Source organism: Phragmites australis, chromosome 14 (genome assembly GCF_958298935.1).
Source record: "Phragmites australis chromosome 14, lpPhrAust1.1, whole genome shotgun sequence".
NCBI lineage: Eukaryota > Viridiplantae > Streptophyta > Magnoliopsida > Poales > Poaceae > Phragmites > Phragmites australis.
In genome coordinates this window covers 3534902-3590171 of record NC_084934.1, presented here as the reverse complement: position 1 = coordinate 3590171, position 55270 = coordinate 3534902, and the positions used below count along the sequence as shown (strand labels likewise).

General features: G+C 45.0%; 5 protein-coding genes across 11 annotated transcripts; 3 read left to right on the top strand and 2 right to left on the bottom strand.

Moving 5' to 3' along the window:
• Nucleotides 1-21852: 21852 nt before the first annotated feature.
• On the top strand, nucleotides 21853-22779 carry LOC133891250 (uncharacterized). Its single transcript, XM_062331957.1, has one exon. It carries the CDS (start codon nucleotides 21853-21855, stop codon nucleotides 22777-22779), a length of 927 nt encoding a protein of 308 aa, XP_062187941.1.
• A 12-nt stretch (nucleotides 22780-22791) lies between these two features.
• On the top strand, nucleotides 22792-23619 carry LOC133891249 (uncharacterized). The gene has a single exon (XM_062331956.1). The coding sequence runs from the start codon at nucleotides 22792-22794 to the stop codon at nucleotides 23617-23619; it is 828 nt and encodes a 275-aa protein (XP_062187940.1).
• A 19723-nt stretch (nucleotides 23620-43342) lies between these two features.
• Nucleotides 43343-47773, top strand: LOC133890172 (fasciclin-like arabinogalactan protein 15). Its single transcript, XM_062330629.1, has 2 exons — nucleotides 43343-44766; nucleotides 47338-47773. The coding sequence occupies exons 1-2, from the start codon at nucleotides 43431-43433 to the stop codon at nucleotides 47409-47411; spliced, it is 1410 nt and encodes a 469-aa protein (XP_062186613.1). The 5' UTR covers nucleotides 43343-43430; the 3' UTR covers nucleotides 47412-47773.
• A 185-nt stretch (nucleotides 47774-47958) lies between these two features.
• On the bottom strand, nucleotides 47959-51820 carry LOC133890174 (CST complex subunit TEN1-like). Of its 7 annotated transcripts, none has more exons than XM_062330636.1 (5): nucleotides 51712-51802; nucleotides 49877-49941; nucleotides 48972-49081; nucleotides 48738-48891; nucleotides 47959-48642 (listed from the first exon to the last, which is right to left on the bottom strand). In XM_062330636.1, exons 3-5 carry the CDS (start codon nucleotides 49073-49075, stop codon nucleotides 48523-48525), a joined length of 378 nt encoding a protein of 125 aa, XP_062186620.1. In that variant the 5' UTR covers nucleotides 49076-49081; nucleotides 49877-49941; nucleotides 51712-51802; the 3' UTR covers nucleotides 47959-48522. The 7 variants fall into 7 exon arrangements, with proteins under 7 accessions (XP_062186620.1, XP_062186618.1, XP_062186619.1 ...); XM_062330634.1 differs by having other exon boundaries at nucleotides 49877-49944; nucleotides 51712-51796; XM_062330635.1 differs by lacking the exon at nucleotides 51712-51802 and adding an exon at nucleotides 51542-51701 and having other exon boundaries at nucleotides 49877-49944.
• LOC133890173 (uncharacterized) lies at nucleotides 50518-51545 on the bottom strand. Its single transcript, XM_062330630.1, has one exon. The coding sequence runs from the start codon at nucleotides 51404-51406 to the stop codon at nucleotides 50810-50812; it is 597 nt and encodes a 198-aa protein (XP_062186614.1). The 5' UTR covers nucleotides 51407-51545; the 3' UTR covers nucleotides 50518-50809.
• Nucleotides 51821-55270: the final 3450 nt, after the last annotated feature.

The window sequence follows — 55270 nt, the reverse complement described above, 5'->3', positions numbered from 1 at the left end:
TGGGGCGGTCGAAAAATGCGGCGCACGTCCAGTCACTTGTCACTGTGGATGCCCTGGCAACGGGCGCCGTTGAGAGGGCCCACCGAGCAGCCACAGAGCCACCCGGTGTGTCCGCCCTGTCTTGTTCCTCTGCCATGGCAAGGCGGCAGGTGGAACGCCTTGATCCGGGCAATGTTATCCCGAGATACACCGGATGATACGGGATGGGACCTGTGCAATTAATAGCCCCACGCCTCTCTGCCAAAGCATGGCAGAAACTGAGGCCGCGGCGGGAGCAGTTGGATATGTTAGGCCACGCGCGCTCATTTAATGCGGCCTTGGACCTCTGACGGGCGGACACCTCATCTGTGGGCCCCTTGGGGGCCTCTCTGGGTCATCGGGGAACCGAGTGCTTGGGGGTACCGTTCACCTCCCCGAGCACTCTCTCTCGGTAATGCCTATCTTTATCTTCGGGGTACCGGGTGCTCGGGGGTACTGGTTACCTCCCCGAGGACCCTCTCCCGAGCATTCGCGCATGATCCTCCGGGGAACTGAGTGCTCGGGGGCTGTTACGAGCAACATCGAGCGCTCTCTCCCAAGCGCTTTTGCACAGACCCTTCGGGGAACCGAGTGCCCGGGGGCTGCCACGCGCAGTCCAGAGCACTCGTTCCCGAGCATTCTCACGCTGGCCCTCGGGGAACCGTGCGCTCGGGGACTGCTGCGCGCGGTCCCCGAGCACTCTCTCCTGGAACTTAGCTCTTCTGATCGTCGGGGGACTAGGGTGCTCGGGGATGAGCGGGCACCTCCCCAAGCACTTTCTTCTCGGTACTTGGACTCTGCGGGTCATCGGGGAACTGGGGTACTCGGGGACCAGAGGCTGTGGCCCCGAGCACCTTCTCCCGGAACTTAGATTTTCCTCATCCCGCAGGAGGGACCTTGCGGGATGGTGACACGTGACGGACGGCTGGCCTGGCCTCGGGACTCAGGGACCCCCGGTTCCTGATACACCGACAGACGCCAGTGTAACAGCTTTTTTCCATCCTCCAGCACCTCCACCGAAGCTTGTTGTGCCTGAAGATAGCATGAAATTTTTTATGAATATAGCCAAAGTTAAACAGACGGGGATGGCTTCAAGTAAGCCACCGACTAACTACGAACACATCAACAAGAAGCCGGCGAAGAGCAAATCAGGTCTAATAGTTGAGGATGCTCCAACCATCGGGGGCTTCTTGGCTACTTTTGGATTAAAAGCAGAGGAACTAGCATGACTTGTTGCAGGAGCGAAAATCCCAAAGTTGGATGTTAGATGGCCATTTGAGTTGGGCAAACCTTTGGTCAAACCAGATATATAAAATAACCTTACAACTCAAATGCGCCGATTACATCTGTGGTATTTGGAGCAATCCAGGCAGGGTATCGAGGCATTCCCCGTAAGATATAGAGATGAAGATTTCCTCAACAGGGACAACAACTTATGGGTGAAATTTGAGTGCTTGTATGAATTGTACAAGGAAGATGGCCTCGATGTGTCCATAATCAGAGCGTGGATTCTGTAAGTGACTTATGTATATAATTCACGTTATATGATCTTGTACCTTGAATTTGGATGGCTAACTTCTCTCTTTTGTAGAATGGAGATCCACACATGCAGATAAGAATTAGATAATAAAAGTAGGATTCAACGGTCATGGGCTTGTCAACGAGGAACTTGTAAAGATGAATCCAGACTTCACCGAGGACTACTTATTGAAGTGTCTGCTTCACCACCAACACAAGATCTTTGTACTCTTACCCTACAGCTTTGAGTACATGTTTGCGTGCTAGGGCGTTTTACTTTTATGGGCAACTCGATTCTAGTACTAATTTGCTATGGTGTGACATATTTCTACAGTTTTCATTGGATCCTCCTTGTCATTCACCCAGACTTGAGCAAGATTATTGTCTTGGACTCACAAAAGAGAGATAAGTCAACTTACCAAGACCTCATCGACATGCTAAACAGGTAAACTCGATCATTTAATCTTCACGTCAATTGCATCTAAGTTTAATTGGTATTCATATTCATGTACAGGGCATACACAAGATACTGCAAAAAGAGTGTCATCTACTTTCCATACAGGAAGCAGTATGATGTAAAAACCAATTTTCCGGTATGCAGAGAATATTCATGTCTTGCATTTCCTACTAAATAAAAAAGGTTCAATTCATTCCACTGACAAATCATTTCCTCTTGAAGTGTATGAGGCAGCCAGTCGGCAACAATCTCTATGGGTTTTATGTTCTTACTTTCATGCACACATTCAGCAGAGACGGAGACGTTGTTATGTTTAATGATGTTGTGGTATGAAATTATATATCGATGCATTCTTTTCAATTTCTATACGTGTTCAAAGACTAATTCTTTCTATTCTTCAAATGCAGCACTTCAAATAATGCATAAGTGCAATACTCCCTATAGAAATTCATGCCATTCAAGAATAGATTGCCGGGTTCTTCATCAAACATGTTATCAACACAAATGGTGAGTTTCATGAACCAATTGTGCCGTCGACGCATGAGAGACCATTAGATAACACCATACCTTCTAGTAGAGAGTATGCGATAAGGAAGAAGTCTACCAGGGGGTTTGACAGCGTATATATGTTCAAATGACACCATATTTCTCAATTCGACGCGCTACCTCCTTTCGAAGAGGACGTCGACCAAGTTTTCACAGAAGACACTGACGAACCTCCCTGTGTACACCGTGATCATAATGAAGGGCGAATTGTTAAGCCAGATTAAGTAGCTTTATTTGCATATTAATGAAGGATATGAATTACTATGTATTAATGAAGGTGTCTTTATTATTGATTTACAATAAATATGTGTCTCATTGTATGCATATTGAGAGGGAGAGAGAGAGAGAGAGGAGAGAACAGAGAGAGGTAGGAGAGAAAGGAGAGGCAAAACGCTGATGGCCAAAACCACCAGCCGATAGTGATACCCAGGGCATCACTACCGGTTGAAGCCTTGAGCTGGCAGTGATAACTTCCTTCACTGTCAATTCCCCAGGTCGGCAGTGATAGTCGGGGACTATCACTGCCTGTTACCCACTGTTGGCTCCAAAACTGGCAGTGAAGGGGGTTTTGGAGCCGGCAGTGATATCACTTTCTGTAGTAGTGACATCGGTTTGTTCATGTCATTTTTCTTTGCACTCATTTGTTTTATCATTTTTGTAATAAATGGAATTTGCTAGAAATATTTGCTCTTGTTAATATCACATTATTTACAATAATCTAGAAATCCAACTGTTGTTCCAATGGCTTCATCGTCCTTAGACACGATTAAGCCAGAGGTGTTTGATAGGGGTGGCTTTAAGTGCTGGCAGGCTAGTGCGAAGCTCTAGTTGATTGAGCTCAGTTTATTCTGCGCCATCAATGAAGAGGTGCCCGCCCCTCCTGGGGTAGATGTGACTGACGGGGTCAAAAGATCACACCTTACAGTGTGAGGGCCCGTTGGGAAAAAGGCGAACCATTCAGCAATGGTGCGCATCTTAGCTGTACTGTCAAACTGGCTATTCGACGTGTATGTGAATTTGACGGAGGCACAAAAAGTCTGGGAGGAGCTCAATGAGAAATATGCTGAAAGTGATAATGGGAATGAGTCCTTTACTACAACAAATTATCTGAACTACCAAATGGTTGAGGGTAGGCCTATTATGGAGCAAATCCATGAACTGCAACTCCTTGTATGAAACTTGGGTCAGTACGGGTGTACTCTTCCAGAAGGTTTTCAGATTAATGTCATCCTAGTCAAATTGCATCCTTCTTGGCGTGACTTTGTCACTGCATGTCGACATTTGAAGCAATGACTGACTCTTAATGAGCTCACTACTGCTATCAATGTTGAAGAGAGGTCAAAGGCTGGCTATGGTGGGGTAAAGGCTCATGTTCAAATTAACCTTATTGAGCACAAGAATCCAGGCAAGAATATGAAGAAAGACAAAAAGCCTGCTCCTGCAACTAATGTCAAGACTAAGCCTATGAAGAAGAAGGGCTAGATTGTCTGTTACGTGTGTGGTGAGTTGGACCATAAGGCCAATCGATGCCGCAACCGTAAGGGCAAGGGACCTACACCTGATCAGCAAAAGGGAGCCAAAGCTCAAGTGCATGTGGTTGTTGCAACGACCGGTGAACCCGGTACAAGCACCTCCACTAATAGGTACGTACCTATGGCCTTCATGGCAGATTCATCACATGATTGGTGGGTTGATATGGGTGCTACTAGACACTTATGTGCTGATCAAACATGTTTTCCTTCTTTACAGGGTGCAGCAGGTGGAACCGTTCTGATGGGAAACGGTGCCATGGTTACAATAAATGGTGTGGACAAATGAGCTTGAAGTTGACTTCTGGCAAGACACTTGTTCTCAAAGATGTACTGTTTGTACCTGCCATGACTCGTAATCTGTTAAGCGGGTCAATGTTGTGCCGGCAAGGAATAAAATTAGTCTTTGAATCCAATAAGGTTGTGTGGACCAAATTTGGTTTATTTGTAGGAAAAGATTATGATTGCAGACACATGTTCCACATTTTAATTCTTGATAATGATGTAAACATTTTTCAGTCTTCATATTATAATAATAACACTAATTTGTGGCATTTGACACCTTTGTCATGTTAATAATGAAGCAATTGTGCGATCAAGCAAAATGGAGCTAATTACTAAATACAATTATGATAAATGCCAAAAGTGTGAGGTGTGTGTGCAGGCTAAGCAGCCTCGCAAACCGTTTCACACGGTTGAGGGGAGAAGCACCTCGCCACTTGAATTGGTCCATTCTGACATATGTGAAATGAATGGAATAACTACAAAAGGTCGCAAACGCTATTTCTTCACTCTCATAGATGATGCCACAAGGTTTTGTTATGTGTATTTACTCAAGACCAAAGATGAAGCACTAGATTATTTTAAGATCTTTAAGCCTGAAGTTGAAAATCAACTTGGAAAGACAATTAAGAGGTTAAGATCAGATCGAGATTACTAAGGAATTCTCTCAGTATTGTGAATAAAGTGGTATAATTCATGAATTTACACGACCATACTCACCCCAATCTAATGGAGTGGCTGAATGGAAGAACCGAACAATATGTGACTTGGCTAACACCTTGTTACAAGTTCAGGTATGGCCAACTCATGGTGGCGTGAGGCTGTTCTCACAGTGAACTATGTCCTAAATCGGGTCGCACCGCGCAATCACGAGGTTATGCCTTATGAAGGATGGAAGGGGAGGAAACCTAATATGACATTTCTTCAAACTTGGGGCTGTTTAGCCAATGTGCATGTGCCTTTGCCGAAGAAAATGAAGCTTGGTCCGAAAACTGTAGATTGTGTCTTTCTGGGGTATGCTCATCATAACACAGCCTATAAATTTCTGGTGGTCAAATCCGAGGTGTCAGACAGTGCTGTTAATATAGTGATGGAGTCCCGCGATGCGACATTCTTTGAGAGTATTTTTCCCATGAGATCAAAAGAAGTCATTGGACCAAATGGTTCTAATGAACACCCTGCTCCTCTATTTGTCGATGACATAGCTCCAAATATGGAGTTGAGAAGGAGCAAGAGGCAAAGGACTGAAAAGACCATGGGTGATGACTATGTCACATATGTAGTGGATGATGAACCACAAAGTCTTACAAAGGCATACACATCACCAGATGTGGAGTTCTGGAAGGACACAGTCCGAAGTGAGATGGATTATATCGCCTCTAACAGAACCTGGGAGATAGCTGATCTTCCAGTTGGTTGCAAGCTAGTGGTGGGTTGCAAATGGATCTTTAACAGAAAGCGGAGACCCGATGGTACAATTGAAAAGTACAAGGCCCGTCTAGCGTCTAAGGGCTTCACGCAAAAAGAGGGCGATGATTACTTTGACATGTACTCTCATGTGGCTAGATTGCCCACAATCCGAGTGCTTTTGGCATTGGCTACCTCATATAAACTCCTAGCTCACCAAATGGATGTAAAGACCACTTTCCTAAACGGAGAGCTAGATGAGGAGATTTATATGCAACAGCCAAATGGATTTGTGGTAAAAGGACAAGAAAGAGAGTTTGTCATCTTATTATATCACTATATGGCCTAAAACAAGCTCCCAAGCAGTGGCATGATAAATTTGATAGTACGATGACATCTGTTGGTTTTTGTGTAAATAAAGATGATAAGTGTGTGTACTATCGATTCAAGGAGAGTGAAGGTGTTATTCTATGTTTATACATGGATGATGTATTATTGTTTGGGACCAACATGGAGATGATTAACCAAACAAAGTCATTCCTCTCCCAGAATTTTGACATGAAAGATCTGGGTGAAGCTGATGTAATCTTGAACATCAAGCTAATGAAGGGTGAGAATGGGATTACACTGTCTCAATCCCATTATGTGGACAAAGTCTTGACTCATTTTGGTCTTTTGGACTACAAGCTGGTTGCCACACCCTATGATCCAAACGCGAAGCTTAAAAAACACACAAGTCAAGGAAAAGACCAGCTTAAGTATTCACAAATTATAGGTTCCCTGATGTACTTAGCATGTGCAACGAGGCCAGACATCTCATATGTCGTATGCAGGTTGAGTCGTTATACGTCCAACCCAAGAGATGATCATTGGATAGCACTAGAGCGAGTTCTCAAATATTTAAAGTTTAAAGGGAACAATGAATTTGGGAATACATTATATTGTCCATCCTATAGTCTTGGAAGGATTCAGTTATTCTAACTGGATCAGTGACTCGGATGATATGAAGGCTACGACTGGCTATGTTTTCACTCTAGCAGGTGGGGTTGTGTCTTGGAGGTCTTCTAAATAGATTGTCCTTACACTTTCCACAATGGAGGCTGAGCTAGTAGCGCTAGCTGTAGAGGCAGGATGGATTAGAGAGCTCCTTGCTGACCTGCCAGTGCTGGAAAAATCTATTCCAGCCATTCTTACCTACTGCGATAACGAAACCATTTTGGTGAAGGTGAAGAGTAGGAAATATAATATGAAGTCTTTGAAGCACATAAAGAGGCGACTAAAGTCGCTAAGACATATCAGAGAGATAGGTGTCATTACTATTGAATACATCTAGTCTGAAAGGAACTTGGCTGATCTTTTCACCAAAGGAATGGCGCGGAAGGCCATTCTTGCAGCATCCAAAGGAATGGGACTCATACCCACATAAAGGTTCACATCGGTGGTAACCTATCCTAGGAGACCGGAGATCCTGAGAACTAGGCTCTAGGAAAACAAGCTGTGTGGATAAAGAGCACATCTAGTGTCCCATTAGCTGCAATGCTCTGTTGTATGGAAGGTTGAGCTACAAGCTCTTAATAAGTTCAGTGCTGCTTGGCAATAGGAGTCGTCCTATAGGCCTCCTAGGAGAACTCACCTATGTGAGCATGATCGTGAGGTCACGATCAATGGAAGTTTTGGGTATGCTCCTAAAAGATGCTCGTGAGAAAAGATACTAAGGACATGACCGCAAAGTCCAAACCCGAGAGCTAAGTGTAAGCTGCCTTGTATAGGATGCTACTTGGGTGAAAGCTCTCATGCCAAGACTTATGATCAAGGTTTAGTCCTCCTTTGTCTATGCAGAGTCATAGTCCTTGAAGCTAGATGATGGGTTCAAGCCCGGAAGGCACCCATTGTCAAACAACTGTATATTAAACAAGGTCTCATTTCCAACTCAAAATTTGGTGGGGATTGTTGTGGAAAATTGTTTTTCCTGAAATTTTAATTTGGAAAACTGATTTGGGCTTGAGATTTGTCTATGGGCTTTTGAAAAGTGGCCCAATAGGGCTTGGCTGGAGGGATGGCAGGAGAGGACTAGGTCCTCTCGATCTTTTGACGAGAATGACGGCGGCTCTACCCGTCGCGTGCTTCACGCGGGGATGGGCACAAGGGCGATTTCTGCAGCCGGCGACTCCTCCCTCTCCTCTATATCTTCTCTCCCATGGGCTCTTCTCAAGAACAGAAAAAATACACCTCAATCTAGAGCTCCTTTGTTCCCTCTGTTCTCTGCTGATATTGCAGCAGATCAGCAGTGAGCTTGCTGGCTTCCGGCAAAGTTGGTCTGCAAGGTTCAGGGGAGAAGCAAGGTTGCTTCACCGAGTATTGGAGGTACCACCTTGAGCAGCTACATCCGAGGCTCGATTCCGCATCACGGTTGTCGAATATCTAACTATAGGGTACATGCGTATAAGGAATACACTATATACGGACATAGTATATCGTATGCATGTTTATCAACTCTGGATATTACGGACTCAAATATGTGGAACCTGGTATTCTCAAGGATCACGAAGACATATATTAGGAAGGTCTCGATCAGGTTATCTAACTCGAGTATGACTAGTATTTGGGTTGGATTCGGCTGTTGTGCCTTGGCCAACAAGATGAAAGACTCCCTATCGACTACGGCTAGGATAAAGATAGTGCCAGGACCCATATATAAGGCGAGGACCCAAACCCCCAAGGGGAAGAACCAACATAGACACATCTCGACGCAAGCGATTCCAAGACCCTAGCAATCAGAGATACTCGATGACTTCAATCCTAGATTAGTCTAGATCCAATACCCTCCATTGTGATAGATCTAGCCACATTGCTCATACTCCAGACAATCAATATACAACAACATCCATACATGACGTAGGGTATTACTCCAACCGGGGGCCTGAACCTGTATACATAGCGTGTCTTGTTTCCTGCTCGATACCTGATTTAGAAGGTATCCTAGTTTAATTACGTACATATTGTCGGGCATTAATCTTCAACAACGGTGTACTACATTGTGCGGAAGGGGCATTGTATCTCCGTCTTCCTTGCCGGCGAGATCATGGCACAAGCAGCAGCAATTGGATTTCTGGGACAGCGGCTGTCACGTCCCTAAACGTTAATTACATAATTAAGCATTCATAATCATCATAACGTTATGTTTATGCATGTTCGTTTGATAATTTGAGTTTGAATGTGTTCAAAATACTTGGAGTTGGCCTAGAGATCTTTAGGAAGACCCTAAATACTTTGGAGAGAAGGAGAAAAGAAAGAAGAATGAAGAGAGGGGAAAGTTATAAAATTTCAGCAAAAGAACCATTCCCATGGTCTAACCAGGTCTCACCGCGATCTGACCGCCAGGGAGCAGCCACGTGGGCTTGCCACGTGGTATCCCGCGGTCTGACCGACGCCCCTCGCGGTCTGACCGCCAGAGCGTAGCAAAGGCAACCCTTAAGTGGTCGACCGGTCTCTCTCTCCTTCCCTCTCTCATTTCACTCTCTCACTCTCTCCCTCCCCAAACCCTAGAGAGAGAAGGTGAGATCCACTCGACATGTTCGATGACCGGAGATCGACGGTGGGAACTCTCACAAGCTCCTGAAGGACTTTCCCAAGCTTCCTCCCCCTTTCCTTCCCACCGAAAGGGTTTCCTCGCTGTTTCTTCCTCCGCGAGCTCATTCACCCTCTAGGAGTCCAATCGGTGGATCGAAGCTTCCCGGAGGATTCCGATCCAATACAAAGTTTCTCTACGCTGAGATAAACACCCTACCATTTTCCCATCGTTTCCTAGCCCTAGGCGATTGGCGTCTTGATTTTCGCCGGAAAGCCCTAGGAAAGCTAAGTTTATATCTCATTTTGGGGGTTTTACGTGTTTGGACCATGCATGTCATCCGAACGGCCACGTAAAGTGTTTCCCTAGTCTTGTGGAGTACTTTGGTGCCCTTCGTCGCTGCAGGTTTCTCCGGAGTCCTCACCAGCGACCCCGCAAGGGTGCTGCCAGCAGGTTCTAGCAGTCTGACCGCCACTAGGGTTGGTCTGATCGTCAACATACCGTCGGTCTGACCACTAGAGGCCAAAACCTTCTGCACGCCAGCAGTCTGACTGTCACTTCCACATCGGTCTGACCGCTAGCCATTTAAGGTTGTATGTACTTAGGTTATCTTGTCAGGGGTTTGAAACTTTGAAACCCTAATTTTTTGGCGATCTTTTGCAAATGTTTTCAAAACATGGCACTCTATTATCCAAGCATGCATTATTTACATATTTTTCCCATTGTTCATTTGTTTATGCGTGCATTCTTGATTCGTTTAGAGAACGTTGCGCCGACAGTTCAAGCAAGTGAAGGCGACGCTGAGCAACCTGAGTTTTGTGAGTACTGTGCGGGCAGTGTCAGGTAACCGCCAGAGTAGCAAGGCAAGCATCAAGCATATTGCACCCTTTTGGTTGAATTGAATGGAGTCTAAATTGATAAGTTATTGTTTATGTATGTTTGCATGTTTAGTGAGTTGGTGTTGGACTTATATGGGTAGAACCTATGTTGATCGCATTACCTCTACCTTGAGTTGTTGATCATCCATATCCTTGTAGCCTTGATAACATTGTTGATGTTTAACTTAAAAGTTGTTCGAAATGCTTAGCAATGCATAGGTCCTCGGTAGAAGTTGAGCGATGGTTCATCCATTGTTCACGAGCTTAGGGCTTACTTATTGTTCACAATTATAATGATAATGATGTGGGATCTATGAGATGTGAGAAGGAGGCGAGATGTGGGTGGTGCTAGGGGTAAGTCAGGAGTGGAACCCAGATGTCATAAACCACTTGCATCGGTTAAGCATCATCCGTTGGTGCCGTTGGCTTTAGCACTTTCCGTATAACCACATATTCGGATAATGGACGAATGAGATGAGTATCATACGTTGTGCTGACGCTTGCCTTGCGGCCCTATGATGCGTAAGAAAAATAAAGGAGAAGCAAGGTGGCTGGGAGCCGAAGGTGTCCATGACACACTCACGGTAACCCCGGTGCCATATGGGCATGTGCAAGTGGGTAGTTTTGGGTACGAGAAAGGTTGTCTCAAGGGCCAAGAGAATGGACCCGGGCCATGTGGGTAAAGTTGTACCCCCTACAGGGTGTAAGAACAATCGAATTTCTGCGCTCTCAGTCATGAGCATGCTTCTGTCCATCCACATCGGTCGTAGAGTTTCCAAATTTGGGGATATGGCATGGTATGTCGGGTTTGGTTGTTGACGATTATTGATTACATGAGATGGTTCCTTTTACATTTATATGTAGGTTGATGTTGCAGGGTAGATGTACCTTGAGTTAAGTATAGATGCTCACACATAGATGTTAGGTTGCTTACACATATGAAATTACTTAACCCTATGGCCTACTCCTTGCTAATGACTTAAAAGCATAATCCTTAGAGTCAGATTATTATATGTACCTATTATGGATTAAGTTTTGCGAGTACCTTCATACTCACGCTGCTCTTTCAGATACCACAGGTGAGGAGAAGCTCGTGTTTGGCTACTTCACGCCCGCTGATGTAGGTGGTGGGAATGAGTAGTGCAAATTAATCGTGTGGCGTGCTTTTGGGTGGAGCCTAAGGGCATATGACTTCACCTAGCTTTTGTTGGATCATAAATGTTAATCTTCCGCTGCGTAGTTTCTAATTTTGGTTAGGAGATGAATTGTTCTTTATCCTCCTAGCTTCCTTTTGTTGTAAATTGTGTAAATGGTTAAATGTTTAAGAACTTGTAATATAATTTAATTACTCGCTCTTTCTTAAATTTTTATTGTGGTGTTATATGTTGGAAGGATATGTGTTCTGATCTTAGACACAAAACACGTGCCGGGACTACCGGAATGGTATTCCGGTTAATCATCGTGGTCGTGATTAAGCAAATGATCGTCTTGATGATTAATTAGAGTACTATTTAGATGGTTCCTCACAGCGGCAATCTTGGCGTGCCTTGCTCTAACTTTCGAACAACTTTGAGTGCTTGTTCCTCTGTAAGTATTATGATTGTACTTCTACATTTGTGTATGTTCCTTACTGTGTATGGGTTAGTATAGTTTGATTTAGACAATTGCAGTTGTAATATTTTGATCTTGAACTGATAACTGATAGTTGTTTACCCACTGCTTCATGTCATATTAGAATGTATTTTGATTAATCTCTGTTCTTTTGATTGCTTGTCGCACTAGTCATTTGGAATATGGTCTTAGTACTTTGTCAGGTACTTGATGTGATCATTACTAGTACAGTACAATACCCTTATTCTTAACTCTGATTGGTTCGGCTAGCTGAATCTCTCTCTGATTAATTTTATTGATTGGCCAAAGAAGTGCATGCAAGCTAATCTGAACAGTGAGCCTTGTTCTTGATACATATGATTTAGGAAGCTGAAGGTTCAAGGCCTTAATTTCTTACGAAATTGTCTATCTCAATTTGTAGTTGAATATTGACCCTAGTGTTGTGGGTATAAGATAACTAGCAGCACAACATCGTGTTCCAGGGAGGCTAGATTTTTAGGTTCTGGCATCCAGACACCTAAGAGCCCAAATGGTTAAAATCAGCTTGAGCGTTATGCTAGCTGTTTCCTTTTTAGTGTCATCTTTTATTCCTGATGGCTCAATTCTCTGCAATAATGACATAGGCACAATATTCTGTAATATGCTTGACATCTGTTTGTTTATGTCATTTTTCTTTGCACTCGTTTGTTTGATCATTTTTGTAATAAATGGAATCTGCTGAAAATATTTGCTCTTGTTAATATCGCATTATTTACAACACTAACTACCAAATTCTCAATGATTTACCTCAAGAGGGCAACCTAGGAATCGACGATTGTGCTTCACTTCCCAGCACACACCTCAATCCAGTGGATCGATCCGCCCCAATCCGATTCTTCAAGAACCGCAGGGAGCTCACTCACTAAATCCGGCTACACAAGCACAAACAAATTCCAAAATCCTAAGCATCAAATTCATCCAACCCTAAGCCACGATGCAGATTCATCCAACCCTAAGCCCTAATTCCAAAATCAAGAACCCTAAGCCCTAATTCCTCAAAACCCTAAGTACCAAATTCATCCAAACGTAATCCACAAATGGATCATATTGTAGGGTATCGAAACAACTCACCAGTGTCATCTGTGCTCACTGATCTTCCACGGCCTCTGCTGGTCTTCTTCGAGCTCACGGATCTTCCATGACGGCTATTGGTCTTTTTAGAGCTTGAGGATCTTCCACATCCGATGCCAGGATCCTCCGTGCTCGTGCATTGCCCTCGCCCGGTCACCTTCCCCTTCCTGCTTCGCTTGCCCAACATCTCTCCGACAGGTAGCTCGCTCATCCAGTCGTTGCGATGAATGGAGGAGTAGAGAACATGAGAGGGAGACAGCTGCGGCACACGACGCTAGGGATACACATGACATGGAGTCAAAGAGAGTAAATGGGTTGGTACTCTCATCGAAAAATCAGATCAGTGACTTGATCCAGCCCGACATAAGAAATCAAATACCCACACTTGCACAGCCCAATGCAAGTCCAACCTGATATTTAGGCATCCAAACACAAACTTGGCATTGCAATCTGGTCTATGCAGGCAAACCAAACACCAGCATTTTGCATTGCACAATGCTAGGTTAGGCCGGCCTAGGTTAGGTCCAAGCTTGGCCAATGCTACTCTCCCTCTAGCTTTGCTACTCTCCCTGGTTCCATTTCATTTCTTAACTCACGGTCGGTCCCGCTTGAAGGCAAGGAAAAGAGGTACACTGAGGCACAAATAGGGATGGCATGGATCGCTCTACGGGTATCTATAGATCTACTCTAGTTCAATTTAATTAACTAACTAGGCATATGATCTAGTTAGTTTATGTGGTTGAACTAGAGTGGATCAATAGATAGATCTCTAGCACAACAGGGAGCAAGGCAATTATGGAAAAAATAATTCGAACAGCACGGATCATGAAACACAGAGGACGGTGCAGATAAGAAACCATGTGCGTAGGTCGTTTCGGCATGTATTTTCACTGTTGAAGCCAGAAATTGCATCCTAAACACACAATACATGCAGATGCATTCCAAAGTTAAAGAATAATTTCTTCTCGATGGTACTCGAGGTCTCGAGCAACGAATCAGACAATTTAGCACTATAAAGTGGTTATTCCTCTTTGTACACAAAATAGCAGAACAGATTTAACAAGTAAAAACCGTAGCCAAAAATAAATATACGATATATGTTCTGCGACAAATGCACAGGTGAACGGTGATCCAGTACTTGAAAAGAACGCTGCAGAAAAACCAAAATGTAAGTTCTGCATTTTCCTTTACCCTTCTGTTCTTGGTTTTTTTATGCTTGGTGCTCCCTTCTTCACACACCTTGCATGTTTTACAATGATCCACAGTAAGCATCTGTCTTGGTTCATGAGGAAGGAAAGGAAACTCATGAAGACCCTGACAAAGTATATTTCCAGGAGAATGATGTCAGTGAGTGAAATCGATTGCGTTCAAGATTTGCATATATCATATGCCTGAGGCCAAGAGTACAGTACATACACAAATGCCAATGTCAAAACCAGAGAGAAACTGAGAAAGGGAAAGATATGCCAAGAGAACAGTACACACAATAAGCATGACCAAATTGCTTAGCTAAATCATTGTGCATTATAATTGGTTGAGCCAACAAATAGAAATTATTGACAGATCAAGCAGTGGATAATTCATTAAGCAGGTTACTGCATCCTAGGCCATAGCTAGTAATCAACACACTGTATTTTCGGGAATAAACATGAACGCACTAGCGTTGTTTATTTTGTGACCATTTCTAAGCATGCCAATCTTTATCATAACTTAGATATAATGCTGGCAGAGTCACACTATAATTTCAGCTTTCTGTTGACAGAAATATTACAGTTACAGAGCTGTAAAAGGAGGATACCTGATTTCAGCAACCAAATGTAAAGACGGAAGAAATATAAAGCATATGTCCGTTACTCCAGGAGCTCAAGCTGATTCCCATGCAAATGCAAGAGAGGTGTCATCTAGCATGTCAGTTAAGTCTTTAATGTATCATCACCAGGATAGCCATTTCATGAAGCCACAACATGATACTACTGTGAGTGAGCAATTCAACAACTCAAATCGCGCTGAATCTCGATTCATTCTACATGTACACAATCCATGATTTAATCTGTGGTGTTTCTTGGACTCTGATGCCCTAAAAGGAGGAAACCTCCCAAATATAACACAAGCGGAGACTTCCAGCCAGATTAACTTTTTTTTCTTGTGATTAACTAGGTTCAACTTATTAGTTTCTAAGAATAATTTTCTCTCACATTTTCATTTTTCTCATGTAGATCAGTAAATGCATCCAGACCGAGAAACTCTAGTAAAGACAATGCTTTCCTCACTGGCGACATATCACCTAACAGTGCTTCCACTATAGAAATGGCTATAAAAACAACAGATCGCATTCGCCGCAGCTTATTATGGAAGGGAGAAGAACCAGAGAAAGTTAGCGGCGTTCACTGTTTAGTAAACTGGGACATGGTAAATAGATCAAAAAACTAGGTGGGTTAGGGGTATCAGACCTTCATAAATTCGCATGAGCATTACGTCTACATTGGTTATGGTTCCAATGGCGTGAAGAAGAAAGACCATGGATAGTACCTTGTGACCAAACTAATAGAGACTTCTTCAACCCCTCTACAGTGGTCACCGTGGGTGATGGAAAGAAGGCATTGTTTTGGCACCATAGTTGGGTGAATGGCCAAGCTCCGAAGAACATAGCACTAGCGATATACACCTTTGTCAGGAGGAAAAATCAAACAGTAAGCCAAGAACTTCCTGGCCACCATTGGTTGTGAAGTGTGGTACACATAAACACACAACAAGGGCTTGATCAACTAGTGCATCTGTGGGAGAAATTGTAGGAGTTTGAGCTTAACATGGAGGTCTCTGACACAATCACGTAGCGATGGACAGCAAGCGGGGAATACACTGTCAGGAGCGCTTACAACATCCAATTCTTAGGAGCCACATAGAGAGTAGGTAACATGCAGCCAGTATGGAAGGCAAAAACTGAACCAAAATGCAAGTTCTTCACATGGGTTCTCCTACAAAATAAGATTCTAACGGTGAATAATCTCGCGTGAAGGGGATTGTCACATGACCAAAGGTGTAAACTATGTGGACAAGATAATGAAACGCCAATTCATCTATGCAAGGACTGTACTTATACAAAAGATGTTTGGGCGTGCATCGCTGCGTGGTACGGCATGACAAGTTTGCTGAATTTCAATGATCATCACTCATTAAAGGATTGGTGGCATGAGGCAAATAAGAGTGTGGAGAAGCATATGAGGAAGGATTTCAATGGGATTACAATATATTTTTGGTGGAATATTTAGAAAGAACGCAATCGGAGAACCTTCCAAAACGACACCCTGCCATCAACACAGGTCGCCTACAAAATCAAGGAGGATATCAACCAAAGAAGGGTAGCCTTTGGAGTGCTACAAACCGAATGGTAGTCTTTTGTTGCTAGTGAGTTGGATTTAGACGGTTTCTCCAGCATCGTAGTAACTTCTGGAAAAGGGGATGGTAGATAAACACCCCTTTCAGAGAGTTATGTAACCTCTAAACTTTGATCCACTTCTAATATAAAATCGACAGAGCTCTTGCTATCCTTTCGGGGGAAATTCCCATGCATGTACAAAGTCAGATAATTAACTGAAAATATGTCAGGATTACTAGAATTAATAAGAAACAACCACATGGTACTAATTGGCACTTGCAAAAAAGTTCCACTTCCACTCACAATTTTACTAAACTCAGAAAACACAGAGTATAGTACAATCAACATTGAAAAACTGTAAATATTGCCTTTACTTTATTTCAAGAATCGGATTGATAAACATGGATCTGAGTTTTTTTTTTTTATATGCGCTCATGAGTCATCTTGGAGAACAAGAACGTTGCAAGACAATTAAACACAGGGCCGAAATCAAGAACTATTAATGTGAAAAGAAAGAAAAAAACCTTGAGAAGGGTCACCACCTTGATCGTCTGCCTTCGGGAGGCCTGGATCACGGACGCCGACGGTCGCCACCGCCGATTGTGCCTGTGACGGCGTCTAGTGCTGGATGAGGGATGGCGCAGCCTGGGCTGACTCCGGCGGCAAGTTTGCCACCGTCACGACGGAGCTGCTCCCGGGAACAGCGCGCGCGTCGGTCGCGGCCTGCAGCGTCATGTCCTTCTCCGTTGCAATCTCCTCCAAGACTCCTAACAGCCACGCCGACGCCATCTGCTGGGCCAGCTGCTCATCCGGGTACTGCGGCGCGGACGCCACCGTCGCACCGGAGCTGCTCCCGGTGGGCCGAGCGTGCGCGTCGGCCGCGGCCTGCCGCACCATCACGGTCTGCTACCTCGCGACCTCCACCACGGATGCGGAGCTCGCGGCTGCCAACTGCTCTGCATCCACCACCTGTCGCGGCCTCTTAAAGGGTCGCCACTCGCCACCTCGATCGTCTGCCTTCGGGACGTCGACGGACGCAAAGATCACGGACGCCGTCGCAGTATGCTGCTCCTGTGACGGCGGCCGCTGCTAGGTGAGGGATGGCGTGGCCTCGGCTGACTCCGGTGGCGAGATTGCCACCATCACGTCGGCGCTCCTCCCGGCGTCGGGCGCGGACTCCTGCATCATCACGCTCTGCTCCCTTGCGACCTTCACGGAGGCGGCCAGCTGTCGCGCCAGCTTCTGGTACAGCGGCATCACGACGGAGCTGGTCCCGGCGTGCGCGTCGGCCGTGGCCTGCAGCACCATCTCCACCCTCGCGGACATCACCCCGGCGTTCAACTGCTTCATGGTCACCGACCCCCGCGGCGCGTGCTCAGGGTCGAAGGGCGCGAGTACGACCTCCTGGCTGGTGTAGTCGGTGAGCTCCTTGAGCTTGGCGGCGAGCTGGGCTTCGACCTGCTTGACCCTGATGTTGAGGATGGGGATGGCGTATTGATAGTAGACGGTGTGTCACATACGTTTTTTTTTTTACTCGTTACTAATAAAATATTCTTAAACGATTGTTAAGATAGACGTATATGTAACAAGATAGTTATTACGGTGTGATGGAACTCATAGACGATTTCCATAAATTTATCTATTTGTATCGTATAGACACAGATGGCGTTAAAAAACCGTGTGTTTGTATGTTAAAAAATAAATGTTTTTTTTATAAAAATCGTCTATATTTAAAGATCCGTGAACTGTTTCAATTTTGATCGCTTATCTCCCTTGCCTCTTTTGGCTTAGCACAAACACAATTCACTCGTCTCCTCATGCTCTTTTAGCTTCCCACACACACAACCCTTCGTCTCCCCTAAATATAAAGCAACGAGAAGTGTTCTTTTTCCTCACTCGTCATATCCAAGTATTTCACTGCACTGAGAAGTCCTCACTCGTCAGCAGCGTCAGAGAAGCGAGATCTCGGCAGGGGCAGAATCCCTTTCACTGCACCGAGGTGAGTATCATATGATTCATATCGCGGTTTAGTTAGGGTTTGTAATTGATGGCAAACCCTTGTTTCTGTAGTAAATCTGCAATAGCGCAGTTCACGGCAATCAGGAACTGACAGGATTGGGTTGTCCCTATGGTGGCTTCGACGGCGCCAATGATTGACATCGACTTCGGCTGTGTGGACTTCACCTTCTTCACTACTATGAAGGTCCCCTCCGTCGACCATGTGTATGTTGTCAATCGTGTTCTCCATTTTATTCTTCCGAATGCAAATTTCTCCATTGTTGTTCGTCATAATGGAGAAATTTTCATCAACTGTAAGACAGACTTGAACGTCCATTCCTTGCTAAACCATGGCTGTCGGTTTGGCAGCAACACATTCTGGTTCTGGTTCATGCGTGAGATAGTCAAGTTGCAGCCAGATCCGGATTATTGTGAACTGCTTATTGAAGATGATACTTGGGTTGATATTGTGCTGAAACGCAGGAGGCTGAGATGATGTATATTATCTCATCTTTTTGAAAGACGACATCGATCAATCTAAGTTTGTCGAACACTTTTCATCTTTTTGGAAGACGGTGTCACCATGATGTCAATCATTTCATCTTTTTGGAAGACGGTATCAATCGACTAATGATGTATAGTTAGGGATTATGTTTAGCTAGCTAGGTTTTATATGTTCCAAATAATGTGTGATGTGCATCTATTTAATTTGTGAATTGTGAAGTATGTATCTGTGTGAGCCAAGAAACAAATTTTCTTATAGGGGGAAATGGTCATATAGACATTTTTTTTTAAAAATCTGTCTATGATAATTAACACGAACGGGTTCAAACAAAACCCGTCGTCTGTGATTCTTATTACTCGCAGACAGTTTTATAGAAAATATGTCTGCGTGTAACTCTATGGCAGACGATTCTGAAACTGTATGTAACAGGTCGGTATCACAGATACTTTTGTAGAGACAAAAACTTGTAGCCATCTGTGATATGGTTAAAAATCCGTCTGTAATAACCCGTTCTGGGGTAGTTGCACTGGTGTAGCAAAAGACAGGGTCGTGGCGGCACGCCCGGGCCTCGTAGACGAGCGAGGTGACAACGTGTTGCCGTTGATCCACTGGGAGGATGCTAAGCAGCTCGACGCACTACTACAGAAAAGATCATTCCTGTCCTCCTTTCATTGTTGGTTCATAAGCTGAACTGACAAATCTAACTGTGAGCTATTATGAACCGATAATGATAATTGATATCACTGTCGGTTCTAGCTACTAACCGGCAGTGATAAGAACAATCACTGCCAGTTCAAATGCTTGCCAACAGAGCAATAATTGAGCCAATACAAACCAGCAGTAATAATACCTATATATGTCGGTCCATATTCTAAAACAGCAGTGATAAGGTTTATCACTGTCAGTTCATATTCTCACCGACGGAGTAATAATTGAGCGAAGACGAACCAATGATGTTAATTATTATCGCTGTCGGTTCATATTCCAAACCGGCAGTGATAATTCTTCTATAAACCGAGCCTATCTCCCTCAGCCGCGCCCTATCTCACTTTGCTTCTAATCTCAAGAAGTCGCTCCCAAGAGGTAGTGGCAGTTGAAGTAAAGCAGTGATCACCGTCTCCACTACAACCGCCTCTACCCCTTGTGTCCAGTTTCCACAAGGCCACCTTGCCGTCTTCGAGCCCATCATCAACCTTGTTTCCCCTTGAGCCCTCACCGCCTCCGAATCCATCACCCGATCTCGTTTCCCTCGAGCCCTCCCGTTTCAAAAAAAACATGCTCTGTGCTCTAACTTATAGATCTAAGAAATATGTCACTACTAAATATTGAAGAGGCTACCGTCAAATCATCTAAAATTTTCTGAATTTTCTTTACGGTTCCTTTTTCTAGGAAATTATCTTGAATTTAAAAATAACCAAGCTGTTGTGAATCCATGGGTCCATCTAGATTTTGAACCATTTCAAAAAACTACCCTGGGCCCACTCCACCCTCTCTCGTGTAATCGGTGCTGGCAGGCATTCCTCTTTGTCTTGGCCAAGCAAATGCACCCCAACTCCTCTTCTTCTTGTACGCTCTCCACCACCTCAACGAACTCCTCCATCCAGAATCAGATAGATCGTCACGCCTCGCACACCCCCATTTCTGTCCTCTCCCTTCCCTCCTCGTCACCCCCTCGTCGTCGTTTTTGCCTTGGTAAGGAAGCTGCCCCTGCCTGCTTCGCTTGCTTGCTCGGAAATCGGAATGCAAGGGTTGTTCGTTTGGTTTCCTCTCATTTCGTTATGCTGGTTCCGAATCTTTCTTTGTTTGTTTGCTTGTTTCTTGGAGCTCTGGAAAGAACTCGGAGGCGATGTCGGAGGAGGAGAAGGTGACGTCGCCGGCGAAGCGGTTCGTGCCGTGCGCGGCATGCAGGTGGCTCCAGCGTAGGTGCATGCAGCAGTTCAGGTTCGCGCCCTACTTCCCGGCGGAGGACGCGGACAGGTTCGACGCCGTGCACAGGGTCTACGGCGCCAGCAACCTCTCCAAGTTGCTCGCCGAGCTCCCGGTGGACAAGCGGCAGGACGCCGTCAACTCGCTCGTCTACGAGGCCAGGGCGCGGATGCGTGACCCGCACTACGGCTGCATCTCCTACATAACCGTCCTCGAGAACATGCTCAAGCAGGTCCACGCCCAGGTTGACGCCGCGCGTGGGGAGCTAGCAGGGTACGTCGGCCCCGAGGCCGCGTTCGAGCCATTCGACACCGCGGCCGCGCCGAGGGAGGTGAGGATGGCCGGGGAGGCGCAGGCAACCAGAGCGTTGGAGGTCGCGAAGGAGCAGGACGACTGGATGCGGGCCATGTGCAAGGCCGACGAAGTGAAGGGGCGCGGCCACACCGCAGCGGCGCAGTTTGTTGCCAGGGTGGAGCGCCGTGCCGCGCCCCGGCAAAAGCACCCGAACTCGAACCAGCAGATGGCGAAGGCGCCGAAGTCGGGCTCCACGGCGAAGCCCACGAGGGAGCAGGAAATGACGACGCGGCACGCTGCCGCTGGGCAGCAGCAGCACCACCCCGCCGCGCGGCACACCGGGACGGGGCTGGGCTCCCCAGACGGGCACGGGCACCCGCGCCCAAACCAGCAGATGGAGGAGGCGCGGAAGTCGGATGCCGCGGCGAGGGCCAGGAGGAAGAAGGAAATGATGATGCGGCGGGCCGCGGCTGGGCAGCAGAAGCACCAACCCACCACGCAGCACACCGGGACGGTGCTAGGCTTACTGGACGGGAACGGACAAGGGCACCCGCGCCAGCAGATGGCGGAGGCGGAGAACTTGGCCGTCGAAGTGGAGGTCACGAGGGAGCAGGATATGATGATGATGCGACAGGCCGCGGCCGCGTAGGAGTACCACAACCCCGCCACCGTGCAGGCGCAGCACACCGGGATGCGACATGGGCACCCGCACGCGCACCAGGAGATGCTGCAGTAGATGGAGAAGGGGCGGCACTCAGCTGCCGCGGCAGAGGCCGCGAGGGAGTAGCCAATGATGTTGCGGCAGGCCGTGGCTGCGCAGCACGCCGGGATGGGGCTGGGCTTACCGGACGGGAACGGACACGGGCACCCGCGCCAGCAGATGGCGGAGGCGCAGAACTCGGCCGTTGCAGCGGAGTTCGTGAGGGAGCAGGACATGATGATGATGATGCAGCAGGCCACGGCTGCGCAGGAGTACCACAACCCCGCCACCGTGCAGCACACCGGGATGCGACACGGGCACCCGCACGCACACCAGGAGATGCTGCAGCAAATGGCAGAGGCGCAGAAGTTGGTCACGGCGACGGAGATCGCCAGGAAGCAGGACATGATGATGGGGCAGGCCACCGCCACGCAGAAGTACCACCGCCCGGCGAAACAGTACAATGGGATGGGGCACGAGCAGCCGCACCAGCAGATCGTGCTGCAGATGGCAGAGGTCGAGCAGTTGGCCACGATGGCCGAGGTTGGCATGGAGCAAGGCACGATGATGCGGCAAGCGGCGGCCACGCAACAGTACCAGCACCCCGCGGCGCAATACGCGGCGATGAGGCTCGACGTCACGCTGGGGCACGAGCAGCCGCACGCGCGCCAGCAGACGATGTTGCAGATGGCGCAGGCACAGCAGATGGCCACCGCGGCGGAAGTCGCAAGGGAGCAGGACATGATGGTGCAGGCGCAGCAGCTGCCCGCCGCGGCGGAGGTCGCGTGGGAGCAGGACGTGATGATGCGGCAAGCGGCGGCCGCGCAACAGTACCACCACCCCGCAGCGCAATACGCGGCGATGGGGCTCGACGTCACGCTGGGGCAGCAGACGGTGCTGCAGATGGCGCAGGCGCAGCAACTGGCCGCCGCGGCGGAGGTCGCAACGGAGCAGGACATGATGCAGCGAGCGGCGGCCGCGCAACAGCACCACAACCCCGCGGTGCAATACGCGGCGATGGGGCTCGACGTCACGCTGGGGCACGCGCGCCAGTAGACGGTGCTGCAGATGGCGCAGGCGCAGCAACTGGCCGCCGCGGCGGAGGTCGCGACGAAGCAGCAGGACATGATGATGCTCGTCAGGGAGCAGGAGGAGATGATGATGCAGCAAGCCACGGCCGCACAGCAGCAACACCATGCCGCGGAACAGTACGCCGCAATGGGGCTCGACGTCACGATGGGGCACCGCCACCAGGACCCGCAGCAGCAAATGGTGCAGCAGATGGCAAAAGAGCAGCAGCTGGTCGCCGCGGCGGAGGTCGCGAGGAAGCAGCAGGACATGATGATGCGGCAGGCCACCATGGCGGAGCCCGTCAGGGAGCAGGAGGAGACGATGATGCAGCAGGCCACAGCCGCACAGCAGCAACACCACGCCGCGGAACAGTACTCCGCAATGGGGCTCGACATCACGATGGGGCACCGCCACCAGGACCCGCAGCAGCAAATGGTGCAGCAGATGGCAACAGAGCAGCAGCTGGTCGCCGCGGCGGAGCTTGCCAGGGAGCAGGAGATGATGACGATGATTATGCAGCAGGAAGCAGCATACGCGCACGCCGTGCCCGAGACGTTGCAATTCCTGCCTGGGGGGTCGACCGACGCCGCGCCATTCCTCATCCAACAACAACCGCAGTCGCAGGAGCAGACGGCAATGCCGCTTGGGTTCCAAATGGACCCATCTCTGCCGCCGCTGCCGCCGTTGTTGGGCCAGTCGCATGCCCAGTTGTCGCAACAGCAGCATACGGATGGTGGCGACGAGGGCCAGTCCTCTGATCATATGACGTACATTGGCATCCGTGATCCAAACCTCCCTCCCGATGGTAGACGATGGAGGTGGTGATCCTTCTCAAGGTACTCTTCTTTCTTGTTACCCACAGTTCACAACCCTTGATTTTGGCCGTGTGTTTGATCGTCTTGAAACATGCTTATTCTCCAATTAGTGGGGAAAAACCCTCAAAATTATGTTTACCAATCTCGTACACAAAAGAAAGCATACAGAGGAAATGTTTACAAGCTTTAGATGTTAATTGTAGCACTCTGTGTTCTTTGGCTTTATGAAAATTTGTGGCTTAAAGTGCCAATTACTAGCCTTTAGTCCTTTACTTGTTTCTTATTAAGTCCAATAATACTGACAAGTTCTCAGATTCTTTCTTGTTACCCACAGTTCACAATCCTTCATTTTGGCCGTGTGTTTGATCGTCTTGAAACATGCTTATTCTCCAATTAGTGGGGGGGAAACCCCTCAAAATTATGTTTACCAATCTCGAACACAAAAGAAAGCATACAGAGGAAATGTTTACAAGTTTTAGATGTTAATTGTACCACTCTGTGTTCTTTGACTTTATGAAAATTTGTGGCTTAAAGTGCCAATTACTAGCCTTTAGTCCTTTACTTGTTTCTTATTAAGTCCAATAATACTGACATGTTCTCAGATACTTATCTGACTCTATACATGCATGGGGGGTGTATTTTACTGAACTGCATGAGATGAATGACAACGTGAGAGGAAATCATTGCTCAGAAACTAATGGGGGTGAAGTGAACCTAGTTAATCACAAAAAGAAGTTAATCTGGCTGGAAATCTCTGCTTATTTCATATTTGGAAGGTCTTCTTCTTGGGTATCAAAGTCCAAGAAATACTGCAGATTAAAGCACCAATTGTACATGTAGAATGAATGGAGATTCAGTGCGATTTTATTGTCACAGGGTGACCATTGAGTTGATGAATTGCTCACTCATAGTATTATCATGTTTTGGCTACATGAAATGGCTATCCTGGTGACCTATATCGAAGACTAATCTTTTTTTTTTCGAGAGGGTCTATCTAAGACTAAATTGACGTGATAGTTCTATTGCATTATTCGTATAATTTTTTGTTCCTGGCAGATAATGCAACTGTCAAGGATAAGTTCTTGCAATTTCTGACCAAATTGCACGTGTTCTCAACTATTGATTATATTCGATAACGGGCTTCTCTATTTCCTGTAGGTGATAAATACATTTTTTATGGACATGGCAGGTACGCTTCAGCAGGTACAATGTGAGATCTGCAGAGAGGAGATGCTCTGCCCTTACCAGAAACAGAAAAATGTGGGATCTGCAGACAATGCTTAGAACAGAGTTGTTATTTTCTGTTACGATTTTCCTAGAATATTTTTGTAATACTTTGTTCCGATAGCTTCTGGTTTTTTTTTATGTAATGCTACTGAATTTTACGGACGGATACTTCGGTATAATTTGTTGAGATGCTCACAGAGAGATGTAAACGGGATGGTTATGTGGGATCTACAGTTTTGTTGGTCGCGACATGTATGCTCTTTAAGTTAACTAGTTTTTTGCCCGTGCTTTGCACCGGCGGGACACGGGACGTGAGCGCGGGCGCGGGAGGGCACGGGAGCACCTGTGGGGGCACGGGACGCGGGCCCACGCGGGTGACACGAGCGCGCAGGACGGGCAGACGGTAGACCATGCACGGCGATAGAAAATTAGCAAACGTTTTAGGTAGGAGAGATTAGTTTTCAAGTCTGAAATACTGGTTTTGTTTACGGTGATTGGTAATCGGTTTCGTTGTGTGTGGATGGGCATAAGTTTAGAATGAATGGATGGATAGGATTCAAGGCGATTTTGTTGTCACAGGGTGAGCTTTGAGTTGGTGAAATTCTCACAGGGTGTAGATGCGAGCTCTCTTGCATTTGCATGGGAATCAGACTGTGCTCTTGATTCATACAGTTTGTGTCCCATCCCATCATTTGTGCATATGTATAACACGCAGATTCACTATCAAGTACGTATCAGCCATGTTTAAAATGTGCATGATCTAAAATTACGTGCATTTCTATCGTTTTTAAATTTGGTTGTTGAAACCAGTTATCAAGTAGAGGGATGCCTCTACCATAGGGGAGCAACGACCTTTAATTGAAATGCATCACCGAAGAGGAGAGTGCTCTACTCTCTGATATCCACGAAGTCATATGTGGTAGACATGCTTTATACCAGACTCTAGTCGAAAAAACATTCCAGTAAGGATTCTATTGCCCCACGGCCCTCTCGGATGCATGTGAGCTGGTGAAACAGTGCGAGCTGTGTCGGTAACATGGTCGACAAACCAACTTACCAACCCAAACATTGCAAACCATACCTCTCTTGGCTTTTCTATGTTTGGGGGCTCAATATTATGGGACCATTCCCTAAAGCCCCCGACGGTTTTGAATTCTTGTTCGTGATCATCGACAAATTCACTAAGTGGATTAAGGTCGAGTCGGTCAGAAAGATCACCACCGCGGCAGCGATTAAGTTCATACAGGGACTGGTAGTGTGGTTCGGCGTTCCAAACCGCATAATTACGGACATTGAAACTCAGTTTGTCAGTAGCACTTTTAAAGACTACTGCGAAGAGATCGGAACCAAAGTATGCTACGCGTCGATGGCACACCCCCACAGAAATGGTCAGTTTGAAAGGGCAAATAGGAAGATACCGCAAGGGGTCAAAACTCGAGTCTTCGATCGGCTTCAAAGTTGTTCGAGATGTTGGGTGGATAAACTCCCCACAGTACTCTGGTCGCTATGAACGACCCCCAGTAGAGCCACGGCCGAAACTCTATTCTTCCTAGTTTTTGGCACTGAAGCAATGCTCCTCTCCGAGATCGCCCTCTAGTCTCCTAGAGTAACCAGCTAGTCGGACGGAGACCAAGTGGCTCGACAGGAGAATGACATAAACCTGATCAAAGAATTCCGCAATCACGCTATAGTTCGAGCAGCCCAGTACCACCAAAGCCTTAAGCGTTACCACGACCAAAGGTTGCAGGAGTGAACCCTGGTTGTAGGCGACCACATCCTAATGAAATTCCAGAATAAGGCAGGTCAGAACAAACTGTCCCCCAAATGGGAGGGGCCCTACAAACTGGTTGAGGTTGCCTGACCATGTGTAGTCAAGTTGGTCATGAAGGATGGCCATGAATTGCACAACTCATGGAACATAGCCCTGTTACGCAAGTTCCGTGTATAAGGTTGCTCGAGTGTGAGCCATTTTTCGGTTTTACAGGATCTTCCGAACAAGAGTGGACTGCCATTGGCTTGTAAATTTTTTTGATACAAAGACCAGATGCTCTATTTTGAAGGATCTCTCGGACAAGAATAGTCTCCTGTCGGCTTGTAAGTTTTTCCGATTCTAGGTCCAGACCGCATGGTTGGTAAACTTTCTGCTGACCAGACGGTTAGGGGCTAGAACAATGTAAGATTTGTAGTCCTTTTCCTACTGCTAGTTTGTTTTGCTTGTTTGCTCATATGGTGATTACCAATTCGCTTGGGGGGGGGGGGGGGGGGGAATGAAAATTTCTGCTCACACGGCGTTAGGGATGTGCAGGGATGTGGGCAGCTGAGCGATAACGACCACAAGACTACAAGTCCTCACTCGGGTCGCACGCTAGTCACCACCGAAGGGCTTGTCATGCTAAGGGTTGTCCTAGGCACCACAAACATAACTAGCGAGCGGTACGGAAAGCTGTGGTCCCCTATGGAAGTAACGAGTAACCAGAGCCTACTCACCACATGAACATAGGGAAAATTTGAGATGACGATGGTGAAGAATTCGGAGAATGGTGGCACGAGGCCTGTGAAGAAAAAAGAGACGAATATCATGATTTCCCATGGTGAGGAGTGGGCACGCTCTCCCTGACGCAGTACCCGGAGGATAGGCGGCGTGTGAGTTGGTCGGTGTTGTGCATCTACCGTAACCTGGCCACGTCGCACTTTGACTTGGGGAAGGCAGGCTCGTTGCTAGTGCGCGCCATCGGACGACGGAGGAAGATGCTCCAGGGGCAAGAACGTAGACAGAGACAAAGGGATCTAAGCGCGAAAGCTTGGAGGATAAGGGAGGCGATGAAAGGATTCTTAGGGAACCATTGGCACTCCAATTTAAAGGTGCTGTGGTATGTCAACCGTCGCGGGGTTCAGTCCGCTCGAAATTCGAAAGGCCATGAGCAGGGAACCGAAATTCCCTCAGGTCCAGCGGCAATTAATTTTCCTCTCTCCCATGCTCTCTCTCCCATGCTCTCTCTCTCTCTCTCTCTCTCTCTCTCTCTCTCTCTCTCTCTCTCTCTCTCTCTCTCTCTCTCTCTCTGGATGTTTAACCTCCCCTCAGGATGTGGTTTCCTAAGTCGACCATGAAAGTGGGTTGCGTCGATGACCACCCCGTGGTGAACTTATGCTTACCTAGGGCCCAAGTGGTGCGACCAGAACCGACTGCGACCACACGACACACGACGACCATGAACCTATGCGGTGAACTACTCAGTCCACCACATTCGTGATAGACCTTGGGGTTTACTATCGATGTAATGGGTAAGGGGGTGCCCTGTCAAGGGGGCCTATACTGCCAAATGTCAGCCAACAGTGGATATTTTTAAGACCATGGCCTCACTGCGCGACTAGGGCGAGGCTCATGCGACTAGCCCCCTTATCGCAGAAGGAGACCATGCGACCAGCCCTTGCTGGTCGCAGGGTAGGTACTTCAAATTGTATTAAATATCGTCCACTCATATTTTTCTTTCCTCAGGCACCCACTTTCGGCAAGCATGGTCATGGGCAGGCAAGAAGACAGGGTGACCCATTTTGTCGCATTAAATGCTATGGGATGACCTTGCAAGAGAATTTCTTTCCTCAGGCACCCACTTTCGGCAAGCATGGTCATGGGCAGGCGAGAAGACAGGGTGACCCATTTTGTCGCATTAAATGCTACGGGATGACCTTGCAAGAGAACATGATGGCGCATAGCGGACCTAACATGGCATGTTGGGCGACCAGGGCATGATGGACATGCATACCCACCGTCATGATGAGTTAGAAATAGCTAGGCTTCATCAAGGATAGCTCTGTCACCTATTTTGGTACGGCGTATATGTATGTGTGTGTATATATATATTCCTTTTCCCCTAGTATATAAAGGGGTGAGGACCCAAGTAGTAAGGCAAGAGCAGAGCACTTGAGAACCAGTTCACACATTCTGTAACAAGTTCATTCAATCCATAAAAAAATACATATGACATAGGGCTATTATCCCATAGGAGGCCTGGACTTGGATAAAATCCTCGTGTTATTGAGTCCATTAGATCCAACACTAAGAAATATTGATCAACATACCCATCGATCGGTATACCCCGGATTCATTATCATAGATTATCCCCCGACACACACACACAATATATATATATATAGACACACACATACATATAGGAAAACTAGTTTGTACTCCCGGGAGTATATACTCCTGGCTCGATCCATAATTGATACCGTTATAATTGAAATATATACTACTTATATATATATATATTATTTTTTAGATGTAAATACTTCTTTATAAGTGAAATATATATATTTTTCTGAGATGTATATACTATTTTTAATATGTACATACTCTTTTCAAACACCCATTAGAGGGGGTATGTACACCCAAAGTATAGAAAAGACTTTCTATATATATAGGAAAACTATTATGTACTCCTAGGTGTATATACTTCTAGCTCGATTTATAAGTGATTCTATTTTAACTGAAGTATGTACTATTTTCTGAGATATATATACTATTTTTTTAAAAATATTTTTTTAATATTCATTAGAAGTGTAGTATGTACGTCCGAGAGTAAAAAAATAATTCTCTCTCTCTCTCTCACACACACACACACACATATATATATATATATATATATATAGGAAAATTAGTATGTACTCCTGGGTGTATGTACTCCCACCTCTCATATACCACTTTTACACGTGTGTTATACTTCTTTATCACTTTAAATATACTTCATTAGTAATTATAAGATACTACAATACAAATCTCACGAAATTTTTTATGAAATTCCATGATTTTTATCATAATTTGCGTATATACTTCTTTTATGTATAAAAAAGAGTATATAGCAAAAATGAAAGGCTAACATTGAATTTTTTTTCATACAACTCATATTGGAGTATCTTAGAATTAGTATTAGAGTATACTAAAAATGATAAAAGAGTATAAAGTGTTTGTTGAGGTGGTATATTGCATGTGGGAGTACATACTCCTAGGAGTATAGAATAGGTGTCCTATATATATATATATATATATATATATATATATATATATATATATATATATCAGTTAGGAGGCAGAAAACTCAAGTGATAGACGCCACTAATGGCAGTAAGCCTTACACGAGAATTAAGGCTGTGGAGAACTGGAGACATGCATGCATGTATAAGGTCGTAGCTACTCCATGCATGATTAGTCGAGCGAGCTAATAAGCGCGTTAGCAGGGCTGCATTGGTCGCGATCGATTTAATTAGCGACGATGACACTCGGCCGCATGAGTTATACTGTTTCGGTCCCTCTAATATCTCAATTAACTGGGAAAATTTGCTTCAATATTTTACAAGGATGGCGATAGGTTTTTGCCATATGTTTGATCATGCTCGTCCACTGAGCACAAGTTTTGTGAGTGAGTGGCAAGGAGAGGCCCTATACACACCGGGCGACCGATTCTGATTATCAGATTGATCCCACCAAGTGGGCGTGGGTGGGCTGATATAAGGTGGGCTGGGCGGGAAGACCCCCAGCTTCCTTCCCTTCTTTTATTTTTCTTTTTCTCTTCTCTCTTTTGTTTCTATTCTATTTACAATATAACTAATGTCATCTAGGTGTATGAAATTATTGTATTTCATACACTTTCAACTATTCAAAGACTTGATTAAAAAAATTTATAAAACCTAATGATGAGAAATAAATAATTAATAATTATATATATTTAATAGAAATACAGTATATCCTTAGAACTGGTATGCACCGTACACATATACTTAACTCGACACGGTGGGTTCCGCAACTGCCATAGGGTAAAAAAGACGTGTATATATTCTAAGCAGCTTATTGTGTTCTAAACGGAAATCTTACTTGAATTAGGAATGAGTCTTCTAGATATTTAGAAGTTATACGATCTAAGAATATTACGTTAAAAAACTCTGAGTATGAAATATCTTCTTGATCGAGTATATAAAGATAAGAGGGGGCGCAAACGGAGGCATTAGGGAGAAGACAAAGGGGAGAAGATATTAGAAACTAGACAATCAAATTCCATATGAGAAAATAGGCAACCAATACAGAACAAGCCTTGTCGGATAGGAGTATAAATAACCCATTAAAATATATAATAGATTTAAGCCACGATTAGATTCATTCGATAATCGCTTTATGACTTAAAATATGAGATAACTCACCGAGATTCTTAGAATTAGATCTAGATATATCACAATTATAATTATCTTTTTTTAATTAATCAAGACGAAACATGACATACAGTTCTTATCCTAGGTGAGTCATGACCCTGTATACAATATTATGTCTTATTCTTCTATACGTAAAATTAATGATCAGGTATTCTAACTTTAAATAAGTAACGTTCAACATTTTGTCAGAACTACTTCAACGATTTGTTATAACATGTTCAATTTTTTTTTATAATTTTGTTAAAACAGTGTATTTGAATTGTTGAAATAGTACGTTCGAATGGTTGAACTCGTTATATATATAAGGACTCCTGGTCTGAGAGAAAAATACATTTATAGCTTGTAAATAAGCTAAATCTCATCCCACCATCCTTCCCGTCAACCAACCGGGAGCCGCCGCTTGGCCTGATCGGCCTGATGCTCTCAGTTCCCACTTATTGACCAGTATATACTCCTTTTAATTATAGATACATATTATTTTGAAAATATTTAGTCAAAATTTTAAAACTTTAACTAATAATAGTTTTCAAAATATTTGTCTTAAAAATGATTTTATAGTACCACGATTTCAATAAATTTGTAAATATATTCTTAAAAAATAGTGATTAAAATTATATATTAGAAATCGTGTTTTATTAAAAATGATATATATTTACCATCGAAGGGGTGTAGGATTCACATGTTAAAACATGGGGACCTCGTATATGCAGGCCACCTTATTTTTGCTTCCACATAGGCCAACCCAAGAGGCCCACCACGCGAGGATGAGGCCTAAGTACGGCCCTGCAGTGGAGAAAAAGTCAGCCCATGTTCTTCTTTTTTTCCTTTTCTTTTTCCTTGTAATCCTTGTGATTAATTTATTACATTTATCTTTTCGTTCATTTCAACAATTCGAAATAATTGAATCAACAATTTTTGAAACCTAACTCAACAGTTTCAACACACATATTCAACATGTTAAAAAACCTAACTCAACAAGTTCATACAAAATGTTGAAAGAGATCAACATTTCAAAAAACCTAGTTCAATATTTTGAATACACTAGTTCAAAATTGTTGAACTAGTATATTCAAAATGTTCAACATCTACATACAAAATGTTGAATTTTTTAAAAAAATTCAAAAACAAGAAAAACATATAGCCATCCGTTTCCCGCTTGCACAAATCTCCAAGCTATCCTACACCGAAGCTACGGGTCAGGTGGCCGATATATAGGAATCCTGCAAAACATCTGACCATGACAAAGCATATTTCCAGGAGAATTAAGTCAGCATTGTGCATCATACACGGATTAATTATGCAAGAATTGGTCACTGTGTGTTTCCTAACCAGCATCAAACTGATGTGTACATTATACCCATGCTTAATGGAAGTAACTAGTAGTAACCAGCAGGGATTAAAATTTCGCCGAAATTTCAGTAATTTTGGTGGTAAACGAAATATTTTATTCCGGAATTTTCTTTCACCGGGACCCACGGAGCAGATAACGAAAAATGACCAAAATTTCAATAAAATTTCACGAATTTTGATCTTTTCGTCAATGAAAAAAATTGTAAAACGAAATTAAAATCCTTGATAACCAGCATCAAACTTATTGGAAGTAACCAGCTTTCCGTTGACAGAAATATTGCGGAGCATCCCCTTCACATTGGCCCGAGACTATGGTGAATGGTCGTGTGAGTCTTTGTTCAAAGATTCTAATCGAAACAGGTGCGTGAGAAGAAGCTAGATGGGTCAACTCATTGGCGAGGAAGTTGTCCCTCCCTCCAAAGGTGTTTAACCTTGAAGCCGTTAAAGCGTTACTCTAGCCTTCTCACTTCAGCAAGGTACGTCACCATTGTTGGGTCAAAGCACCGAAACTCCTTCTCCACTTGGTTTACAACCAGTAGTGAGTCTTATTTCGCTAGTAGGCATTTTATACCAAGCGCGGAGGCTACTCTCATTTCGGACAAGAGACTCTCATATTCTGCAATATTGTTAGTGGAAGGAAAACATAATTGAGATCAGGACCACTCCGGACCATGATCCCCTAAGTGTGAACGACCTGTCGAAGTGCATGGTCCAGTGATCTTCCCCATCTGGTCGTTGTACCTGCTCGAGATCAAAGGACGACCACTCATGCATAAAATCAACCAACGCATGTGACTTGATTGCTGTTCGGGGGATGAACCGAATGTTGAAATCCTTGAGCTCTACTGCTCACTTTGATGTTCCCTGGCTACATCCATGTTATAAAGGATTTCCCTAATCGGGAGCAAGGAAACTACCTTTATTTTGTGGGCCTGGTAGTAAGTGACTGAGCTTACAAGAAGTCATCAGCACAACGTACAGTAACTTCTGGGAATGTGGGTATCGAGCCTTTGCGTCGTACAAGACTTCGCTAACATAGTAGACTGGTCATTGAAGACCTTCACGCTCGACGACCAGGATCGCGCTCGCGACCTATGGGGTAGCTGCAACATAGAGTAAGAGCTCCTCATCGGGTCAAGGAGTGATTAGTACATGGGGAATAGAGGAACCTTTTGAGATCTTGGAAGGCTACCTCCGCTTCCGGTGTCCACAGGAAGCGCTTGCTTTTCTTCAAAAGCTTGAAGAACAGCAACCCTTTTTCTCTCATCATCGAGATGAACCTCCTCAAAGTCGCCAACATCATGTTAGTTTTTGGATTTCTTTTAACTTGCTCAGTTATCTCATTTGGTTGATAGCTCTGATGTTGTCAAGGTTTGCTTCTATTCCCTGACTGGATATGAGAAAATCGAGCAACTTCCCTGATGAGACTCTGAATGTGCACTTCTCTGAGTTCAGCTTTATACGATACTTCCGAAGGATATCGAATGTCTCTTGGAGGTTCGCGACCAGGTCGTCCTTGGTCCTACATTTTACAACTACGTAATCAACATACGCCTTGACATTTCTACTGAGCTGTGGTCGAAGGATGAGTTGAATGCATCGCTAGTAAGTGGCATCGACGTTTTTCCAACCAAAAGACATCTTTATATAGCAAAAAGACCCCGAAGGGTGTTACAAAAGTAGTTTTTTCCTCATCTGATGGTACCACGAACAGGCATCCAAGAAGCTTAATAGTTCACTACCGGAAGTTGAGTCGATCAGTTGGTTGATCCAGGGTAGAGGAAAGAGATCCTTTGGGCATGCCTTGTTAAGGTCGGTGAAGCATCCTCCACTTACCATTTGGTTTTTGGACCATGATGGGGTTAGCCATCCATTCTAAGTACTGCACCTCTCTGATGAAGCCTACTTCTAAGAGCTTGCCAATCTTCTCACGAAGTGCTTCCTTTTGATTAGTTGTGAGTCAACGCGTCTTTTGCTTACATGTCGCGCGTCTGGTCGTACTGATAGCTTGTGCTCGATAATATCCCTAGGGACCCCAGTCATATTAGGTGGACTCTAAGAAAAGATGTCCGTGTTCGCCCGAAGAAAAGTGATGAGCATGAGTTCCTATTTTGGGTCCAGACCGATTTCTGGATGAGTCAGCGTCATCAAGACATACTACCTTGAGTCGGTCGTCAGGATTGGCAATGACACAAACCTTCTCCAAGCAGCCGCTGGGCCTCGCGTTCTCGGGCTATGACTCGAGAGTCGGCTCAGCCATGTCGAGGCTCCTCTTGTTGCAATGCATGGCCATCTTTGGGTTGCTGAGGGATCGATAACGTCCTAAGAGGGGGTGAATTAGGACACTTATAATCTATTCAGCTCCAAAACTATATAAGATAAACATATATCAATTTATATTTATATATGCTTTATGATTTATCTAGTGTGTCTACTCTACCAATTAAAGCACTTGTAACCTATCAAAGAAGGCAAATTGCAATAATGTAAATGCAGAAATGTAAATAAGGTAGAGAGAGCGAACTCGACATAATATATTTCTATCCTGTGGTATTGATGGAATGAATGCCACCCCTACTCCACTTAGAGCTCCACAAAGGATATGCTCCTGGTCGATACTCGGTCATGGCTCTTGAGTTACCAAGTTACAAAGATAAGGGCTTCACCCGGATGAACTACCAAGCCACCAAGGCAAGGTCTCACCACTAGCCTCTCTTCCGGTTCCTTGACGCTGTGATCACTTCAGAGCTTGAATCACTAAGGCAAGGGTCTCTGCATCCCTGTACATGCTTCTCGTCACCGCTCCGCACCAAGTCGGAGGGTCAACAAGCTTGCTGGCGAGTCACCAAGACTCCAAGTTGTCGACGTACCACTTGATACAAGGTTGAATCACTCCTTGATCCACTCTCTAGGTAGCAATCGCCTAGAAACACTCTCTCTAGACCTATAAGCACTAGCCACTTACTAATCTTGTGCTTAATCACCTTAGATAATCACACTAAGCATTTTGGTGGCTTGGATATCTTCTCAAGTGTGTATGAGCTTCCTCTAGACTCCAGTAGCATGCCACCCCTTCAAATGACTGAGTGGAGGGATATTTATAGCCTCAAACTCACGCACACAAACTAGCTGTTGGAACCCCACTCAAGCCTCCGTGAACACCAAACATTCTAGCGTATACTTCATCTCCATAACCGGACTATCCAGTGAGTTATCCTGAGCCATCTGAGCCAACTGCATCCTCTCTGGGTAAATTGCTTTGGTGAGAGCATCTGGTGCACATTATTTTATCACCGGACTATCCAATGCCTTGAACTTTGTTCTGTCTCTTTGCACTGTTTATTGTCCAGTGTATTGTCCGGTGTAGCCTTGGTTCATCACCGGACCTTCCGGTTTGTTGATCTTCGATCTTCCATGGCTACAACTTTCTCTGGTGGAAATGCTTTGGTGTATATCTTCCTCTGATCACCGTACTTTTCGGTGGGTTGTTCCATTCAGCCTTCTGGACAGAAACACTCCGGCATTATCATTCTTTGATCACCAGACGATCCGATGAGGCTTAGCCTTCATTCTTCAGTATGACACCCTTCTCTGGAAGAATTGCTCCGGTGAGCACACTTACTGATCACTGAACCTTTCGGTAAGGTCTTCATGCCTCTCTAGGGACAATGATACCAATTGAAGCATTTAACCATTGCATACCTCCTGGAACATGTTGATTGCTACATAAGACTACAAGAGATACAATTTGAAATACATGTTAGTCTTAAAATCATATCCTATAGGATATACTCCCCCTAAAAGTGTGCATACAAGTGTTGAATACTTATGAGATATATACAATTGTTATCGATAATAATAAGAATTTATCCTATAGATTGGATCATGGTACATGAAAGATATCAATTGTAAAAACTAGTGTCATGAAATGAACATACAACTAATAAACCATGTAGGTTGCTCATGGGTTAGAGATAAACACAAGCAACCTACCATTTGAACACTACACTATGCATTACAATAAATTGAAATAAGCATATGCAATCCTAGACGAGGCAAATAAGCTAGAAGAAAAAAAAACCAAAATGCATGAACACAAGTCTAGCTATCATTTACCTCTTTTACCTTTAGACGGGGATTTGGGTATACGATGATCATAATTTTCATCGAAGCGTCCAAACTTGTATACTTGACTTCTTTGCTTGAACATTCACTTCATTTTGTGAGTCAAGTCTCTAAATCCCCATAGCCGCTTCGAGCTTCAAGTTTTCTTTAGAACTCAAACCGATTGAGGCCTTTTCATGTTGGTAATGACTTCCTTGGGCACCCAAATGGGTTGATTCCACCTCCAATCATTTCTCCCAACCATGTGTGCAACCACCTTGCCATTGTCCTTCTTCTTGAGCTTGTAGTGGTTGCTTTTGATCTTGTTCAAGGTGAGTCTTAGCCTTTATTCTTTAGCACGACACCCTTCTCTAGAAGAATTACTCCGGTGAGCATATTTACTTATCACCGGACCTTCCGGTGAGGTCTTCAGGCCTATCTCTCCTTTTGCCAAATATGCTCCGGTGAGTTAAACATCCAGAGCACCAGACCATCCGGTGAGATAAATCTGCTTGGGACTTCTCCAATTCAGTCTGGACCTTCCAGTGAGGTCTTCAAGCCTCTCCCTCCCTTTGCCAAATATGCTCCGGTGAATTCAACACCTAAAGCACCACACCATTCGGTGAGACAAATCTTCTTGGGACTTCTCCAATTCAGCCCAACTTTGTCCTGGCTGCGATGACTTTTTCATGTATTACATCCATGAGACCTACTAACATATATTCTTGACAAACATGTTAGTCTCATTGACAATGTTGTCATTAATCACCAAAATCACAATCATGACCTAATAAAGCCATTTTCGCTACAGTTATCCACAATGGTGATGGCTCCCTTCGAATCAGGGATCTTGATCACCTAGTATGTATAGTTGGCAATGGCCATGAACTGGGCCATTGCTGGACGCCCCAGGATCATGTTTTATGCAGCCCCGAAGTCCGTCATGTCGAACAGGATCCTCTCGGTCTTGAAGTTGTTCGGCGAACCAAAGGTGATGGGCAGCTCAATCTGCCCCCAACGGCTTGGCTGAAGAGACAGGGGTTATCTCGAAGACGGGAGGAGATGGTTTCAACATGCTCCTCATTATCTGGATGGCATCTAGTACATCGACGAAGAGGAGGTTGATAAAGCTCCCCCCCCATCGACCAGCATTTGCCCCATCCAAATATTGTGCACAGTGGGCTCGACCACGATGGAATAACGTCTGGGGTGTTTGACATATGCGGGGAGGCCCACTTGGCTGGAGGTGAGGTGAGTCTCTGACCGTTTCAGTCATGGGCCTAGACCCAGTATAGTCGTGCACACCTCACGGACTACCGACTTGTATTCCCTATTTGAGAAATATGTTGTGGCTCCTCCAAAAAAATATGGTGGACCATGTGCTTGGCCTGCTGGAAACCCAGAGCTGACTGGTTGGGATTGGCCCTATCTTTCCCATCGCTGTCGTGCCTAGGTTTGTGCATCGATGTGGTGAAACGATCAGTGGCCTTGCCATTCTTACCATCTTTCTTCTCGAAGCGTCGGCACGGCTGGCCGGCTTGCTCGACCGCTATGACGTTGGGGTGGCCCGGCCTTGCGCTTGCTCCTTTTTTTCTCCTTCTGGCCGACCCCTTTAGAAGGGGCAGGTTGGTCAAAGGTCGGCTGCTACTTTGCGTTAATCTAGCACTCTCGGGCCTCGGCGAGCTCGAAGAGCTCGGTGGTACCCCAAACCTCTTTGGTGGCCAGCTTCTTGACCACTTTCTAGTCTCTGATCCTTCTCCGGAACGCGATGACAAAGGACTCACATGTGATCCTCGAAATAGTGTTACGACATTTGGTGAGACACTAGATGTAATCTCGCAGCGACTCATGATGCCACCGCTTGACCTGGTACATTTCATCTTCGATCCCTAGTTGGGCGTAGGTTCCCTTGAAGTTGGTGACGAACTGGTCACACAAGTCTTCCCAGGAACAAACTGACCTGCGGGGGAGGTTCATGAGCTAGGACCGAGCTGAACCGGCCAAGGCAGTCAAGAAATAGTTCACCACGACCTTCCTGTCACCACTCGTGGCTTGCACCACGGTGGTGTAAATCTGCAGAAACTCCTTCGGGTTGGTCGAACCATCATACTTCTCGACCAAGACCGGTCGAAACTTATCAGACTAGCGCAACTCCCGTAGCCCAGAAGAGAAAGAGTTGCACCCCATCCCGTAATAGGGGGCCACTCACCAATGTGTAGCTTCATGTGAACGGGGCTAGAGCTGATGGTCTCACAGCCTTGACGAAGGTGTGGAGCATCCTAAAGTTCCCCCGAAAGGAGAAGGTGAGTGGTCGGGCCGCTTACCCTTTTCTATCCCTCGCTGGGCGCGGTCCTCTTGTTCTCGGGTGGCCCTCTGGCCCTGGATTACGTTGCGATGGTCGTGGTGGCGAAGAGAGTCGCGCAGGTCAGCAAGTTGATTATACTGACGCGGTGGGGGTCCCTGTGTACTCCCAGCGGTTGAGGGACTACGAGTTTTCTCTCACCGTAGGTTCCGTTACGAACCATGTTGACCGCGACCACCCCTTGTGACAGACAGGGCGACTGCTACCTCGATTTGGCGCTGGACGGTCTCTACCAAGAGGGCGAGGTTGAGTAACCATAGCGCTTTCGGTGAATTCTCGAATACCGCCATCGGCGGGTGGCTAAGAAGCACCCGCGCAATCTGTAGGTTCTACACAGGGGTGATGGCCTCGTAGTCGAACCATTGAGCGTGGAGTAGCAAGACATCGCGAGGGGAGCCTCACTGCTTGTGTTCTGCGCACACTGCAAGTATGTGGCATGGTGTGAAGGCCTTGAAGACGATGTCATCAAGGGATCAACCCTAGATGGGCACTCCTCCGGGTGGCGTTGTAGTCGTTGAGGCAATAGGACCATCTCTATGAACGCACCAGGATGGTTTCCCTCTTCGCTAATGGCTTGGGGCTCACCTCCGGTTCTTGAGACATGAGTGTCTCTGCTGCCCCCGTTGCATGGTCTGCCATGCAGACATCACGCTCGGTCTCTGAATCCTTAGAGTCTGTCGCGGTGTCCCATGCTTGGAGCACACCTGGCTCATCTAGGTCATACCTCATGACAAAAACCTTGTGATGGTCGGGGTCCTCAAAACGGGACTCCGCGGGCATCACTGATCTGGACACGGGGAGCCCAACCATGGTTTTGAAGCTTGAAGAAACAAAAAAATGAACCTACCTGGCGTGCCAACTATCGGGGGATAATCCCTGACAATAAATCCAGGGTATACCGGTCGATGGGCGCGCTGATCAATGTTTCTTGGGGTTGGATCTAATGGACTCAAGAACACGAGGATTTTATCCAAGTTCAGACCTCCCGTGTAATAATAGTCATATGTCCTGTATATTTTCTTATGGATTGGATGAATTTGTTACAGAATGTGTGAACTGGTTCTCAAGTGTCGTGCCCTCGCCTTGTTACCTAGGCCCTTACTCCTTTATATACTAAGGGAAAAGGAATATACACACACACACGGAAAAAATCCAAAATTAGACAACATACCTGAATGTATTTGCCGAAATAGATAACATGTAGTTGTATTTATTAATTTAGCATTCGTATTCGGCACACGGTGTACCGAAAAAGCTATTTTCGGCACACGACGTGCCGAATACGGCACTGTTGCCCGTATTCAGCACACCGTGTACCAAAAATGGACTGTATTCGGCACACGGTGTGCCAAATACGGGCAACAATGCCGTATTTGGCACATCGTGTGCCGAAAAACACTTTTTTCGGTACACGGTCATGTCGCGTCTGCTTTTCCGGTACACGGTCATGTTGGTACTGAAAAAGTATTTTTTGGCACACAGTGTGCCGAATACGGCACTGTTGCCCGTATTCGGCACACCGTGTGTCGAACAGTGCCGTATTCTACATACCGTGTGCCGAAAATAGCTTTTTCGGTACACGGTGTACCGAAAATCTATTTTTGGTACACTGTGCGCTGAATACGGATGCTAAATTAATAAATACAACTACATATTTCTATTTCGGCAAATACGTTCATATATATTGTCTAATTTTGAATTTTATATTATCTAATTTTGGATCGTGCCAAAAAAGATGGCAGACCTACTCCTAACGAAGTCTAATTTTGGATCGTGCCAAAACATTCATATATATTGTCTAATTTTGGATCGTGCCAAAACAGATGGCAGACCTACCCCTGACGAAATCTAGCTATTTCTAGCTCATCATTATGGTGGGTATGCACGCCCATCCTACCCTGGTTGCCCTGCATGCCTTATTAGGTCCGATGCGCGCCATCACATTCCCCTGTGAGGCTGTCCTAGAGCATTTAATGCTACGGGACAGGTCACCCCATCTTCTCGCCTGCCATGACCATGCTCGCAGAGAGTGGTGCTTGGGGAAAGAAAAACATGAGTGAACGGAATTTAATACGATTTGACTGGTTAGCTGAGTATCTGCCCTGGACTGGTTGTATGGTCTCCTTCTGTGACCAGGGGCTGGTCGCACGAGCCTCATCCTGGTCGCACGATGAGGCCGTAGTCTTGAAAATATCCACTATGGGCTGACATTTGGCGATGTATTCCCCTTGATAGGGTACCTCCTTACCTATTACACCAACAATACGTGTGTGTATATACGTCTATATATGTATATATACAGAGAGAGGGGAAAAACTAGTCTGTAATCCTGAGTATATACTCTTGACTGAACCTAAAGCCGATCCTGTTTTAATGAACAGTATAATACTTTCTGAGATGTATGTACTAATTTTTTATATATTCCTTTATAAGTAAACTATGTACTACTTTCTAAGATGTATGTATTGCTTTTCGATAGGTATATATCTAATCAGGGACAAAGCTAGAAAAAATCAAAAAGGAGCTAATTAAGATGAATTGAGTATTAGAGGTGTCAAATACATAAATTTTACTATTATACATAATTTTTTTATGTTATATAGAGAAAATTATCAACCATAGGCGGACCAGGACTCCTGCTACCCCTCCCTGACTCTGTCCCTGTATCTAATACTATTGTTGTAGTGATATTATTTTTTAAAGAAAAAATAATATTAAATTAGACGCCACCGTTTCATTGCTGTGTAGCGTGCTACTGTATTTTGGAGATGACATTCCGTGATGTGCACTGTGCTGTGACGATGTACACCAATCATGCATGTGCATGCAATTTGTTATGGCGCCAGAGATTTAACAAGGGGCAGCTGGCGTGTTCTGTGCAAATTATGTTCAACAGTCTCTTTTGATTTTTGACTAATCTGGCCCCAAAGACGGACACATGTACCAGAACTGCTGCGATTGCGAGATCCGTTCGTTCACTAATCAACGTCTCAGCCTGGCGGTTGGGGAATGCACATCCAGCACATGCATCGACATCGATCAGAACGAAAACGAGGCGTCCTCTGCCTTCACCTGCTATCCCGGCCTTATTCGGAATAGTGCATTTCCATTTCCAACTCCCTATAACTTTCCCCTTCTTTCTCCTAGGAACTCGTCCCACTACAACTTTCCCCTTCTTTTGCCAATGTCGTTCTAAATGTGACCGAATTTTATCTAAAACATCATGTTTTTAGGACAAGAGATTTATGACCAAGGGAGTAGTAAATTTCTGCAGATAATAAAATAGAACCAAAGCGAAAAAGAAAGAAACACATCGCTCAAAAAAAGTCAAATGGCACAGATCAAAGCGCCCAACCTGCCGCGCAAAAAAAAATGAAGAAAGAAAAGAAAAACGTGTACCCTCAGCCATTCAGACACGGATACTCTGTATTAATGATGATTAATACTGAGAAACACTACTTGCACACTAAAACAAGTCTACTATTATACCAAGCTGCATTAATTAATCATTAATTACTGTAGAAACAATTTTTTAATGTACTATGCAGCACTCTGGTACCGTGGTGTTTTACCATAGCAATCTATTCCATCTATTCACCATGAAATCGAAAAGAGCTAATGCAGAGAACTGATCATGTTAGGTCACGCCCAACAGCTTTCCTTCGCGAATGAGATTCTCATTGTGAAGGGATTCTTGTTCTCTTCAGCGCTCCAACGATTTCCCTTTACGGTTTCCTTCACGACGGAATTCTCAGGGTTATTCCCTTCAGGACGGGATTCTCTCTCTTTTTCCTTCGTGATTCCCGTTGAAGGGAAGCTGTTGGAGATGAGATAAAATAAAAGGAATAGAAATGAAGAAGAGAATCGGAAAGAAAACGAAATAAAGGAAATATGGTTAGAGATGATCCTAGCTCCTCTACTGCAGAGCATCTGTGTCCCAGGCTCTCACTTAGAGATGGTAAGTGAGACCGGTTCCTTCCATTTTCATCTCATTTAGTTATTGAGAGAAATATTTCTTTCATCATCATCCCTGTGGAAAATTTTACGAGGATCGGATCCCTAACAAAGATATAAAATTAAATTATATTTGATTATTTCTATATATTAATCATATATATGTAATATAAATAAATAATTTATTAATACATACCAGGATAATTAATATAAGATTGATTAAATATCGTAGGCTAGATAAAAAATAATTACTCTATATAATATAAAATTTATGTATTAAGAATATATATAAATATGATATCGAATATATAACGAAGAGGTGGGATAGAGATCACAGGGAAGAAATCTCCCCATCTCTATTTGCTAATAGAGAAATTCCCCGCCGGAAATCGATTATCAGGTCCGCATCCCTACTATCAGCTCACGAGACGGGAAGCTGCCGCACACCGACAGATTGTTTTCTCGGCCCCACCTGCCAGCCTGTACCCACCACGCGTCCCCTTCAGTTATAAACAATCTCCTCACCTTAACCACCCTCTCTCTCTCTCTCTCCTCAAGTAAGCTCCAAGAACCCACCACCGACGGGCACAGCAGCAGCAACCTGCACCCAATCCGCAGCAGCCATGGGCCGGGTTGCCCTACTGCTTGTCCTCTACCTCGCCGCCTCCGCTGCGGCGGCGGCGGAGGAGCAGCAGCAGCCCGCATTGCCGTCCTCAACTGGCGCGGCGGCGAGCGGGGGAGCTAGCGGTACGGGGGTGAGCTCGAACTCGGTGCTGGTTGCGCTGCTGGACTCGCACTACACGGAGCTGGCGGAGCTGGTGGAGAAGGCGCTGCTGCTGCAGGCGCTCGAGGACGCCGTCGGCCGGGGCAACGTCACCATCTTCGCGCCCCGCAACGAGGCGCTGGAGCGGGACCTCGACCCCGAGTTCCGCCGCTTCCTCCTCGAGCCTTGCAACCTCAAGTCGCTCCAGTCGCTGCTCCTCTTCCACGTCCTCCCCTCCCGCGTCCACTCCCTGCCAGCTGCGGTGGCGTCCTACTCCCATCGCACGCTCTCCGGGGAGCGGCTGGAGCTCGCCACCGCGGAGGACGGGGCGATGCGGGTCGGGGGCACCGCGGTGGTGACGCGGCCCGACGCCGTGGTGCGCCCCGACGGCGTGATCCACGGCATCGAGCGTCTGCTAGTCCCGCGGTCCGTGCAGGAGGACTTCAACCGCCGCCGCAGCCTCGCCGCCATCTCCGCCGTCCTCCCCACCGGCGCCCCGGAGGTGGACCCGCGCACGCACCGCCTCAAGAAGCCCGCGCCGCCCGTCCCGCTCGGCGCTCCCCCGGTCCTCCCTGTCTGGGACGCGATGGCTCCGGGCCCCGCCATCGCGCCGGCGCCGGCCCCGGGGCCGGGGTCCGGGAAGCACCATTTCGACGGGCACAGCCAGGTGAAGGACTTCATCCAGACCCTTCTCCTTTACGGCGGGTACAACGAGCTCGCCGACATCCTCGTCAACCTCACCTCCCTCGCCACCGAGATGGGGCGGCTCGTCTCCGAGGGGTACGTGCTCACCGTCCTGGCCCCCAACGACGAGGCCATGGCGCGGCTCACCACCGACCAGCTCAGCGAACCAGGGTCGCCGGAGAACATCCTCTACTACCACATGATCCCCGAGTACCAGACGGAGGAGAGCATGTACAACGCCGTCCGCCGGTTCGGGAAGGTGCGGTACGACACGCTGCGGCTGCCGCACAAGGTGACGGCGCGCGAGGCCGACGGGTCCGTCAAATTCGGGCACGGCGAGGGCAGCGCCTACCTCTTCGATCCCGACATCTACACCGACGGCAGGATCTCCGTGCAGGGCATCGACGCCGTGCTCTTCCCGCCCCAGGAGGAGGGCGCGTCCCCAGCCGCCGCGCCCGCCAGGAAGGCACCCGCCGTCGCCGGCACCACCGCCAAGCCCAAACTCCGACGAGGTCAGTACTCAAATCACTAAATCTGCCAACCCAAATTTCATCTTGTATTATTTACATTGCTACTGGTAATTTAGCCGTTTTCGTCAAAAACCGTTATGGTTAGGGCTACTGACGGTGAAAATATGGGTGAAAATCCGGTGACGCGTCCAAATCGTGGACGACGGTAGCATAGGTACACATAAATGTTTTTTGAAAACTTTTCGATAAAACTTTTTGAAGAAAATTTTCTCGTGCAAATTTTTTTCAGAACTTTTTTAAGTTAAAATTTTCTCATACAAACTTTTTCACAGACGGAAAAACACTAGAGGGAATTTTTTTTCCAAAAACTAAAAGAGCTAATCAAGGTGGTGCGTTTTCGCTTCCTCGTGCGGGCGCACTCAATAGCAAGTCTCAACTAAAAATCTTGTTCTACCCGTGACCTCTAGCGCGCAAGTCACGGACGCTGTAGCGTGGATCTATACAAATTTTTTCTCAAAATTTTTTTCATTAACTTTTTCTTAAAAATTCTCTCGTGCATTTTTTAAAAACTTTTTTAGTCAAACTTTTTTCATAGAAACCTATTCAAAAAAGAAAAAACACGGGAGATAATTATTTTCAAAAAACAGAAAGAACAGAGGCTGTAGGATGGCACGCACCTTTACTTCCTTGCGCGCGCAAAATAGCAAGACTCAAATATGGGAGAAATATTAGGTGCAATAAGTAAACAGATGTAAACATTCAAAATGAGAATGTTGTCCATCCAATCTTATCCAAAGATTTAATGAAAACCTTAGTACGTTTATAAAACGTCACGAAATAACTGATTTATAGATGTAATAACGGCATTCACTGCGCGCTTGCACAAAAATTTCCAAAACAAATATACGGGTGCTTCGTTGGGGTGGGCCCCATGCACGACCCTTCCCGAGTGGCCCCACATGTAAGGCTGGCACGTCATTCCGTTTGGTGGCATGGGGCGTGAATAAATGCGAGCGTAATATACTGGGCGAAACCGCGTGGAGCGGCAACTCCTGTGACAGCGAGGGGTGAGCTGTCTCCACGCTTCGGCCAGCGAACGACGTTGATGGCTCAGCGGACGGACAGTGAGCTGGCGGCCCCGCGCTGTCGTCATCTTCTTGTATATCTATATATATCTATACTGAGTATCGACGGATCCGAACGATTTTCGTCTTATATAATCAAACTGTTTACAATTAAAATTAATTCTCTTTACTTGTTTGCAAACATGTAATTTATAGACACTATCAGTATTAAATATATCAATATATTATTTTTTCTTCTATTTATAAGGATGCATCTTCAGCTTTTTATTTTTTAATTAGTTTTTTTGTGAAAATTTGTAGCGCCTGTTATTGTTCATGTGTACGGAACACGTTGAGTGGCTTCTTTTTTATCTACGGTACAACCGATGACATATACAACTCACACCACATTCACGCCTCATACAAGTACACGCCTATGCGTAATCATACGTTAAAAGGTATATTGGAGTGTTCTAGACTCTCAGTGCGCCCGCGAGTACATACATCTTACTTAAACTTATCTTATTTAATAAAATTTTAATTAGACAACATACATAATCGTATTTGTTAAAATAGCGGTCCCTTCAATGCTGTCATTTTATGTCGGGAACCTCATGTACCGGTATAGATCATATTCGACACCTCATGTGCCGAATACACCTGATTTTTAGTATATGAGGTGTCGAATATGAGCTATACTTCTATATTCGGCACCTCGTGTACCGAATACACCTGATTTTTGGTATATGAGATGCTGATTATGTAATATAGTGCTATATTCTGCACCTCATGTGCCAAATATGGCTGGATCTGTGTTTTTTTTCCACGTACAGTGTACCAAAAATCAGTTTTTGATAAATGAGGTGTCGAATACATATGTTAAAATTATAAATACAACGATATATTATCTATTTTGATAAATACGACCGCGTATATTATCTAATTTTGGATTTTACCTACTTAACATGCACGTATATGTGTACCCTAGGAGTAATTAGGAAATAAACCTCCTGATGAGACCTCGAGTTCGATCCAAGGATTGAACCTAGGTGTCAGTGCTCACACCCGAGCAGCTGGCCAACTTGAGCTACGGCTCGTTCTGCGTTGAGCGGCTTCTAGTTAGATAGAATAGAAGCTCCTAACTTTTTTTAAGCCCCAACTCTGAGATAGTTGTAGTATCTGAATTCAAGAAGCTCCTGACTTGGTCAGGACGAAGACGACGACGGGCCCGTGGGCCGTGCTTCTACGGCTGGATTCCTCGTAGTGCTGATGATATTAGTACCAGTACTCTCTTGCCACTCTAGTGTTGCATATGCCAATTTGGTCCAGGAAATAATAGTATGATACTATATAGTCCTCTAAAAAACTAGTTTGATATAGAGAGGCATGTGTTTGTGCTTAATGCCTCCACTATGATGTGCTTTGCCTTTGCATCTCATTAGTGTTCTCGTCATTGGCATCACCTTGGTGTCGTCATCTTTGTTGTCATTTTTCAAGCCTATAAACATGTCTACCATGGTTTCTTATAACCCTTTTCTTGGCAATGCAGGGAAGTTATTGGAAGGGGCTTGCCAGTTCATGGCCGTCTTCGGTCGAAGGTCGCAATTTGCGAGCTGCCAATAAACCACGGATGGATATGTATATCTCATTCTGCTTCTGCCGGCCTCATGACGCTGGAAGATGAACCGAAACATCACGGAAGAATGGATGGATGAACTTTGGCTTGTCAATTAGGAGGGAATAATCAGTGGTTGTGAGGAGGAAGAGGTGGATACAGGATGGGAGAGCTGTTGGTTGGTTGCTGGGATGTCGAATGGGGGCAGAGAAAGAAACGGTGGATGAGAATTTGTTTATATACTGGAGAGCAACATGGTGTATAGCAACTAGGCCCTTTTTCTTTGTTATATTTTTTTATGATGATGTTCATGTTCTTTTTGATAAAGAGGAATTCACAAAAAAAAAAAATGCATAGCTTTCATGGATCATCGTTTCCATGTCTGATTCTGCTTGTTTTGATTTTTATTGCACTTTTTTACCCACAAAAGTTATAAAGGCCGTGTCTGGTTCAACCCTTTTCTGAAAGGAAATCTGTCTAGCACCCATGAAGAACCAAAAGTGATGAATAACGGTGAAAAAACTATAGAGTAATAGAGAATGGATTCTATGGGGAGAAAAAAAAACATAAATGATGCCAATATTTTTACTGAAAATAGGCCCAGTGGATGAATCTGGTAGTTGCTTCTAAGCCTTTTCTATGAAAAATATGATCCATCTTTAAACATGGTCCCATCATGTTAAACATGGTCCACAAAGCTTCATTATCCCATCATGTTAAACATGGTCCAAGAGGCATACAAAACTTCTACGCAGAATTCATAAATAATACCCTGGCATTCTGCCGCCAAGTTCCACAGGCCTCCAGCTGTAATCACTTACAGCATGAAGCAGCATAACTGAGAGAGAGAAACTGTCGAATGTCCACACTCCAAGTAAGATCACTGCAATCACATTTGTCAAGGCAGCACTTCCTGGAGCAAGAGAAATGCCATACCACAAAACAGCCAGAAACAGATATGTGTGGACCCTCAAATTATACACAGGTGCCTCTAAATTCTCATCATCAAAGCCTCTAGGTGGTCCAGTTCTGTTCCCATGTGCAAGGGGGGTTCCATTGCGGTCGTCGAACTACAGAACTGAACGGTGAAGATTATGTACCTTGTTCCATGGCAACATATCATGCTCTCCTGGAGCTTCGTAGTTTGGCTTCATGCTGCCGTAGGATGAGTAAAGACTGCTGGTAAAGGTTGAGGTCAAGGCCGTCAGTGTTCCTTCCTATGCGGGCCTGTAGAATTGCCTGCAGCGGTGGAAACAAGACTTGTCGTAGCATTGTTATTTATGCTAGTATCAAATAGGCTGATCAAAGCTTCAGGAGGAAGGAGAATTGTGTACATCATTATCTGGATGGATCAGAAGTTCGCCGATGAACTGGTACGTCAAATTTGTGCGGAAACTGATGTCCCTCAGATGTTGGGTGTCAACCTTCAAGCTCACGCTGCCATCTTGAATGACAGCAATTGCAGAGTCCACATCATATGACTGAAGACTGAAGAAAAAACAAGGGTCTTAACACAGCTGAAACATAGGATGTTCGAAAGGAAGTTAAAAGGAGGCTTCTGCACATACTTTCCTGTGACTCGAAGGGATGCCCCTTGCTTGAACATCTCTGAGGATGGCTCTAGATCCCGCAAAACAATAGGCATGCCTGGCTTTAGACCAGAAGATGCCATCAAACACTGAGAACGAACACAACAAAATGAGAGAATTATGTCGGGCATATGAAGTGTTCACAAACAAGAACAAGGCTTCCGACAGTAGAAGAAACAAGGAAACATAAACTACTAATATAGGCAAGACCTAGTTATTAACACAAGTTCAAACAATGCAGTGTTACCTTCTACTCCCTCCGGTCGCAAATACTTGACGTTTTGGACAAAGTTCTGGTCAAACTTTTGAAACTTCGACTATCAATAACTTAAAAAATATTTACTTTGGAAACCTGAAAATCATGTGTGTAGATTTTTCTTGAAAATATTTTCATTTATCATAAGTTTATTGGATTTTATAAATATTTTCTAATACAAAATTGTGGTCAAAGCTACACATCGGAGGTCGCGTCGATGTGCAAAGCGTCAAGTAGGGCATACACGCCAGGAATCAACGGACTTGGTTACACGTTTACTTGACAGAATTAGTTCTAAGACTCAACATGTTCCATTTGTTCAGATGCACAAAAACTGAAGAGTGAAGACATATTATGTACATACTACTGTTCTCTCAATATTTCAAATCATGGTGTCAAAGCATTACGGAACTGAACATTAAAACATGTGGACTTTTGAAATGATGGAATAACATTGTATCCCAGTAAGTTAGGATAGCCTGGAACCACTAAAATCTCGTGAACTAAGGTAATGAACACTTCTTCATTTTTCAAAGAACAAATTGTTATGACAAGGACTCTTGTAACATTGCGTCCCTAATAGGCTAATATAGCAACCTTATTTAGATTAAGGAGGTAGAGAGCACACCTCAGGCCTCTACTTTGGGAGAAATGCCTGTTCTATAGATCTTGAGTTCTTGACACCAAAATAGACTGCTGTTGCCCAAAAAAAAAAAAAAAACGGACCAATGAAACTCAAAAAGGCTACAAAAATAAAATGGAAATTGACAGCTGACAACACATTAGATTCAGCGCATTAGGTACTCGAAAGGAGTAAGTTCAAAACAACTTAGCTGTGATGAAATCAGAGCAGGAAAAATGTGGCAAGCCTCTTAACATCAAATTTGGTTTCTATAGCAGCCACTAAAATGTTATGACTGTATGAGTACAACATATGACCAGTTACAATACTCTACAATGCATGCAAATAATATTAGATTCATTGGGATCTGATTTGGTAATTTGAAAACCAAAGATCATGAAACGGAGGAGGTAATTTATCAAACGAAAGAAAGATATCAAGGGCGTCAAAACCAGTAACAACATAAAGACTCTGCTTAATAATCATGTGAAACTCCACAGAATGATGACACAGAGCATCAATCACTACAAACACAGCATTACATACTTAGCTATGGCAGTATCTTTTCTTATTTCCCTTAAATAAGGATGCTGGAGAGCCAGTGAGCCACATTCCATTACATTGGAAAGGGGAAGATGGACCGAAAGTCCAAAACAGAATAGCTTTTAAGATCAGGCAAAGGCAAAGGTGGATCATTTTACAAAATCGGTATGTTCCACCCGAAAATGAAGGGTGAGAATCGCACTTCTTATCTGTACAAGGAAAGATGGGACAGGAACAAACGAAAAATGAAACCAGAAGAACTACAGTACAGCATATCAACATTTTGCCATGAAATTCTAACCTAATGCTAACTTTCTGTACATTTTTGCTTGTAATAGCAAACAGGTGAAACCTGTCTGTCACAAAATGTTTGGCAACAACAAACAGCCAGTAAACCTATTGGCTACAAGCAAGATGAGACCTAACGAAACCGACAACCTTCGCAGCGATCATCTGCGCATCGACTGTCGGATCAGTTGTATCCAATACAATCCTTGGCACATCCCCAATTTCATAATCTGTGCAACCTTGGTACCCTTCTACAAGCCTTTCCAGCTCACCCCACGTCTTCGGCTTATGCCATCCATCACCAGCACCACCACTGGCCACGGCCACCCCCCGCTCCTCTAGCCTCCGACGCCACTCCTCTTCATCGTTAGGACGGCACTCCACGATGACAACAAGTGCGGCGGGCAGGCAGGTCAACGTGTCGAGGTGCTCGCGGCGCGACAGCGGGGAGTCGACGACGACGGACAGGCCGAGCCGGACCTGGCGCTCAGCCACCCGCCACAGCACGGCGTAGGAAAGCTCGTTGAGCAAGCCAGCGGCGGCCAAGCCCTCGAGGGGCAGCGTGCAGTCCCTAACGTCGTCCTTGTCAAGGAGCGGGCAGTGGAGCGCGGTGGCGATGGCGCGCGCCGCCGTAGACTTGCCAGACCCCGGGTGGCCCTTCATCGCCACCACCACCGCCGGCCCTGACTGCTCGTCGGCCATCATCACCCCTTTCCTGAACAGCCCTAAAACATTTCTTGTCTCCGTACCCCAGCTAACGACACACACACACACCCTATTAATGGTGGATGCCTCTACCCAACAAATCTAGCACGCCACAGAAACAAGATGCGATCTTACCGCTGATTTCGCAAGAATCCAAGAATCTAGTGGAGAGAACCTATGGTCCAGAAGCATCCAGGAATCGGACAAAAAAGGCGGCATAAAGGAACAAGGAACCGATGCAAGATGGCGCAAGATAAAGAATCCAAGATAAATTCGTGAGGGGTGTGGTGGACTGGTGGTGGTACCTGAGAGAGTAACAGCCACCTCAAGGGGAAAGGCGACGGCGACGGTGCTACGGTGGTGGTGGCGGGGGAGAGGACACGATGCGGGGGTAGGGCCGTCGGGTGAGGGAAGCGGTGGGCGTTTGGGCAGGTCGAGGTGGGCCCATGGCAACGAAGAGGCTGGGCTGAGCAGTTGGGTTGTGGGCCGTGAAGAGGCTGGGCTGGCGCTGATGGTGATTCCTACGTGTAGCGTGCCTGTAAAGTACCCACGGCGAGTGCACTTTGAGATTGATGTGGTGGGCTTAATGTACTTACGGCGAGCGTGCTTTGAGATTGATACGGTGGGCTGATCAGATGGTGGCCCGGTGCTGATGGTGATTCTCACGTGTAGCGTGCTCGTAATTCGTAAAGTACTTATGGCGAGCGTGCTTTGAGATTGGTGCGGTGGGCTGATCGAATGGTGGCATGTTGGTGCTAATGGTGATTCCTACGTGTAGCACGCTTGTAAAGTACTTATGGCAAGAGCGCTTTGAGATTGGTGCGGTGGGCTAATTGAATGGCGAGGACGTGCTGCCGATTGGTGGGGCGAGAACGATACAGGGGCACATGTCGAGGTGTGGTTGGTGAGGACGGGATTTAGTTTGGAATTCAAACTTCAAACTAATTTTTCTCTCAAACCATACCTCCAATTTCAAATCCATTTTAAACCATGGTGTTTTTTATAACTAATGTAACAAATGAGATACAATATGAATATTTTTTTGTATTTTTAACTTTTAAAAACTTAATATTTTGAATATATTATTTCAATACTTTTAATATATTGTTTCAACATTTTTCACATAAAATGTTGAAATAGTGTTTCAAAATTGTTGAACTAGGTTTTAAAAAATGTTGAATTAAGTTTTTTTAAATGTTAAATGGATACGAAGGCACGTACTACCAGACTAGAAGGTGAAATAGAAAAATATTGAACTAGTATACCAAAATTGTTGAACTTGGTTCCCAAAATATTGAATCAAGCATTTCAAAAGTTTGAATGCATATGGAGGCATAAAATTGCAAGAATGAGACGAAGAATTTGAAGAAAATGGACCGCACACCATCGTGATTTAAAAAAAAAAAGATTTTGAAGTATAGGCGAAGCCATCTATTGATGGGCCTCAATGGCCAAACTAACTGTAACATACTTTCGGTAGTAGGGATAAAAATGAAAAGGATAAATCATGTCCCGTTCTGATTTGTTTTCTATATTTTACTTGACCATTTTAAGATTTTTGGGACTTCACATAAACGGTTTTGTTGTTTGTCCGACCGTATTGTGGGTATCTTGTTTTTAATCGGGATTTCCCTATTTTTTTCATTTGAGACCAAACTTTACAAATCACAATATAACTCACAAGTTAAGTTCAGCTGGCCAACCTAAGCATCACCCTATCCTAAACTTCACCGACACCGCAGTGGCTCAATCTCAGTTGACTGCTGACCTACCGATGTCGTTCAAGCTCATACACCTACACCGTCTCCAACCCTAGTCTTTGTGTGACTGTATATTGTGTCGAGTACTCAAGTTGCGATACGGTGACTGTGTTTCAGTTGAGACTTATGTCATTACGTGGTCTATCTATGTATGTTATGACTTATTTTTGTTGGTATGAATTAATTATGTATCATATCAATGCTTGAAGTCGTGGTTCTACAGGTCGGTGTTCTCGGTTTGAATTATCGGTTCCCGACTGATATTGACATATTTACATTCGGATTGGTTCGTTTCAATATCTCAGCATTCCTACTGTTGATTCTGTTTTTTTTTTGTTTGCATACATATAATAAGACCAACTTGTGAATACCACTTGTAGAAATATAGCAATATATGCACATCTAGACAATAAGTAGACGTAGGAAGTTTAAATCATATCATGCATGGATGCAGCTTAAAAGTAGAAATGAATTGGTAGTGTACCAATTAAATCATTTTAGGATTGCATACCTTTGGGAATATATTGATTTCTCCATAAGACTACAAAAGATACATCTAACAACATATGTTAGTCTCAAAATCACAATCTATAGCATATACTCACTCTAAATATGTGCATATAAGTTTTGAATACTTGGGAGACATATGCACTTGTTATTAATAACAATGGAGATGGTACACTATGAATTGATTCATGACACATAAAAGATATCAATTGTGAAACTAATGACATGAAAGAGACCTATAACTAATAAACCATGTAGGTTGCTTATAGGTTAGAGACAAGCACAAGCAACCTACCATATGGAAATCTATACTAGGTATTGCAATAAATTGAAATATGTATATGCAATCATATACGAGATAAATCAGCTACATCAAATGAAAGGATTTTGCATCTAGCTTCATTACCTCTTTTACCTTTGGATGGGGATTTGGATATGTGATGATCATAATCTTCATCAATGTGCTCATCTTGTACACTTACCTTCTTTGCTTGAATCTTCACTCTATCTTGTAAGCCAAGCTTCTAAATCCGCATAGCCGTATTGGGCTTCAAGTCTTCTTTGGAACCCAAACTGATTGAAACCCTTCATATTGGTGATGACTTCCTTGGCACTCAAATGGGTTGGTTCCTTCTTCAATCCTTTCTTCCAACCATGTGTGCAACTATCTTACAATTGTCCTTCTTCTTGAGCTTGTAGTGGTTGTTATTGGTCTCGATCTTATAGTTGGGTTTGGTGTAGAGGTTGGATGTCTTGTTGGAGAGGTTTGCCATCTTATTCTCCTTTGTCTCCTTATTAGCTCGCTTGCATTGGAAGGACTTATGGCCTTCTTGATGGCATTTGAAGCATGTCACAATGAACCCCTCCACAAGCTTTTTCACCATAGTAGCAAATTTATCTCGAGGAGATTGGATATGTTCTTTACCCTTTAGTCTAGCCAAGTCCTTCATGAGCTTCTCCACTTCTTGCTTAAGCTCATCATTCTCTTGTGCAATGAGGTTGTTAGATGATTCTACAACAATGTTCTCAATACAAATCTCATTGCAAAAGGTGAGCTGGATAAAATAATTAAATCATCACAAGAAGTAGAAGTATCTACCTTAGGATTGAAATTAAATAGAGAGATAAATTACTTCAAAAGGTCCTTAGTTTGAGATTTAATGCAGTCAAATTTTGCCTTAAGCTCTTCATGCTCCTTGTTTAGAAAATTGAATTTGCACAATAATTATTTATAATTAAAAATAAAAGTAGCATAAATATCATTAAGTGTATTGAATTTCTTAAGGTCTTTAGATTGTTTCTTAAAAGCCCTTTGTTGCTCATTGATCAAATGAAGGAGTTCATCATAGGAGGGAGAATCCTCATTAGATTCATCATCACTTAAATCGCTATCCATACCTTTGGTCATGAGACACTTGTGTGATGACTTGCATGATGACTTATTTGATGATGATCTTGAGGAAGAGTTTCTCTTATAGGGAAGGATGGTGAGGTTTTCATCACTTGAGTTTGACTCTTCATCTTCACTCATCCATCTTCCTATGCTTGTGAATACTTTGACTCTTTCCCTTGTCTTCCTCTTGTTCTTATTCTTATT

Excerpts from the sequence above, each read along its gene's own strand:
- LOC133891250 (XM_062331957.1), top strand. The coding sequence starts at position 21,853 with ATGGGGCTGGGCTTACCGGACGGGAACGGACACGGGCACCCGCGCCAG.
- LOC133891249 (XM_062331956.1), top strand. The coding sequence starts at position 22,792 with ATGGCGCAGGCGCAGCAACTGGCCGCCGCGGCGGAGGTCGCGACGAAG.
- LOC133890172 (XM_062330629.1), top strand. The coding sequence starts at position 43,431 with ATGGGCCGGGTTGCCCTACTGCTTGTCCTCTACCTCGCCGCCTCCGCT. Across the intron at positions 44,767-47,337 it reads CAAGCCCAAACTCCGACGAG|GGAAGTTATTGGAAGGGGCT; the intron begins GTCAGTACTCAA and ends TTGGCAATGCAG.
- LOC133890173 (XM_062330630.1), bottom strand. The coding sequence starts at position 51,406 with ATGATGGCCGACGAGCAGTCAGGGCCGGCGGTGGTGGTGGCGATGAAG.
- LOC133890174 (XM_062330631.1), bottom strand. The coding sequence starts at position 51,625 with ATGCCGCCTTTTTTGTCCGATTCCTGGATGCTTCTGGACCATAGGTTC. Across the intron at positions 49,082-51,541 it reads GGATTCTTGCGAAATCAGCG|TGTTTGATGGCATCTTCTGG; the intron begins GTAAGATCGCAT and ends GTTCGTTCTCAG. Across the intron at positions 48,892-48,971 it reads TCCCTTCGAGTCACAGGAAA|TCTTCAGTCATATGATGTGG; the intron begins GTATGTGCAGAA and ends TTTTTTCTTCAG.